Genomic DNA, 72089 nt, shown 5'->3' with positions numbered 1-72089 from the left:
GATTGAGCTTGCCACTGACACACACACACGCGGCCGACACGTCGTGATTCGATCTTAGCTATCATTCCACAATGATCTTCTTGCCCTTCTTTCTCGCGGTTGAATAATTTAGCCCCGGAACCCCTTGAATTCTTCTCTTGAACGGACGTCCTTTAGGTAGGGTGGTCCTGCTTCTTCTTTTGGTGTGTGCTACTTCATCGTCGTCGTCATCTTCCATCTTCGGGTCGCCGTACTTGTCGAAGTCTTGCTCATTAGCGACTCCATCCATTCCGATGATGTCCCTTTTGTCTCTCCTCACGACAACACGACTGGGCTTTGACAGGTTGGTAATGAAGAAGCATTGGTCCACTTGGCAAGCCAGTACCCATGGCTCATTTTTCTGGTGACGTTTGCGCCCGCGGTCTTGGATTTGGCTTCGTGTATAACCATGGTGGTGAAATACCGGTCTTCGTTTAGGACGCTCTTGTCCATCTGACACGGAACATCGGAACCTTCTCTCCAGAGTAGATCAGCTCCCAGATCTCCTCGATCCTTCCGTACTATCTATCCTTGTCGTTACCGGTGTAGAATTTCATCGTTACCCCGGAGTTCTGATAATCGCGCTTCATGTCCTTTTCCTCGGTGTAGAATGTGTAGCCGTTGATATCGTACGCCTCATAGGTCATCAGGTTGTGCTCGGCGCCCTGTGACAAGGCGAATATGAGTTTTTCTTCCGCGGAAGAATCCTCATGTAAAGGGTACGACAAAATCTTATCGTTGAACCAACGCGTGAAAGATGAGTTGTGCTCTTTGATTATATCTCCGTCCTCCCTCTCTTGGCCTCGGTCATTGTACGTCTTCTCAATAAAGGTTTTGTGCTCCACCACCCAAGGATTGACCATGTCTATGTGTTGTAGCGTGACTAGGTTTGCTCTTTCAAAGTCGGCGAGTCGACCCTTGAAGTCGACATGCATTTCACGGCGACCCTCGTGGTGACCCCATCCAGCGAGCCTGCCGAGGTGCCTATTGACGGGCAGTCCAACGGGGTTCTCGATGTCTAGATAATTCGTGCAGAAGGAGATGCACTCTTTGGTCAGAAAGCCCTGGGCTATGTTTCCATCTGGACGTGCCCTATTGCGAACGTATCCTTTGATGGCACCATTCATCCTTTCGAGCAGCATCATGCTGTGTAGGAACATCGGCCCGAGTAGGATGATATCCTCCACAATATGGACCAGCAGATGCAACATAACGTCGAAGAATGTGGGCGGGAAGTACATCTCAAGCTCGCATAGTATCACCACGATCTCTTCCTGTAGCCTTCTGAGTTGCCTCACGCCAACCGACTTCTGAGAGATGACGTCGAAAAAGTTGCATAGGCCAAATAGCATTTCACGGACGTGCGCGTCCATGATCCCACGGATTGCAACTGGAAGTATCTGCGTCATCAGCACGTGACAGTCGTGAGATTTCATCCCGCTGAACTTCTGCTTCGCTGAGTCTAGGTATCTGCTTATCTTCCCCGCGTAACTGTACGGAAGTTTTACTCCTACGAGGCAGGTGAAAAACTGCTCGATCTCCTTCTGACTTTGAGTGAAGCACGCGGGAGAGCAGTCATATTCGATCTTCTTGGCCTTTTGCCTTTGCGACGATTTTCCGTGTCCTTCGCCTAATCATCATCATCATCATCATTAGGGCGTTTTGCGTGAAGCTCCTCCCTGATGTCCATTGATTGCAAGTCTGCCCTTGCTTTCGGCCCACCTTTGGTCCTCTCTCGCATGTTGATCAGGGTACCAAGCAGACTCTCACACACGTTCTTCGTGATATGCATGACATCAAGGTTGTGAGGCACACGGAGGATCTTCCAGTACGGCAAGTCCCAGAAAACAGACCTCGTTTTCCATACCTTCAGCAGCGGCTCTGGTGCCTTTCGCTTCTTTCCTGGCGGTGGGCACTCTTTCCGATTTTTCAATAGCTCATCTATTTCCTCGCCGCTCCTCATACGTGGGGCTCTTCGGGGTACGGTTTCACCATCGAACAGATCCTTGCGTTTTCTCCATGCGTCATCGTAGCGAAGCCACCTTCGATGTCCCATGAACACGGTTTTCGAAGACCCGGGATCTCTATCTAGCTGGCGAAACGTTGTGTCATCCATGCACCTGACGCATGCGCAAAATCTGTGGACCACCAGCCCCGTGACATATCCGTAACCGAGATAGTCGTGCACCGTCGTGAGCAGTGCGGCTCTCATAGGGAAATATTGTTTCACTGCGGCGTCCCACGTATTGGCTGGCGTTTTCCACAGCGTGTCTAGCTCCTCTTTCAGTAGCACCAGATACAGATTGATGTCGTTCCCTGGTTGTTTCGGCCCTTCAATTAGCGTACTCATGTGAATGTACTTCCTCTTCATGCACATCCAGGGGGGAAGGTTGTACATCCACACAAAGACAGGCCAGGTGCTATGTGTGCTTCTCTGGCTGCCAAACGGATTGACTCCATCGGTGCTCGCGCCCAGCATGATGTTCCTTGGATCGTCCCCAAATTCTGGGTGTTCGAAGTTCAACGCTTGCCACTGGCTCGCATCCTTAGGGTGACTCAGCATCTTGTCTTTTTTATTTATCTCTGGATCATTTCCGTCATCTTCTCGCTTCTTCTTCTCCCTATCCGCGTGCCAACGCAGGAGCTCTGCTTGCTTAGGGTCCGTGAAATACCGCTGCAGACGAGGAGTGATCGGAAAGTACCACACCACTTTTCGAGGAGCTTTCTTCCTCTTCTTGTATCGAGTGACGCCACACACCGGACATATGGTAGACTCCGTGTGCTCGTCCCGATAAATGATGCAATCGTTCATGCACACATGGTATTTCACGTGCGGTAAATCCAGAGGACACACGATTTTCTTTGCCTCCTCGAAACTGGTCGGGCACTTGTTCCCCATGGGAAGACGTTCGTGACGGAATGACATGTTCTCGTCGAAGCATGTGTCGGTCATTTTGTGTTTTACCTTCATCTCCAGAGCCATGAGCGTTACTTTCAGGCAAGCATCCTCGGGCCTGCATCCTTCATACAATGGAGTAACCCGTCTATCTCCAGTTGATCCAGCTTTGCTTTCTCTCGGGCGGCAGCTCTTGCGTTACCCGTCTGCTTGAGAAGCAGCTCTTGAATATGAGGGTCCTGCACCCAGCCATCGATGGTCCATCGTCGTCTGCTCCGGCATCTTCATCTTCATGATCATGCCCTTCATCTTGATCTTCCTCATCATCATGTCCGGCATCTTCTACATGATGACTGTGTCCTGGATCTACTTCGTGATCATGTCCTGGAGATTCTTCGTCTTCTCGCCCGCCCTCACCACTATTGTCTTGCTACCCTTCCTTATTTCTTGCCCGGCCCCCATGGACGACTTCATAATCATCTTCATCACCTTGCACCGATAGCCATCCATGAAACCACGCACGAGCAGGTGATCCCGCACGTGTCTGAAATCTGGGTCCATAAGGCTTTTCAGCTTGCATCTTCGACAGGGACATCTTATCTCCGTCTCGTTCTTTTGAAGCATCTCGACCTTCGTGGAGCTCAAAAACCTATTCACGATACCTTCGGCCATCGTGCGGACCATGGTCGCCTGCGGGTAGAGCAAAACGATATTTTAGAACCAAAAAAAATTTGGCATGACTTCGCCTAAAAATAGGACCAAAAAGAATGCATAGTGCCAAATTCTCGCCGAAACGGAAATGAATCAACATTCCGGAAAAATATTGGCAACTATCGCATTTCAAATACCGGTACCTGCACACACAAACATATGAAACACCACAAACATACGTAGCTCTAGGCCATAAAAAGTGTGTACACGTTGGAGGGAGAAAAAGTAGATCTAGAACATAAAGAAAGCTTTCCCCTTACTTACCTATCAAAAAAAGGAAATTTAACCACTTAATTTGGGTGAATCTATGGTGCAAAGGAGGTGAGGAGGAGGAGGCAGCCGAGACCAACAAGGTTGGTAGAGATGGAGAGAATGAAGTGGGGGGAAGTGAGTGTGAAGTGGCTGTCAAACATATCTAGCTGCTCTCAGGTTAACAATGGAGCACCTCCAAATAATGCGCCATTAGTAACCAGGGTTACTAATGGCACACCTCATAAGAATGCACCATTACTAGTTTTGAAAAAAAATGGAAAAAATTCTGTTAGTAGTGGCACACCGTGGATGTGGTGCGCCATTACTAGTTAAAACTAGTAATGGCGCACTTTCCCCTAGTGCGCCACTTCTAAGTCTAGGAAGGGTGTGGGGCCAGGACAAAACTAGTAATGGCGCACCACACACCAGGTGCACCATTAGTAATATGGACAATAATGGCACACCTATATCTGGTGCGCCACTGCTATATAGTAGTGGCGCACATTAATGTCCATATTAGCTATAGCCCTTTTTCTAGTAGTGTGAATCCGGGGGCACTTCCCCGTCCCGACAAGATGCCGGCACAGGAGTTCTGGTCCCCCGAAACTTGTTGGCGATGCCGGCGGAGATCGGAATTGCTTCTGGCGAAAAGGGTTCGGGAATCAGTGTTTCCTCCACGAGGGTAAAAATAGGAGCCCATGTAGGGCACCAGAGGAGGAGAGCCCCACCCAGGCGACCTGTGGGCGCGGCTAGGGGGTAGGCCGCGTAGGGACGCCGCCTGGGCAGCACATGGCTCCCCTGTGGCCCATCTTCATTCTTCCTGAAGCTTCTGTCACGCTGATTTTTATATATTTTTCTCAGAATTTTTGGGACTTTAAATTTGGGTAAAGTCCCTGCAAAAAAGACATCAGCAGACAGAAACTGGCACTGGGTGCACTAAGTTAGTAGGTTAGTCCAAATATGTGTAAAAATATATAAAAGTGTAGGAAAACACATAACAATGTCACCCAAAAGAAAAATAGAACAAGCAGAAATTATAGATACGTTTGGGACGTATCCACATCCCCAAGCTTAATTCCTGCTCGTCCTCGAGTAGGTAAATGATAACACAAACAATTTATGTGGTGACATGTTAACACACATATAAGAACTTCAAAGTAAAGCAAGTAAGATATGCAATTCAAGTCAAGACAATAACAAGCAAGAGTCTATATTTAGTATTGAAATTAGCAAAGTAAGAACATAAAAGTGCAAGAGCTCTCGCTGTCCGTGACTCGAATGTCTCCAAATGGTGTTTGTGTGCAAGAAGTGGGAGATGGGTTTAGAGCATAAAAATATTTTTTAAATTGAGAACTCAATCTACTAAAACTTCACACTTGGTCTCCTTCGGAATCTTATTTTGACTCATCCCCAGACCACTAGCCAGGCACAAGTCAAAATGATCCTCTCCCTTTCGACTTTGAGCACTCATGCAATGGATGAGTGCAAGCAAGATATGTTGGCACTTAGGATGGCAAAGAGAATAATAATGGGGAAGGAAGACAAAAGGTGTGAAAGGCTCACATCAATGAGGACAATCATAGGCGAGAGAAAGCCAAATGATAGATATGATGTGAGGAGTAGGGATTGTCATGCAATGGATGCACATATGAACTAAGGTAAGCTCTCCAATGGAACTAGTGGGGGCGCATCCAACTTGCTTGCTCATGAAGACCTAGAGCTCATTTGAGGAGGATCATCATTGGAATATACAAGTCAAGTTCTATAGTGTAAGGGTCCCAACATAGTTATGCATGAATGGTAATCTCTATGGAGTACAAATGTAGCAATGGAGTACGAGTGTGGATCTTTCAAAGGGAATAGTAGTGTTGCCCCATTCTCTCTTTTTATTTATTTTTTATTTTTTTGTGGCCTCTTTGGCTCTTTCTTTTTATCTCTCATTGTCATCTTTGGGATCTTTTCATTTGTCCTCTTTGGGATCTTTTAATTTGTCCTCTTTGGGATCTTTTCCTCACTTAAGGGCAACACTCTATGTTTTACAAGAATAAAAATAAGATCTTCACACTTTATAAGAAGTACTCAACATAAAGATAAATGAAAACTATCATGATGTATGCAAATGTATGCCTCTGCCAGTGTAGCAGGATATGCAATGATACTAGTGCGTCATGTAGCAATAATAAGGGCAAGGCCCAACTAGCATGCGCCTCCTCGATCAAGCAAAAGCATGTATGACATGAAGATCAAGTCATGAGATGGTGGATGTTGCATGGCAATGTATCTCGGAAAGGCTATGGAAATGCCTTAATAGGTAGGTATGGAGGCTGTTTTGAGGAAGGATATAATGAGGCTTATGATGACAGAGCGTATCATGCCAAGGGTTTGGATGCACCGGTGAAGTTTGCACCAACTTTCAAGATGGGAAAGGTAAATGCACGGTACCGAAGAGGCTAGCAAAATATGGATGGTGGAAATGCCAACAATCGAATACTCACATTAGTTCGAAGAACTCATGCACTTATTATCGGTAACTCTCTATCTAGTCAGGAGATTCACAAAGAGACAAGTACCCCGAGGAGGAGTGTTTGGGGGTTTGGTTATCCTTGCGCATCCTCGACCGATGATAACGTGAGGGTACTCTATATATTCCAACCCCTCTAGAGGTTAGCGATCCATCTAGTAGCTAGAGTTCTCAACTAATTTTTTTAGTTTTGAAAAACACACGGATTTCCCAAAATATGACACCTATCACTAATAGGCTCAAGCTCTTTGCACCAATAGTCCAAACGTTACTCAAATAAATACCTCAAAACTATTGCAAGTTACTACTATACTTAAATAGCAACCTCAATTACCTACTCATGCAAGACACACAACTCAGTGCAAGAAGCCAACTCTCTAAACAAGATAAGCATGATAACTCAAGAGAGTTCCAAAAGCAACCTAAATAAAAGCTCTTAAAAAGATAAAGCATGAAAAATAAGAGCTAAGCATGACAGCAGCTATGAAAAGATAAAGAACACACAAGAAAGATAAGCATGAAAACCTATGTTGTGTTCTAGGGTGGAGTGGAGTGTGTTTCTCTTCCAAACAAAGAAGGCTAGGTTCCAACTTGTTATTAACATCAAGCAAAACTAAAAAAACTAAAAAGTAAAGAGCGGGATGCTCCAAGTATAACACATAACATATGAAGTGATAAAAATATAGCATGCAGATGGATGAAATGATGATTGTTGATGGAGAAGGGGATGCACGGGGGCATCCCCAAGCTTAGACGCTTGAGTATCCTTGAATATTTCTTGGGGTTGCATGGGGGCATCCCCAAGATTAAGCCCTTGACACTCCTGGATCTTCTTTCATCCTCTTCCATCGCATACTTGAAAACTCCCTTCATACGAAACTCATCATAAGCTGATTAGAGTGGTTAGTACCCATAATAAAATGATTTATTCCCTACTGAAATTAAAGATTTTCATGAAAAGATACTGTATCTAATGATTTCTATAAGGTTTTTGCAAAGGAAAAGCAATCTTAAAATTTGCAAAACGATGAAAACGCAAAACGTGGCAGAATATGTGAAAAACAAACCAGCATGTAGTAAATAATTTTGTCGGGGCACTTCTGCAACTCAAATAAAAAAACTCAGAACACACGCCAGAAAGACAATTATATAAAGCATACTTTCAAAACAATTCAGATCAAAAAGATGATCTGGTGATTTTTGGCGAATTTTTCCGTCAAGCAGACAAAATCTGTTTCTGGACAGCATGTCACAACTTTTGAACTTTCTTGCAATTGGAGGCTATAACTTGGCACAAAGCTTGAAAATAAAGATACAATGATGTTGCTATAGTAGTAACAAGCATCAAGACCACTAAAACTGAAAGTAAAGACAAATTGGGTTGCCTCCCAACAAGCGCTTTCTTTTATGCCTTTGAGCTAGGCTTAAGATTTTAATGATGCTCTCGTAGGAATAAGATTTGTAGAACAAAAGAGAGCATCAAGCAGAAAATACCAAACACATTTAAGTCTAACATGCTTCCTATGCATAGAAATATTGCAATAGAATAATTCATTGAAGCACGAAGCAATAAGCATAGGAAGGCAAAACAAGTGCAGCTTCAAAACCTTCAACATAAAGAGAGGGAACTTGATATTATTGAAATATCTATAAGCATATGTTCCCTTATCATAAAAAATTTCAATGGGATCATGAATAAAATCAACAATATAAGTATCACATAAACCATTGTTACCATGACCCACGTGCAAAAAGGTACTCTTACTCTCCACATAAGCATAATCTTTCTCATTGGAAATAGTGGGAGTAGGACTATCATAAACAACCTGAACACTATAGATTAATTGTGTATTGGGAGATGGTGTTCAGCAAGGGAGTAATTGTTGGAAATATGCCCTAGAGGCAATAATAAAATGGTACTATCATATTTCCTTGTTCATGATAATCGTCTATTGTTCATGCTATAATTGTATTAACAGGAAACAGTAATACATGTGTGAATGAATAGATCACAATGTGTCCCTAGCAAGCCTCTAGTTGGCTAGCTCGTTGATCAATAGATGGTCATGGTTTCCTGATCATGTACACTGGATGTCATTGATAACGGGATCACATCATTAGGAGAATGATGTGATGGACAAGACCCAATCCTAAGCATAGCACTAGATCGTGTTGTTCGTATGCTAAAGCTTTTCTAATGTCAAGTATATTTTCCTTCGACCGTGAGATTGTGCAACTCCCAGATACCGTAGGAGTGCTTTGGGTGTATCAAACGTCACAACGTAACTGGGTGACTATGAAGGTGCACTACGGGTATCTCCGAAAGTGTCTGTTGAGTTGGTACGAATCGAGACCGGGATTTGTCACTCCGTATGACAGAGAGGTATCTCTGGGCCCACTAGGTAGAACGTCATCATAATGGGCTCAATGTGACTAAGGAGTTAGTCACGGGATGATGTGCTACGGAACGAGTAAAGATACTTGCCGGTAATGAGATTGAACAAGGTATAGGGATACCGATGATCGAATCTCAGGCAAATTATATACCGATAGACAAAGGGAATTGTATACGGGATTGATTGAATCCTCGACATCATGGTTCATCCGATGAGATCATGGTGGAAAATGTGGGAGCCACCATAGGTATCCGGACCCCGCTGATGGTTAATGGCCGGAGAGGTGTCTCGGTCATGTCTGCATGCCTCCTGAACCCGTAGGGTCTACACACTTAAGGTTCGATGACGCTAGGGTTATAGGGAATTGTTATACGAGGTTAACAAAGGTTGTTCGGAGTCCCGGAGAGATCCTAGACATCACGAGGAGCTCCAAAATGGTCCGGAGGTAAATAATTATATATAAGAAGTAAGTATTTGGTCGCCGGAATTTTTTTGGGCGACACTGGTAATGTACCGGGACCACCGAAAGGGTTTCAGGGGTCCACCGGGAGGGGCCACTAGCCCCAAAGGCTAGCATGGGCCAAAAGGTGGAAGGGAACCATCCCAGAGTGGGCTGGTGCGCCTCCCACCTAGGCCCAAGGTGCCACAAGAGAGGGAAGGGGGGAAACCCTAGTGCAGATGGGCCTAAGGCCCATCTCGGGTGCGCCAGCCCCCTCTCTCTTGCCCTGGCCACCACCACCAGCCCTAGATGGGGCTGTCACACCCTATGGGGGTGAGAACCCTAAACGGGGTGATGACCCATAAGTGTAGGTGATCTATCGTAGTCCTTTCGATAAGTAAGAGTGTCGAACCCAACTAGGAGCAGAAGGAACTGACAAGTGGTTTTCAGCAAGGTATTCTGTGCAAGCACTGAAATTATCAGTAACAGATAGTTGTGTGATAAGATGATTCGTAGCGAGTAGCAAGTAACAATAGTAACAAAGGTGCAGCAATATGGCCCAATCCCTTTTCTAGCAAGGGACAAGCCTGGACAAACTCTTATAGGAGGTGAAACGCTCCCGAGGACACATGGGAATTTCTGTCAAGCTAGTTTTCATCATGTTCATATGATACGCGTTCGCTACTTTGATAGTTTGATATGTGGGTGGACCGGTGCTTGGGTGCTGTCGTTACTTGGACAAACATCCCACTTATGATTAACCCCTCTCGCAAGCATCCGAAACTACGAAAGAAGAATTAAGACGAAGTCTAACCATAGCATTAAACTGGTGGATCCAAATCAGCCCCTTATGAAGCAACGCATAAACTAGGGTTTAAGCTTCTGTCACTCTAGCAACACATCATCTACTTATTACTTCCCAATGCCTTCCTCTAGGCCCAATGTTGAAGTGTTATGTAGTCGACGTTCACATAACACCACTAGAGGAGAAACAACATACAACACATCAAAATATCGAACGAATACCAAATTCACATGACTACTTATAGCAAGACTTATCCCATGTCCTCAGGAACAAAAGTGACTACTCACCAAGCATAATTATGTTCATGACCAGAGAAGTATTGAATAGCACTGAGGATCTGAACATATGATCTTCCACCGAGTAATCCAACTAGAATCAACTACAAAGTGTAATTAACACTACTAGCAACCTTACAAGTACCAATCGGAGTCGCGAGACGGAGATTGGTTACAAGAGATGAACTAGGGTTTTGAGATGAGATGGTGCTGATGAAGATGTTGATGGAGATGAGTCTCCTCCGATGAGAGGAGTGTTGGTGATGACGATGGCGATGATTTCCCCCTCCGGGAGGGAAGTTTACCCGGTTGGACGGCCCTGCCGGAGCTCTAGATTGGTTGTGCTCAAGTTTCGCCTCGTGGCGGCGGCGATTCCTCCCGAAAGCATCCTCCTGATTTTTGCTGGAACGAAACCCTCCTTATAGCAAAAGATGGGAGCCAGAGGGGCAACAGGGGGCCCACAAGCCACCCAGGCGCGCCTAGCAGGCTTGTGGCCTCCTGGTGGCTCCCCTCTAGTCCTTCTTCCGCCCAGTATTTTTTATAAAATCTAAAATAATTCCTCGTTGATTTTCACGGCTTTTGGAGTTGCGCAGAATAGGTATCTCAAACTGGCTCTTTTTCAGACCAGAATTCCATCTGCCAACATTCTCCCTCTTCATGTAAACCTTATAAAATATGAGAGAAAAGGCATAAGTATTGTACCGTGAAGTGTAATAACAACCCATAAAGCATGATGCAAAAAGGACGTATCAGGGGGCGCCCCCCTCCCTCTCCTCCTATATATAGTGGAGGTTTTGGCTGATTTGAGACACACGAAATCTCTCTCTCGGCGCAGCCATGCTTCTCCTCTTTCTCCTCTTCCGCAGTGCTTGGCGAAGCCCTGTCGGAATACCTCGTAGCTCCACCACCACCATGCCGTCGTGATGCTGAGCTCTCCCTCAACCTCTCCCTCCTCCTCGCTGGATCAAGGCGTGGGAGACGTCACCGAGCTGTACGTGTGTTGAACGCGGAGGTGTCGTGATTCGGCACATAGATCGGAACCGACCGCGATCTGAATCGCTGTGAGTACGACTCCATCGACCGTGTTCATAGTAACGCTTCCGCTTAGCGATCTTCAAAGGTATGAAGATGATCTACAACCTCTCTCATTGCTGGTCTCTCCATAGATAGATCCTTGTATGGCGTAGGAAAATTTTGAATTTACTATGTTCCCCCAATAGTGGCATCCGAGCCAAGGTTCTATGCGTAGATTCTATGCACGAGTAGAACACAAAAGTTGTGGGCGCTGATTTTGTCAATTGCTTGTCGTTACTAGTCTTATCTTGATTCGGCGGCATCGTGGGATGAAGCGGCCCGGACCGACTTTACACGTACTCTTACGTGAGAATGGTTCCACCGACAGACATGCACTTGTTGCATAAGGTGGCTAGCGGGTGTCTGTCTCTCCCACTTTAGTCGGATCGGACTCGATGAAGAGGGTCCTTATGAAGGGTAAATAGCATTGGCATATCAACGTTGTGGTTTTCACGTAGGTAAGAAACGTTCTTTCTAGAAACCCAAATCAGCCACGTAAAACTTGCAACAACAATTAGAGGACGTCTAACTTGTTTTTGCAGGGTATGCTATGTGGTGTGATATGGCCAAAAGGATGTGATGTTGCATATGTGATGTATGAGATTGATCATGTTCTTGTAATAGGATTCACGACTTGCATGTCGATGAGTACGACAACCGACAGGAGCCATAGGAGTTGTCTTAATTTATTGTATGAGATGCAACGCCATGTTGATTACATTACTTTGTTGCTAAACATTAGCTATAGTAGTAGAACTAATAGATTTGCGTGACGACTTCACGGAGACACAATGATGGAGATCATGATGATGGAGATCATGGTGTCATGCCGGTGACGATGATGATCATGGTGCCCCGAAGATGGTGATCAAAGGAGCAAGATGATAATGGCCATATGATACGTCTCAAACGTATCTATAATTTTTGATGGTTTCATGTTGTTATCTTGTCAACTTTGGATGTTTTATATACCTTTTATTTCTTTTTTGGGACTAACTTATTAATTCAGTGCCAAGTGTCAGCTCCTGTTTTTTCTGTGTTTTTGACTCTTTTCAGATCTGATTTTGGAACGGAGTCCAAACGGAATAAAATCCCCGAAATAATTTTTTCCAGAACAGAAGAAAATCGGGGGACTTGAGGGCCAAGGCAGGAGGCCCACAGGGAGCCCACAAGCCCTGACGCCGCGGCCAGGGGGGCCGCGGCGACCAGGCTTGTGGCCTCCCTGGCGCTCCCCTGCCCTAGCTCTTTGGCCTATATATTCCCTAAAATCCCAGAAAAAATCAGGGCGTCCACGAAACCACTTTTCCGCCGCCGCAAGCTTCCATTTCCGCGAGATCTCATCTAGAGACCCTTCCCGGTGCCCTGCCGGAGGGGACTTTGGAGCTGGAGGGCTTCTACATCAACATCATCGCCTCTCCAATGACTCGTGAGTAGTCTACTTCAGACCTACGGGTCCATAGTTAGTAGCTAGATGGCTTCTTCTCTCTCTTGGATCTTCAATACAAAGTTCTCCATGATCTTCATGGAGATATGTCCGATTTAATCCTCTCTCGCGGTGTGTTTGTCGAGATCCGATGAATTGTGGATTTGTGATCAGATTATCTATGAATTATATTTGAGTCTTTGATGATTTCTTATTTGCATGATTTGATATCCTTGTAAGTCTCTCCGAGTCTTGGGTTTTGTTTGTCCAACTAGATCTATGATTCTTGCAGTGGGAGGAGTGCTTGGTTTTGGGTTCATACCATGTGGTGACCTTTCCCATGACAGAAGGGCAGCAAGGCACGCATCATGTTGTTGCCATCAAGGGTAACAAGATGGGCTTTCATCATAGATTTGAGATTGTCCATCTACATCATGTCATCTTGCTTAAGGCGTTACTCTGTTCTTTTGAACTCAATACACTAGATGCATGCTGGATAGCGGTCGACGTGGGCAGTAATAGTAGTAGATGCAGAAAGTATCGGTCTACTTGTTTTCGACGTGATGCCTATATATATGATCATTGCCATACATAATGTCATGACCTTGCGCAGTTCTATCAATTGCTCGACAGTAATTTGTTCACCCACCGTCTACTTGCTTTCATGAGAGAAGCCACTAGTGAACACTACGGCCCCCGGGTCTATTCCGAACTATCATCTCAGCTTTCACTTTTACTTTGCTTTGTTTACTTTTTGCTTTCAATTCTCACTTTGTAAACAATCTATAAGGGATTGACAACCCCTTCATAGCGTTGGGTGCAAGCTCTTTGTGTTTGTGCACGTACTTGTGACTTGACGCGATCCTCCTACTGGATCGATACCTTGGTTCTCAAACTGAGGGAAATACTTAGTGCCGCAGTGCTACATCACCCTTTCCTCTTCAAGGGAACACCAACGCAAGGCTCCAAGGCCGCGGGAGAATCCTTTGCATATTTGTCAAGGAAGTCCCTGTAGGCATAGCCAGCAGCAGAAGGATCTCTAGCGCCGCTGCCGGGGAAGGTCTTTTGTTGCCATAGCAGAAGGATTTCTGGCGCCGTTGCTGGGGAGAGATCAAGTCAAGATCTATCCAAGTAAGTGTCACAAACTCATCTCTTGCATTTACCTTTTTTGCCAGTTGCCTCTCGTTTTCCTCTCCCCCACTTCACAATTTGCCTTTTTCGTTTGCCTTTTTCGTTCGCCCTTTCTTTCGCTTGCTTTCTGTTTGCTTGTGTGCTATGTGCCTCCAATATGCTTGCATCTTCGCTTGCTGAAAATCTAGTGATATGGATCCTCACCCACTTGCTAATCTCTTTAAGAGATCCACTTATGTGGAACCAATTGCTAGTGAGTTGAGTGCACTTGACTTTCTCTATGGAGTTTTGCTTGAGATGCGTGAATCTGAAAATCGTGATGAAGAAATTTATGAAATGATTCACGAGGGCTCCTTGAATGAAAAGCATGATTGCAATGATTTCATTATAAATTCTATTAATGACAATCATGCTAAAAATATGCAAAACCCTAAGCTTGGGGATGCTAGTTTTGCTTTGTCCACTACTTGTTGCAATGATATTTGCAATAATATTGAAAGTGGGTTTGGAAAAGTCATGACTTTAGTTGATGATAATCCCACTATTTTTGAAGAGCGTCAACTTTGCATGCATGTGGATCATGAAAAGAATATCCTATGTGATAGTTACATTGTTGAATTCGAATATGATCCCACATGTAATTATTATGAGAGAGGAAAATATTGTGGTAGAAACTTCCATGTTACCAAATTACCTCTCGTTATATGGAGATTGCTATTGTCTCTTTCTTCTTCCTTGCATATGGAAACTATTGGTTGTCTTGACAATCTGTTTTACTATAAAATGCCTATGCATAGGAAGTATGTTAGACTTAGATGTGATTTTCACATGCTTTATGATGCTCTCGTTGTGCTTCAATTCTTGTCTTTTGTGTGAGCATCATTGATGTATCAATGCCTAGCTAAGGGCGTTAAACAATAGCGCTTGTTGGGAGGCAACCCAACGAATCTATCCTTTCTCTTTTTGTTTTGTGTTTTCCACACTTTCATAATTCTGTTATGATTGTTGCTAGGGAAGGTCTTTTGTTGCCGTAGCACCATATCATGTCACTATATGATTGCATGTGATGTTTATCATGTTTACATCTTATTGCCTAGAACGACGGTAGCAAAGATAAGATGATCCCTCATGAAAATTTCGAGAAAGTATTCCCCTAAGTGTGCACCGTTGCGAAGGATCGTTGTCTCAAAGCACCACGTGATGATCGGGTGTGATAGATTCTAACGTTCGCATACAACGGGTGTAAGCCAGTTTACACACGCAGAACACTTAGGTTGACTCGACGAGCCTAGCATGTACAGACATGGCCTCGAATACGGGAGACCTAAAGGTCGAACATGAGTCGTATGGTTGATACGATCAGCATGGAGATGCTCACCATTGATGACTAGTCCGTCTCACGTGATGATCGGACACGGGCTAGTCGACGTGGATCGTGGAACACTTGGATGACTAGAGGGATGTCGATCTAAGTGGGAGTTCATTAGATGAACTTAATTATCATGAACATAGTCAAATAGGTATTTGCAAATTATGCTATAACTTGCGCTATAGCTCCACGGGTTTTTGATACGATCCTAGAGAAAACTTAGTTGAAAAATAAAAGTAGCAATTATGCGGACTCGGTCCGTTAACTGAGGGTTGTCCTCATTGCTAAGCAGAAGGCTTATGTCCTTAATGCATCGCTCGGTGTGCTGAACCCCAAGCATGATCTGTGGATGTTGCGAACATCCGACATACGCGTTTTTGATAACTACATGATAGTTCAATGCATATTGCTTAAATGGATTAGAATTGAGGCACTAAAGACGTTTCGAACATTGAGGGACATACGAGATGTTCCAAGAGATGGAATTGGGATTTCATACTCGTGTCCTTACTGAGAGGTGTGAGACCTCCAACAAGATTCTTTGTCTACAAAGTAAAGGCGGAAAGCTCAATCATTGAGCATGTTCTCAGATTGTCTAAGTACTACAACCGCTTGAATCAGGTGGGAGTTGATCTTCCAGATGAGATACTGATAGTTCTCCAAAGTCACTGACACCAAGCTACTAGAGCTTCGTGATGAACTATAACATATCAAGGATGGATATGATGATCCTTGAGCTATTCGCGATGTTTGACACCACAAAAGTAGAAATCGAGAAGGAGCATCAATTGTTGATGGTTTGTGAAATCGCTAGTTTCAAGAAGGGAAAGGGCATGAAAGGATACTTCATTGAACGGCAAACCAGTTGCTGCTCTAGTGAAGAGACCCAAGGTTGCACCCAAACCCAAGGCTAAGTGCTTTGTAATGAGGGGAAAGTCACTAAAGAGGAACTACCCTAGATACTTGGTAGATGAGAAGGCTCGCAAAGTCGACAAAAGTATATTGGATATACATGATATTGATGTGTACTTTACTAATACTCGTAGTAGCACCAGGGTATTAAATATCGGTTCGGTTGCTAAGTGTTAGTAACTTGAAATAAAAACTACGGAATAAACAGAGACTAGCTAAAGGCGAGGTGACGATGTCTGTTGGAAGTGTTTCCAAGGTTGATATGATCAAACATCGCACGCTCCCTCTACCATCGAGATTAGTGTTAAACATAAATAATTGTTATTTGGTGTTTGCGTTGAGCATAGACATGATTGGATTATGTTAATGGAAAATACGATTATTCATCTAAAGAGAATAATGCTTATTCTGCTTACTTGAATGATACCTTAAATGGTCTTGCACCTAGAATGAATGGTTTATTGAATCTCGATCGTAGTAATACACATGTTCATAATATTGTTGCCAAAGGTACAAAGTAGTAGTGATAGTACCACTTACTTGTGGCATTGCTGCTTGAGTCATGTTGGTATAAAATGCATGAAGAAGCTCCATGTTGATGGATCGTTTGACTCACTTGATTTTTGAATCACTTGAGACATGCAAATCATACCACATGGACAAGATGACTGAAGACCTATTTTTCCAGTGAGATGGAACAAGAAAGTAACTTGTTGGAAGTAATACATTTTGTTGTGTGCAGTCCGATGAGTACTGAGGCACACAGTGGATATTATTATGTTCATACTTCAGAAATGATTTGAGTAGATACTGGTGTATTTACTTGATGAAACACAGGTCTGAATTATTGAAAAAGGTTCAAGTAATTTCAGAGTAAAGTTGAAGATCATCGTGACAAGAGGATAATATGACTACGATGTGATCGTGGAGGTAAACATATATATCTGAGTTACGAGTTTGGTAAACATTTAAGACAAGGTGAAAATTGTTTCACGTGAAAAATGTTTTACAACTCATGCCACCTAGAACACCATAGTCTGATGGTGTGTCTGTATGTCATAATCATGCACTATTAGACATAGTGCGTACTATGATATTTCTTATCAAATTACCACTATCATTTATGGGTTAGGCATTAGAGACAACTGCATTCACTTTAAATAGGGCACCACTCAATTCCGTTGAGATGACACCGTATGAACTATGGTTTAGAGAAACCTAAGTTGTCATTTCTTAAGAGTTTGGGGTTGCGATGCTTATGTGAAAGAGATTCAGCCAGATAAACTCGAACCCAAAGCGGATAAATGTATCTTCATAGGACACCCAAAACAGTTGGGTATACCTCCTATCTCAGATCCGAAAGCAAAAGTGTTTGTTTCTAGAAACGGGTCCTTTCTCGAGGAAAGGTTTCTCTCGAAAGAATTGAGTGGGAGTTTTGGTGGAAACTTGATGAGGTTATGTGAACCATCACTTCAACCAGTGTGTGTGTAGCAGGACGTGGGAAGTTCTTCCTGTGGCGCCTACACCAATTGAAGTGGAAGCTAATGATAGTGATCATGAGACTTCAAATCAAGTTACTAGAAACCTTGTAGGTCGACAAGGTCACGTACTGCTGCTACAGAGTGGTGCAGTAACCCTTTCTTAAAAGTCATGTTGTTGGACAACAATGAACCTACGAGCTATGGAGAAGCGATGGTGGGCCCGGATTCCGACAAATGGCTGGAGGCCATGAAATCCGAGAGGGGATCCATGTATGAAAACAAAGTATAGACTTTGGAAGAACAACTTGATGGTCATAAGACTATTAACTGTGAATGGATCTTTAGAAGGAAGACATACGGTGATGGTGAAAAGTCACCATTAAGAAAGCTCGACTTTTCGCGAAGATGTTTCCGACAAAGTTCAAAGAGTTGACTACGATGAGGATTTCTCACTCGTAGCGATGCTGAAAGTGTGTTGGAATTATGTTAGCAGTTGCTGCGTCATATATGAAATCTTGCAGATAGAATGTCAAAATATTGTTTCCTCGACGGTTTCCTTGAGGAAAGGTTGTATGTGATACAACCAGAAGATTTTGTCGATCCTAAAGGGTGCTAACAAGTATGCAAAGCTCCAGCGATCCTTCTATGGACTGGAGCAAGCATCTCGGAGTTGGAATATACACTTTGATGAGGTGATCAAAGTTTTTGGTTTTATAAAGTTTATGAGAAACTTGTATTTCCAAAAGGTGAGTGGGAGCACTATAGAATTTCTGATGAATATATGTGGTTGACATACTGTTGATCGGAAATAATGTAGAATTTCTGCAAAGCATAAAGGGTTGTTTGAAAGGAGTTTTTTCAAAGGAAAACCTAGATATAGCTACTTGAGAGTTGAGCATCAAGATCTATAAAGATAGATCAAGGTGCTTAATGGAACTTTCAGCGAAATGCATGCCTTGACAAGTTTTTGAAGGAGTTCAAAATAGATCAGCAAAGAAGGAGTTCTTGGCTGTGTTATAAGGTGTAAATTTGAGTAGGACCTCAAAGCCCGACCACGACAGAAGAAAGAGAAAGGACGAATGTCGTCCCCTATGCATCAGTCGTAGTCTCTATAAGTATGCTATGTTGTGTACCGCACCTAAAGCGTGCCTTGCCATGAGTCAGTCATGGGGTACAACAGTGATCCAGGAATGGATCACTGGACAGCAGTCGAAGTTATCCTTAGTAACTAACGGACTAAGGAATTTTTCTCAATTATGGAGGTGATTAAAGAGTTCGTCGTAAAGGAGTTACGTCGATGCAAGCTTTGTCACTAATCTAGATGACTATGAGTAGTAAACCGGATTCATATAGTGGAGCAATCATTTGGAATGGTTCCAGATGGGGCGTAGTAGCATATATAGGATGATGTAGAGATTTGTAAAGCACACACGGATCTGAAAGGTTCAGACCCGTTGACTATAAACCTCTCTCACAAGCAAGACATGATCGAACCCCAGAACTGTATGGGTGTTCAATTCATTGCAATCACATAGTATGTGAACTAGATTATTGACTCTAGTGCAAGTGGGAGACTATTGGAAATATGCCCTAGAGGCAATAATAAAATGGTTATTATCATATTTCCTTGTTCGTGATAATCGTCTATTCTTCATGCTATAATTGTATTAACAGGAAACAGTAATACATGTGTGAATAAATAGATCACAATGTGTCCCTAGCAAGCCTCTAGTTGGCTAGCTCGTTGATCAATAGATGATCACGGTTTCCTGATCATGGAAATTGGATGTCATTGATAACGGGATCACATCATTAGGAGAATGATGTGATGGACAAGACCCAATCCTAAGCATAGCACTAGATCGTGTTGTTCGTATGCCAAAGTTTTTCTAATGTCAAATATCTTTTCCTTCGACCGTGAGATTGTGCAACTCTCGGATACCGGAGGAGTGCTTTGGGTGTATCAAACGTCACAACGTAACTGGGTGACTATAAAGGTGCACTATGGGTATCTCCGAAAGTGTCTCTTGAGTTGGTACAAATCGAGACCGGGATTTGTCACTCCGTATGACGGATAGGTATCTCTGGGCCCACTCGGTAGAACGTCATCATAATGAGCTCAATGTGACTAAGGAGTTAGTCACGGGATGATGTGCTACGGAACGAGTAAAGAGACTTGCCGATAACGAGATTGAACAAGGTATAGGGATACCGACGATCGAATCTCGGGCAAGTTCTATACCGATATCCAATAGACAAAGGGAATTGTATACGGGATTGGTTGAATCCTTGACATCGTGGTTCATCCGATGAGATCATCGTGGAACATGTGGGAGCCACCATGGGTATCCAAACCCCGCTGATGGTTATTGTCCGGAGAGGTGTCTTGGTCATGTCTGCATGCCTCCCGAACCCGTAGGGTCTACACACTTAAGGTTCGATGACGCTAGGGTTATAGGGAATTGTTATACGAGGTTAACGAAGGTTTTTTGGAGTCCCGGATGAGATCACGGACGTCACGAGGAGCTCCAGAATGGTCCGGAGGTAAAGAATTATATATAGGAAGTGAGGATTTGGTTGCCGGAATTGTTTCGGGCGACACCGGTAATGTACCTGAACCACCGAAAGGGTTTCGGGGGTCCACCGGGAGGGGCCACCAGCCCCAAAGGCTAGCATGGGCTAAAAGGTGGAAGGGAACCAGCCCAAAGTGGGCTGGTGCGCCTCCCACCTAGGCCCAAGGCGCCACAAGAGAGGGAAGGGGGGAAACCCTAGTGCAGGTGGGCCTAAGGCCCATCTGGGGCGCGCCACCCCCATCTCTCTTGCCCTGGCAGCCACCACCAGCCCTAGCAAAAGAATTATTAATTATCACATCACTAATGAGTAAAGGACTTGCAATCCTATCATCCCCAAGCTTAGAGCTTTCGATATCATCATTTTCAAAGTTGGTACCAAAAAGATTTTCAAGGTCATAAGTAGCATTATCATCATCTTCCCAAACACAATAAGTAACATGCATATCATAATCAAAATCATCTTCAATGGTACCTACGACCTTATCATCAATATAATAATGAATGCAATCAATCTCACCATCCTCCATAAATTTATGTCCATTAGGATAAAAGTTGATGCGAGGAATATGCTCAGGCCAGGTTGATACCCATTCTTCTTCCTTTTTGTTACCCTTCCTCCTCTTATTTTTCTTCTTCTTCACCTTAGGAGGGAGTGGTTGGAGAGGAAGCTTCTCCACATATTCTGGTTTACCATTAGAAACAATAGGGGAAACTTGGGAGAAACTCTCTTTTTTATTAGTGGAAACATAAGAAGCATTTTTATGCTTTGGTAAAGTTCCCTCCTTTCTAATCTTACTTATGTAAGCATTTTCATGGCAATTAACAACACAATAGAGATGACATTTTTGCAAAGTGTTGTTATCCCTAAGGCATTATCATCTAGCCAAGAAGTTTTTTCCGATAACTCTTCACACACCAAAAATAACATAAGTTCATCCTAAAGATCAGAAGTGATCATGTTATCACACAACTGGTTAACAGTTATGTTTTGAAAATACATGCATTGAAAATTAAAGTGACCCTCTATACCACAAAGTTCACAAGTAAAAGGATAAAGGTCACACAATTCTCTAGCAATTTCATTTAAATCTCTAACCCAAGTGATTGTTCTTTCATGCTTATGTTGCTTACAATACTTCTCTTCTTCAATCATAGGGCTTTCACAAGGTCTATCCACTCGACAAAAATTAACATGCTTATATAAAACTTCATTTTCAGGAATTGGATCATGCATGTTGCAATTATCATTAACAATTTCATTTTCTTTGCAAATCTCTTTAAAAGGTTCATGATGCTTGATCCAATTCTCCTTAGGCATATCAAGATGTGAAGCAATAGATTTGAGGAAATCAACAAGGAGGTGAGAATAAAGCCCAAACTTACCACTAAACTTACTAAAACTTGCAGTTTCAACAAAGGCCTTAATGCAATCATACTCATAATTTATACCTGGCTCTTTACCTTTGTCGACCTCCCAATCTTCAGTATTGCATTGAATTCTTTCAAGGAGTTCCCATTTAGCATCAATCCTTTCGTTTGTGAAAGAACCCATAGAGGAAGCATCGAGCAAGTCTTTATCCTGTCGAGAGAGCATCACATAGAAATTAGTAAGAATTATTTCCTTGGGGAGCTCATGATTGGGACATTTGAGCATTAGGGACTTCAATCTCCCCCAAGCTTGAGCGATGCTTTCTCCATCATGAGACCAAAAGTTATAAATAGTGTTCATGTCTCGATGTATTTCATGAAGAGGATAAAACTTTGCATAAAAGAGAGGTATAAGATCTTGCCAATTTAGAAAATGAGAGTTATCAAGAAGCCTATACCAATCCAAAGCCTTATCTTTTAATGATAGAGAGAATAGCTTTCTCATAACAAAATCCATCGATATACCTGCAAGCTTAAATAAGGAGCATAATTGTGAAAGACATAACAAGTGTTCGCCTGGATGTCTATCTCCTGCATATCGATTAGCCAAGACACAATCAATAATACCAGTTGGTATTTTAAAGGGCACAATTTCCATAGGTGGGGGAGGCTTCTCCACAACAATAGCAGTGGAGCGGTTCCCCACAAGCAACAAACCAAGAGCAGAGTTATCCATAAGCCTAACTAGTGAAATAAAAACAAGAAACAAAAAGATATAATTGCAAGATCTAAAGATATACCTTCAAGCACTCACCTCCCCGGCAACGGCGCCAGAAATAGCTTGATGTCTATGCATGCTTCTATTCTTGTAGACTATGTTGGGCCTCCAAGCGCAGAGGTTTGTAGGACAGCAGCAATTTCTCTCAAGTGGATGACCTAAGGTTTATCGAACTCAGGGAAGTAGAGGTTGAAGATGGTCTCTCTCAAGCAACCTTGCAATTAAGATACAAGAAGTCTCTTGTGTCCCCAACACACCTAATACAATGGTTAGTTGTATAGGTGCACTAGTTCGGCGTAGAGATGTTAAAAGGCAAGTGATATGGATGGTAAAATAAGGTATTGTAAATCTGAAATAAAAATGGCAGCAAGGTAGCAAGTGAAAAAAGTGAGCATAAACGGTGTAACAATGGTGAGAAACAAGGCCTAGGCTTCATACTTTCACTAGTGGAAACTCCGAACAACATTAACATAGTCTAATCACATGATATTTCCACTAAAACATGCAATGGAGACGTACTCGGGGGTCATTCCTTTGTGATCAAGAGAGGACGAGAATTATGTAGGGTGCTACCTCTTGAGCTTGCGTTGGTTTTTCCATTGAAGGGGAAAGGGTGATGCAGCATAGTAGCGAAAAGTATTTCCCTCAGTTTGAGAACCAAGGTATCAATCCAGTAGGAGTATCAAGATGAGGCACCAATGTACCTGCGCAAAAACAAAGAAACTTGCACCCAACGCTACAAAGGGGTTGTCAATCCCTTCACGATTATTTGCAAGGTGAGATCTGAAGGAGAAAAGTGAAGCAATGTAGATCTGAAAATATGATGTGAAGTAGACCCGGGGGCATAGTGTTCACTAGAGGCTTCTCTCAAGATAGCAAGTATTACGGTGGGTGAACGAATTACTGTCAAGCAATTGATAGAATCGCGCAAAGTCATGATGATATCTAAGGCAATGATCATACATATAGGCATCACGTCCGAGACAAGTAGACCGATACTTTCTGCATCTACTACTATTACTCCACACATCGACCGCTATCCAGCATGCATCTAGTGTATTGAGTTCATAACAAACAGAGTAACGCTTTAAGCAAGATGACATGATGTAGAGGGATAAATTCATGCAATATGATATAAACCCCATCTTTTTACCCTTGATGACAACAACAAGATGCGTGACTCGCTACCCCTTCTGTCACTAGGTGAGGACACCGCACGGTATGAACCCAAAACCAAGCACTTCTCCCATTGCAAGAATTATAGATCAAGTTGGCCAAGCGAAACCCATAACTCGAAGAGAATTACAAGGATACGAAGTCATGCATATAAGAGATCAGAGGAGACTCAAATAATATTCATAGATAATCTGATCATAAATCCACAATTCATCGGATCTCGACAAACACATCGCAAAAGAAAGTTACATCGGATAAATCTCCATGAAGATCATGGAGAACTTTGTATTGAAGATCCAAGAGAGAGAAGAAGCCATCTAGATACTAGCTATGGATCCGAAGGTCTGTGGTGAACTACTCACGCATCATCGGAGAGGCAATGGTGTTGATGAATAAGCTCTCCGTGTCCGAATCCTCCTCCGGCAGGGCACCAGAACATGCCCCATATGGGATCTTGCGGAGACAGAAGCTTGCAGGGCACCAGAACGTGCCCCAGATTGAGCCTGCCCCTGTTGTCTCCCCTCTTCTCATAAGGATAATCCACCACAAAGTGACTCGCATTGCCGCAATTGTAGCATGTACTCACTCGTTGCTTCTTCTTGGACCCACCAGAGTTGTTCTTGGAGAAGTTGGGCCTTGAGTTTCTCTTGTTGCCCCAAAATTGCCTTGATGGAAGATCCATGTGCTCGTAATAAGCATACTTTGTGTCTTCGAGGAAACCCTTTCTTCCTCTTCCTCTTCTACTTTCGAAATGGCCTTGGCACTCAAGGCAAGGTTCGATGAGGCTTTCTTTGACCGGACACGAGCTAGAGCATTGTTAGCGGTCTTGTTCATGATATCCATGGCAATGAACTCATCCAAAACTTCCCTTGAGGTCAAGGAGTGGAAATCCGTCCTTTGACGAATTACGGTGGACATGGCTTTGTTGAATGGCATGAATGCCTTGAGAAACTTGCGCTTGATCCAATTGTCATCCGTATCCTTGCTCCCATGATCTTGGAGAGCAATGGCAATAGTAGTCACCCTTCGGTAGAGATCGCAAGGATCCTCATCTTCTAGCATCACAAACTCATCGGCCTCATCAACTACCACTTCAAAGTTGGACCATTGAATGCTTGAGCTCCCCTTGTACAACAACATGATGTGCTCCCAACAATCCTTTGCACGAGTGAAGGGGCGCAAGTGAGATATATCTTCGAGAGGAACCGCGACTTGAAGGATGAACAACACGGAATGATTAAATTGATTCTCCGCCCCTTCTCTTGGAGTGAAATTGTTTGGATCATGTGGGTAGAAGCCTTGTTCGATGATTCTCCAAAGAATTGTTGAGCTGTGATTCAAATGAGAGTTGATGCGAAAATCCAATAAGCAAAATTACCTTTAATAAGCTTAGGAGGATGACCAAGGTAATTAATATGCGGTGTAGGGACCGGTCCTCCATAGACCAGGGCAGGAGGAATCGAAGCAAAGGTTCCCATCCCATTCTTGTCAAGAGGGGAAGAAGTTTGAGTACCTCTAGCCGCTTCCTTGTCGGAATTGGACTCCGACTCCGATGCGGTGGGTTTAGCCACAAGCAACGGTTCGGGAGAATGCTTCAACCCCTCAACCAATTCTTTAAGCATGGACTTGACTTCGATCATCATGGACGTCTAGAGTGAGGCCATAACCTCATTCAAGTCGTCACGTCTGATCGAATTCAACTCCACGGCATCGGGCACTTCATTCCAACCACCACCGTCATCAACCATACTCTTCGGGTGGTGAAACACTTAATAAAGAGACGAGACTCTGATACCAATTGAAAGGATTGATATGGTTGACTAGAAGGGGGTGAATTGGCAACTACCAATTTTAGCTTTTCTTAACAAATTAGGGTTAGCAACAAAAGGTTCTCTAGATGAACAACTAGGTGAGCAACATATATGATGCTAACAACAACAGCAACTAGTGCATGTAAGGAATACAACACAACAATAGGAAGCACAAAGTAAAGGTAGGAGATAACCACAAGTGGAACCGGTGGAGACGAGGATGTGTTCCCAAAGTTCCTTCCTTTTGAAGGGAAGTACATCTCTGTTGGAGCGATGTGGAAGCGCAATGCTCCCCAAGAAGCCACTAGGGCCACCGTATGCTCCTCACGCCCTTACACGATGCGGGATGCCATGATTCCACTAGCGACGACCTAACCTTTACAAACAAGTTTGAGGCAATCTCGGCAACAAGCTTGGAGGCTCCCAACAAGACCATCGAGCTTCACCACAATGGAATGTGGCTCCGGGGTGGCCTCAACCATATAGGGTGCTCAAACACCCAAGAGTAACAAGATCCGCAAGGGATTAGTGGGGGAATCAAATTTCTCTTAGTGGAAGTGTAGATCGGGGCCTTCTCAACCAATCCCTAGAAAATCAACAAGTTTGATTGGCTAGGGAGAGAGATCGGGCGAAAATGAGCTTTGGAGCAACAATGGAGTTTAGGAAGGGAAGAGGTGGTCTTCTTGGGGAAGAAGACCCGCTTTATATAGTGGGGGAAAGAATCCAACTGTTACCCCCACTTTCAGCCCGAGCATAGCGGTACTACCGTTGACCGGTGTGGTACTACCACACGCACGGTAGTGGCAGAGGGAGGAACTACTGCACGGGGCAACGAGCGGTAGAACCGCCGGAGCGGTACTACCGCAGGGTAGTATCCAACTGCCACAGGAGGTACATGGAAGTAAAAAAAATTACTTCCGTGTCTACCTCCGCTGAGGCTACGGCTGTGCAAAAATCTGGCACGGTAGTACCGGACACGGTTTTTCGGTACTACCGCCTGAGGGCGGTAGTAAAAAACTATGTCAGCTCTTACTATTGTAGGCACTCATACTAGAAGCTGGTGCGGTACAACCACTGCTAGGAGTGGTACTACCGCTGGCCACTGAAAACAAGCGCCTTGCTTCTTTCACTTTGCACAGACAAGGGAAACGGACTGGAGCTCCATTGAAACAAAGGAAAGGTGGTGCAAAAGAACAGGTGTGAACATGCTGACTCCATCCTAACCTTTCCGAAGCGGGCCCCCTCTTAATATTACTGCTTTCCTACGACTCAAATCCACCGAAAAGAAACGTAGAAAGCAACTGTCTTTGATAGACTCCGAGGGGCACCGAATCATCTTGTGCCTAGACATGAATTATCTAAAATGCTCAATGCACACGATTAGTCCGCACAAGCATTGCCATCAATCACCAAAACCACTTAGGGATAAATATGCCCTAACAGTAGCGTTACTACTAAACAACGCTACTGTTATATTTACACATATTTTTTTCCTTCTACGTATTTGTGTTGTATTTGTACAAGTTTTATACAATATTCTAATCATATCATAGACATGCAATGTGCTCATCATATGATACACATAATAGTCTCATCATATCATCACATCATCCAACACAAATCATGTCGTCTCATCATATCATCACATTATCCAACACTTCAATAATTCATCATCCTTAGTCACATAACAACTTATCATCCTCTTGATCATCTAACAACTCATGACAAGTTAACCATTAGTATATAATGTCATAAACTAAATAAGGTCCTCTCTTTTAGCTAGCACATATTATTCTCTCCTAGGTAGAACCTACTATTCTCTACTAGGTAAAATTGCATAAAATAGGTAAGCTCCTCTCTGTCCATTGTGAAGAATAGCTATCCACCTATCTTCGACATGTGGCATGCGCAAATCATTCGCGTCACCGCCAAGTAGTTGTCTGCGGTTTTTCATTACTTTGATAAGTCCTTTGAGTTTCAGGCTTTCATCCCTTCTAGTAAGCGAGTATGCATTACGGAAACATATAGGCCATCATAGCCGTAAGCTGATAACACTCAAATAATTACCTTCTGTAAACATCAGATCAGGAACAACCTTTGGCACGAATTTCTGTTGAAGAACATAATAATAACATATTTACCAATCTTTATTTGCTTTCTCGAAATGTATGTATGCAAAAGATAGACTAATTAATGACACAATAGTAAAATACAATCTTACCATGCTATCTACATGGAAGTTATTGGGGTTCAACTCGTGCATTACTAGCACGTACTCAGAATAACTTTCATCAATATCTTCATAATTGATCTTGTAATTCTCAACATCATCAATAGTGAGATTAGATGATTTTTCTCCAGCCAAGTTAGATCGGAGCCAGGACTGTAGTAGGTCTGGTCGACTAACTTTTGTGTTTTTTGGAAGAAAAAAATAAATTGTCAATTAAAAATGAACAAGTTAAGTAGGGATGAACATCAACTATTTTTAAATAAACAATGCAAATTTTATAAAGGTAAAATTGGAAGCATATCGACATCCACCCAAATGTCGATATTACCTTAAATATCATCTTTAGGACGAATGTCGAAGGTTATTTTCATATCCTCCCGAAATCCATATGCCTTGCCTAGAGCTTCCCGATTTGAGCAACCAAAATGCGACTGATTAACTGCATTGTATAGTTTAACCCGAAATATAAAACCATGTTTAGTCCTCGGGTAAGCTCTCATCGTCTCCATATTCTCCATTTTTTGGAAACCGAGCTTCTCCAAGACATACCATCTTGCATGGCACGGGGTGTACTAGTCTAATTGTAAAAAAACAGAAATTACACAATGAAGCAAAGAAACACAAAGTCATGATTAATTACGAAAAAGTAGTTGTCATCGTTCCGTACCGTAAAAACATCAAAGGTCTCGTCCAACTTGATGGTGAAGAACCTACCGTTTCGCAGGTGAGGCATGTCACACAAACTCCGATCCTCGTCGCAATAATCACACTCAAGGATCCCCTCGTCGTCAGACATTTCCTGTGTTCATGATTCAAAGATTAAAAATCGACGGCAATTATACAAGGAACTACTTAGCATGAGTTGAGTTTCGATATGTCGAGGCTTCCTTGAAAAACTCTTCTTTTCTTCTCGCTCTCTCACACTGATATGGTGGTGTATATGTTGGTGGATACTCGCTCACACTAATATTTCGACCGTCGGTGATGGTCGCACCTCTTCTTCTCTTCTCGTGCATTATACTAAGGTATATATCGTGAGAAGAGAACAGGAGGAAGCGACCCCACGATAACAGCCGGTATTCCTCCATCACACAATGATCCCTGGCAAACTGAAAGACAACCCTATAAGCATGAGTGAATTAACATTACATTATGGAGTAACGACATAAAAATGCATGGCCTATGAACGGAATGAATCAACATTCCGGCAAAACATAAGCCACTCGGAGGTTTCATTTCTTCACATTTTCATTGCAAAAATCCTATCTTCGCATTTTCATTTCAAAAGAAAATACATGTCTTACATTTTTCAATTCAACATTGTTGGATTTTACTTCTCCCAATAATTCTCCTAAAATGTTCATATATTTTTATGCAATTGATAATCAATTTATAATGAACTATCTACCTATAAAATAATTCCCTACAAAAACTAAATTCTACCTATAAGCTATCTAACATATGAACCCTAAAAATTAAAACAAAGAAGAAGAGAGGAAGAGGATGGGGTCTACCTACGGCGGAGGGGGTCGACAACGGACCGGGGAGGGACGGGGGAGGGCGGGACAGTCGGGGAGGGACGGGGCGAGGGAGGGACGGGTCGGGGAGGGACGGGACGGGACGAGGGAGGGCCGGGGTGAGAGAGGGCCGGGACGGGGAGGGCCTCTGTGTTAGGAGGATGGACGGGAGGAGCGCCGGCGCAAGGGAGAGAGTGGAGAGGGAGGGAGTGAGGAGGGACAAAGTGAGGGGAGTGCGGGGAAGAGGATAAGTTCAAGGGCGCTACTTAGCAATAGCGCCGGGACGGGGAGGGCCTCCGTGTTGGGAGGATGGACGGGAGGAGCGCCGACGCAAGGGAGAGAGTGGAGAGGGAGGGAGTGAGGAGGGACAAAGTGAGGGGCGTGCGGGGAAGAGGATAAGTTCAAGGGCGCTACTTAGCAATAGTGCGGGGTGGCGAAGGGCGCTACTGCTATGAAATTAGTAGTAGCGCTGGTTTTCGACCACCGCTACTATGACAGGTAGTCCCTGTCGGTGGCGACGGGATAACTTAGCAGTAGCGTCTGGTAAACAGCCCGCGCTACTGCTACATGAATACATGTAGCGCCGGTTGTGGCCCCGCGCTACTACTACTTGGCAATAGCGCGTCTAGATTATCCCGCGCTACTGCTAAAATTGTATCTATAAGCTTTCTCCTAGTAGTGAAAGTTCGATGTTACAAAATCAATTGATATGCCTGTTAGATGAAAAAAAAAGTGGGTAAATGATGATGTCCTGCTAGGGACTTATCCGTACCTATTTGGTGTCCCGACCCAATATTTTTGTTGGATTGAACCGACAAATCGATGTGTATTTCATGGTTATGTTCTTTTTATGAGCTGATAACTTGATCCTTGCAGGAACAAAGGTAGGTCAACCAATAAGAGCTCTCTCAAGCTGGAGCATCTACTCGGTTCTTTCGATGGTCTCATGAAGTTGTGCTATTTGGTTGTATTATGAATTTTTTTTCATAGAAATGAAGAATTATGTGGGTGGGGTTATTGAATGTAAGTTTAGTAGGATTGACTATAAAGATTTATAGGAATTCTAGCATTGACTGCAATAGGAGTAGTCTGCTTCCGGGGAAGGTAAGATCTCCTATGGTTTATGCTTTTAGGAAAACGGTTTACCAAAGCACAATGAGCTTTTAGAATATGGTAATTTACGATGAGCTTGTAGTTGTTTTTAAAGATGTGTGGCCGGTTTGAAATGAGACTATAAAAATAATTGCTCTGACTATATTTGACAATGGAGAAATGTATGCTGGTAATGCTCGTCTCAATTGTTGGGTAGTTGACAGCAGCTAAACTGAAGATTGCATCCTGTTACAATTGCAAGGCCTCAAAGTAAATCTTCGGTTTGTTTGTATCCTACTCAATTCTTCTAACTTATAAGCAATATAAGTATGCATTGTGAAGTATTGAATGTTCAAATATTCAAGTCCATTAAAGTTCAATATATTCAGGTGATTGTTTAAAAAAAAACTACATACTTGTTGGTTTGCAAAAGCTCCACTCTCAACTGGGCTGGGGAAGTCCGAATTATCAGACTACACTTTTGCTCTATGATTCCTCCCTGTTGCTTCAGTTGCCCATACTCGTTCGTGGCTCTTTCTGCAAGGACACCGCACATAGTATGTAATCCACTGAAATAGTTCATGGCAGACCATGAACTATTGAGGTGTTGTGAAAGATTCCAGAGACAAGCTTTATGCATGGTCAGCAGCAGACAACAAATCAATGCTACTCACATCCTGGGCATCCTGGAACAGAAATGGGATGTCTCTTCTCCCATAGCACAAAAAAAAATATTCTAAAACGATAGCACCATGGGGCATAACATCAGCAGAGATATAAAAACCAGAAAAGTAGGCCTGACACAACATGATGCATAAACAAACGATACGGAGAAGAGGCGCGTACACATATAGCTGACAGTTGAGCTTGCCTGATCGTGCTTGTTTCAAAGGCATAAGGAAATGAACCGCAATTGTGATCGACATGGCCAACACTAATTATTAATCCGAGCAAGTCACCGTGTCCGCATACAGAACTTAGATAGTAGACAGGTAAAGTTTGCAAATGAAGCGCTTAGAGGGGCAAATTCACAACTGGCCAGTACATAGGGCTAAATTCCAAGACGAGCACATAACAGACCCCCCGAACAGCATACAAATCGGAAGAACCAACAGCACACAAGCCATTTTCTGCATCTCGGCCACCGGAATGTAACCCTAGATACCTGCAGACCAGCCGATTTCATCAGTCAAAGTTAAAGTGATGTATCTCAACACATTCAGGGAAAAAACGGTTAAGTTATGGTATCTCAATTTACAGTACGACTCAAACACTACACATTAACTTCACTGGTATTGCGGAAACCGTGCCACATGCTCCGAAACTGGACCGTCTCAGCGGTCAGCATCCCATTACAAACAGAGAACCGCTACAGGAGAACGATTCATTTTTTATCACCACACCTTCGCCTCTTATTGTTAGCATATTCTTTAACTTTTGGGCTACATCTGTTATTCTATTCTCAGTGAAGCCAAAAATTCAAATAAAATCAGTGGTCCAAATAATTCCATTAAAGGGAAATACTGGACATCCTAGCTTTTCGAATCATTTGAAATAGTCCTTGTTATCATGGGCACACAAGGGGCTCATAGGGCAACAAACTCAAACCATCTGGTTTATAGCTCATAGACATACTTTTAGTCGCTCACAAATCAAATTTAATTGAACTCATGTAGTAGAAGCCTCAACTAAGGGATTGTGCATTGTCTTATTAATAGACACATTTCCTTCGGCCCAAAATAGATGCATTATTCTTTCTTCACAACAACAAAAGCAATGCTTTGACCACTAGTTTACTGATAATATTAAAATGTTAGTAAAAAATGCAATTTGTGACAAAAGCAATGTTTACAGTGAATCTGTTAGTCATGCCATTTCGGTCATATGTTTATAAAGTCTTAAACACTTAAAAGTGACCAAAAGTGCAGAAAATAGACTGCCGGCAAAGCATTGATACATATAGCTTGGACCAGACAACTCATGTTAGTGCATAATGGCAGATTACATATGCAAATTAGATAGACACTGAGAGATATGCTGAGATTAAAATTTAAGCAAACTGCCTTGCACTAGAACAATCATCCATAAAACTGCAATAAATTGAGCAAAAGGATAAATAGAAATACAAGAATTAATGAAAACATACTCTTCGAGGATTCTGACAATCATCAGTTCACTAGGTACAATAAGGACCCAAAATAAGCAGCCGTGTGAAATGATATAGCTATCCCGGCCCGTTTATATGAAGGAAGTATGAAGCAAATGGTCATGCATAGCTATCAACTACTTACGTAGAGGTAACACCATATGAATCGCATTAGGATTTGATAGGTCCATAAACACGAAAAACTAATAAAAGGCATGTAGCAACTAGTAGAAGTAAAACAAATAAAAAATATGTCCATGATGAACACAAAAGAGGACGTATTGATTATGTTACCACTTAACATATTCGCAAAGAGGGGAAGGGCAATGATTTTTGAGTCATCTAGGAGCTAGAGAGAAAAAAAAACCTGCATTATCAGAAGGAACTGGGGGAGTACTAAGGAGGAGGTAAACTGAAAGCATGGCAGTTCGATTGAACAGGTAGGCAATCGGAAGTATTCACATCCAGTAGAGAGGGGATAGAACATCAGCAAATAAAATAGAAGCCGGGTGGTTAAAGGCATAAGGAAGAGAAGCAGGGCCTGGAGGAAACGTCATAGATGCAGTCTGCCATCAATGCAAGGAGGTGACCGGGTAAGCAAAGAGTTGTGGATGATAATAAACAGATGAAGACAGTTTGCTAGCTCTGACTTGAACAACAATAATTACAGAAGTGAAACTAAACAATAGACCAATTGCAGGCCATCGCCTGGCTGCAGAGAATATACAAAATCATATAGCACTAACAGATTCTTTTTTTCTAACATAACAAATCACAATCATTACATACAACACCACCACACAAGAATCAGAACAGAACTACTATAAGAAAGAATCGATATATGTTGAAGAGGTCATGAAGCAGCAAAAGGAACAACTGATATAGTAGTATAGTACTACTTAAACTGGTTAACTAAACAGGAAAGGATCAACCATATATATGCCATGAACCAATAATCAAAATTTAACTTGGTTTTGTTACAACGAATATGTGAAGACATGCTTTACCTGCAGCGTAGACACTTCTGAATGGATGATAATGAGAAAGGGGGTAGGTTCCAGAAAGCTTCTTGAACTTCATTGACTCAAGATGGACCATAAAGAGGATGTGATCTGTCCACACGAACACCACATTATTTTCCTCGTCGAGCCCCGGTATCAATATGTCATTCTCCTCAGAATTCAGAGAAAGCAGCTTGTCCAGTTCAATGGTTCTTCCAAGCCCCCATGAAGCAACACCGCCAGAATCAGTCTCCATCTTCCACAACTGGATGCTGCAGTCTGTCTGGAGGAGTAAACCAAGGCCACCGCCCTCTGCCGGCATAACCAAGAACATGTACTGGCCCTCTTCAAGGACATGCACCGGCACCCATATCACAGCTAGGCTTTGCTTCTCCAAATCAAACTCGAGAATTCCGTCCATATTCCCAGCAAGCTTCCAGTAAAGGGAGTCCCCAACCAGCACAGCGGGCTTGTCAGTAGAAACCAAGATGGGAGCATCGGTCGTTGGAACGTCGGACGGAAGCTGTGTTGAGACGAGATCACCCCATGCGCCGGTCTCCGACGAGTAGACGCAGGCAAGCGCACGCCGGTGCTGCTCGTCGTCGTTGTCCGCCACTGCCAACACCACATGGAATTGGAAGCGCTGGGCCTCGTCTCCGGCGGCACGAGCACGAGCACGAAGCACCGCCCCGTTGATCGTTGTCTTCTCCGCGTGCACCGCGACCCCCGGTGGCACGTCGAGGCGGCGCTGGTCGCCGGTGACGGGGTCCCACACCAGGATCTGACCCGTGTGCTTGTTGAAGACGAGCGCCAGGCCATGGCGGCATCCGAGGGACATGAACCGGTCGCCGTCGCCGTCGCCGGGCTGCAGGGAGAAACGGGCGGGGGAGACGCGGTCCGGGGCGTCGAGAGTGGGGATGAAGGGCAGGGCGTCGTTTCTGAGGAAGCAGCCGAGGAGAGGAGGGCTGCGGCGGTGGTGGACGCGGAAGCGGCGGGAGAATCCTGGGTCGGAGACGAGGAGGCGCCAGCGCTTGCAGACGGCGGAGGCGCGGGGAAGGGAGGAGGGCTGCGGGCGCAGGCGGACGAGGATCTGGCGGAGCAGGTCGTCGTCCTCCAGTGGCCCCATCGCCGGCGAGCGGGGGTGGGGGCGGCGGCGGCGGCGGCAGAGGCCTCGCTGCTCGTGCGGGCTGTGCGGGATGTGGTGGGTGGGTGGCGTCGAAGCAGCAGCAGCAGCCCACAATGAAATGTGGAAATGGATCGGCCCAAAGTTACACTAAAGAAATCCTTTTCTGTTTTTTCTCTCGGATAGGAGAGTAATTGACAAAAAAATATCACTTTTGGGGTCATCGTCTCGCAGAACTACCACTTTAAAAAAAATTGATCAAAAACTACCACTATGATCATATGTCATAACGGTCAACTTAGGCCTTGTTTGAAACCACAATAGATTATGATAATCTGGATTCTAAAAATAAATTATATAATCTGATTTATAAAAATAATCTAGGTGAGCATGTTTGGAGGCCATATTATATAAACTGTAATCCAGATTTTACATTGCATAATGACTCGTCTGCCCTCTCTTTTTTGAAAAAGAAGAGGAGGGTGACGGTGGCAGAAATGTAATTATCTCCAAATTTACAAGGTAATGATTCATTAGCAATCCATAATCTGATTTTAGCTGGATATAATAGATTATGAGTTTTTAATAATCTGTTCATCTAATTTTTATAATCTACATCATAATATGTCTTATTTGGAGACTAAATTAATTATAAAAACTGGATTATATAATTTGATTGGTTTCAAACAAGGCCTTAGGAGTCAAAAAATGATAGTTTTTGGTCAAATTTTTTTTAAGTGGTAGTTCTGTGGGACGGTGACCCCAAAAGTGATAGTTTTTTCGTCAATTACTCCGGATAGCAGGACGATCTCATATTTTGTTTTAGACTATTCCCTCTATACATATATACTTGTAGTTTAATTTTACGGTTTTGCTAAAACTCATTCGAATGAGAAACAAATTGGCCTCATTCACTTTTTTAATGTAGGGCATCATTTTTGTCTTTTTTGTCTTTTTTTTCTTTTTCTATGTAGCAGTTGCAATCTAACCGACACGACTGGCAGCTGCAACCTGTGATACCTAACTATAAACGCTTGTGCTAAGGCTAGTAGTTGCAACCGACCCGACACGACCGACACTGCAAGACGTAAGGCGCGAACGGAACCTGCTTTTTTCCTTTTTTTTGTTGTAATAGTTGCACCCGCAGTGACAAGGCTGCAACTGCAACCAAGCACACCCAACCGCAACCGCAGTGACAAGGCTGCAACTGCAACCAAGCACAGCCAACCGCAACCGCAAACGAGCGGGGTGATGGAGGGCATCTTTTTTTGTTTTTTCCTATTTCTATGTAGCAGTTGCAACCTAACTGACACAACTGCAACTGCAACCTGTGATACCCAACTGTAAACGCTTGTCCTAAGGCTAGTAGTTGCAACCGACCCGACACGCCCGCAACTGCAAGACGTAAGGTGCCAAGGGAACCTGCTTTTTTTCCTTTTTTGTTGTTGTAGTAGTTGCAACCGTAGTGACACGGCTGCAACTGCAACCAAACACACCCAACCGCAACCGCAACGAGCGGGGTGATGGAGGGAATCCCTTAATCTATCATACCATACCATAGAAAAAAGTGAATGAGACCAAATTATATCTCATTTAGATGAGTTCTAGCCACTCCCTTAATTTTATTATAGCCACACCAACAATGGAAGATTACCATGGACATTCGATCAATCCAGTTAAGTCCTTGTTTGGAACCAACCAGATTATATAATCCAGTTTTTATAATCTATTTTGTCTCCAAACAGGATAGCTTATGGTGTAGATTATAAAAACTAGATGAATAGATTATTAAAAACTCATAATCTACTCTATACCAGCTAAAATCAGATTATGGAATGCTAATGACCCATTACCCTTGTAAAGTTGGAGATAATTACATTCCTACCACCGCCACCCTCCTCTTTTTAAAAAAACAGAGGGCAGACAGGTCATTATGCAATGTAAAACCTGGATTACAGTTTATATAATCTGGCCTTCAAACATGATCACCTAGATTATTTTTATAAACCAGATTATATAATCTATCTTCATAATCCAGATTATCATAATCTATTATGGTTCCAAACAGGGCCTAAGTCACATATAACCGACCATATAACCTCCCATAAAAAAACAGACCATATTACATCAATGATCTGTGACACATACTAACGTCTCAAATTAAATATTATGCCGGTAGACCACCTCGCGCACCTCTTCATCCTCAATTAGCGGGGACTAGTATTCGGTAGTTTTATCTTTGGCCTCGCAAATTGCAATGCCTTGTCGCTCCTCTTTTGTGTTATCTACGTATGTGATCGTGGATCGTCGTCGTTGCCCACCGCTCCTACTCTCTGCTGCTCCATGGGCACGAGCACGGGTCGCCTCCGCTGCTGTCGTTAGTCCTCTCCTGCCCCATGGGCGCGAGTGTGTGTCGTTGTCGGAGTCGTCGACTCCCTTTTTCGTTACCCCATGGACGAGAAGCACTTTCACAAACAAAAGATATGGACCTGATCTATGGATTAATAAATTCTTGATCTGTAGGCCTGTGTTGTTGTCGCGGTGGTGGTTGTGTCTTCGGTTGGAGGACTGGGAGCATGTCCTCCATGTTCGGACGCCAGCAAGCTTGCTAGCTGTGCATGCGTCCATCTTCAGCAGCTCCTCTTTTCATTCTCCACATGCTTACAAAGTCCGTCAGGTTCTAGATTATCAAGATGGGGATTGCTCGCATTCAAAGCTGGATCCGGACAGGAGCTAAATAGTCGAAACTTGATGAGTGGACGTCCAATGATCTGTTGTGCGGAAGAAAGCCTATGGATGAGCGGCTCATGAGCCGCCCCTACTATCACGCTCTACGACGGCGGCGGCGTGCGTGTGCCGCCGCATTCCGCCCCAATCCCGCGGGGTCCGTCCGCCTGCTCCGGCCACCTCCTCCTCAACCACCCGGGCCTCCTCCCGCCAGCACCCCCCGCGAGAACGGCCTCCTCCTCCTCCTGCATGCGACGCCGATGCGTGTCTCCAGGCACGCACAGATCCCTATGGGTGGGCCAGAGTAGCCCCCAGCCACGGCCGACGGTCTTGGCGGACTCCCTCCCCTTCCTGTCCCGCGGCCAGGAACCCGCCGAGTTCGTCCTCGTCATTCCGTCTATAATTGCCCTTCATCCAGTTCCGTCCAATTGGATCCCTGCGGTCATACTCAGAGGGGGTTTGTTTTCAGAGACTTATTGGTTTAGGGACTTAAAAAAGTCCCTATAAGTCCCATCTAAACCAAACAGGAGGGACTTATAGTGGTCATTTGGGACTTATCAAAAAAGACTCTCAGGGAGGAACTTATTGGGACTTATCGATCGGCCCGCACCTACCCCGCCTCGCTCGTTCCCCGCCTCCTCGCCTCGCTCCTTCCCCGCCTCGCTCCAATCGCCGCCGTCGCCGGGATCCTCAACCGCCGCCACCATGGCCGATGATGAGGAGGACCAGATCCCCTTCTCCTCTCCGTTCCCCTCGCATCAACAGGCAATCCAAGGCTCATCCGCCGGCGGACATCTCGGGAGGGGAATGGGTTTCTTGGATCTCAACAGCAACGTCGACGTCTTTCCGAAGTTAGGCTCGTACCAGCAACTCCTCTTCGACCAGTCGGCCGGTCATGGCCTTCCTCCGGTTGGACCTGGTCGTGGGAGGCCCGTGCCCCAGGGCGGAGGAGGCCGCAGCCGGTCTCTGAACATGGACTTATAAGTCCCTGTAAACAAACAGATAGGGACTCGGGACTTATAAATCCCTGTAAACAAACAGGTAGAGACTTGTGGCTTAAAAAAGTCCTATGACTTATGAAACAAACAGGGCCTCAGGTTGCTGAACTTTACTTTGCTACATCGTTCTACTTCTAGATTGTGCTTAGTAGACCACGTAACAGTTCTTCAACAAGCATCCTAATGGAGTAGATTTCTTTTGTTCATCAGGATATCCATACAGATACAGGGACTTGAATTCATGGACATGGCATCATCCTTATTACAAGAGATACCCCCCGCCTGCGGAAGTACCGTGACGCAAAGAACCCGACCGTCGTCTGCTCCCTGGCTCGGCAAGCAAGCGAGTGTGTGTGTGTGTCAGACTTATGGCACAACTGAAGTAGTATGTCTCTGCATTTTGTTATTATTTTTTTAGAAAAGGAGGTTCAACCCCCGGCCTCTGCATCAATCGATGCATACAACCATTTTTATTAATTATTTCACAACGGTCTGACAAGATCATACATCAAACCACCCAAAGCCACCACTCACACCTACAAACATGATAATGTTGAGTGCTCTCACTCTTCATATCAAAAACCGTTGTCATCACCGATCCATCTCTATAACGTATCGGAACAACAAACGATGCAGCAAACCTAAATCGTATACCGCTTGCACACGTTTTAGAAGCCGCCATCATCATCGAACCACTGTCCCATCTTCAGGAGAGAGATTCGTATTACCCTTGCCAGTCCGTCCATCCGTCGACGCCACCATGGCGCCCAACAGCGCCACCATCCTGCGCTCGTCCATCCTGACATGAAGGCTCCAAAAGATCTGTCGTGCGTAGCACCTGCCGAGAAGGCATGACACAGCGTAGCACCTGACGACCAGGCATGACTTGACATCTCCACCGAAGCTCCGATCAAGATGAAGCCGCTCCACCGCCTACCTCTGTCATCCAGCGCTGCTCCAGAAAAGATGCTCCCAAGAGAGGCACGACAACGTAGTGCCGCCATCGTCCGATCTGACAATCAGATCTTAGGGTTTCCCCCTGAGCATCACGAGTGGGTCAACAGTAGTTACACGACGATGCCTTCATCAAGGTAACGACGCAGAACGCCGCCATCGTCTGCCATCGGCTCGGTTTTCACCAACAACTATGTCTTCCTGACTCGCAACCGGGACTGGATGACGGATCGCGAGATCCAACCACCAAGCCTCAGGCCGACCACCTCCGACGAAGAAGAAGGCCACCACCACCAAGCCTAGGACCGGTGCCCCAGACATCCTCGTGTTGCAGATCAAGTCCAGGAGCAGTGCACCGCCGACGGTGATTGAAATCGGTAGCACAACGAATCAGCCCGACTGAGTCGAGGCCAGATCTGCCGCTGCTGGAGCCGTCCTCCACCGCCGCCGCCGCACCACAGCCATGTCGCCGCCGATCTGCGCCACCGCCCCCGATTTGGCCGGAAAGGAGCGCCGCCTCCCAACCAGATCGAGATCCGAGGAGAAGACCGCCGCCGCCGCCACGCCACAAGGGCTTTGCCCTGTGACGCCCCAGGCGACGGCGGCGGAGGGGAGAGGAGGTGGGGGGCGGCCGTAGGAGGAGGACGGGGGCTCCCCGGTGCGGGGCGGCGCCGCCGCACGGGGGAGGTTGGGGGATATGATTGCATATGTATCTGCATTTTGTTATTATATCTCTTTCTTATCTTATTATGTGTTTAGAGTCCAAATGTAGGTTAGGTACCTAGAATACATCATGTCCTGGAATGTAACAGCGAAAGTGAAAGAATCTAGCAAGTGATGTATGTATTCCCATGAAAAAATGGAATATAACGGCGGCGTGCAGAGACCCCGACGGAGTCAAGATGACATTTCCTTGATTTGGGAGATCCAACCAAGTGAGTGAGCCGAGCCCACACGACCGAGCAAATCACTTAACTTCCCTGAAAAAGGAAAAGTAAATCACTTGACGTAGTAGCACAGTTTCAGTACCAAACTCGATCACATTTTCACGCCCAATCGTCCACTTATCTTCTTTGAATGATTTTGGAAACTTCTATGGAAGCTCGCACAAGTTCAAACGGCTAGCACTGAATGTATCCCCATTTTGTACCATGATACACTTATTCTTGCTAAATTATGGTGTGTCTGTAAAATACCTAAGGGTCCAACAGAGTCTTACACCGAAATGCCACATACAACTAAAGGAGGAGAAGGTTAAGCGAACAACCAAAGTGCCAAAGCATAAAATTCACAGTGTTTTCGTTCACCTCATAAGGTAAAAACTGTTTGGATTTATGGGCATTCTTTCATCCTTCTCTGTGTACTTAGAGCTTTGTTCTATTTCAATCGGACCGAGAAAGCTATCTGTCTCAATATCATGATGTATCCAAGGATGCCTCGAAAGCTTCCTTAATCTGCTAAGCTCCTCAGATACCTCTTTCATCAAGGGCCTATTTTCACTGCACATTTCCAAGCATTGCCTAGCTAGATCTGCTACCCCTACAATCAACTCCATGTTCTCATGACCTTTTATTTGATCGTCGAGCATATTATCAAGGTTGTTCCCCTTCATAGCCAGCAGGAAACTTGACGACAGGCTCCGGCATACCTCAGGACCTTCAAGTTTCAGTGGCTCCTCCCCAGTTAGGATCTCTAGAAGAACAACGCCAAAGCTATAAACATCACTTTTGTCTGTCAAGCAACATGTCTGCATATATTCGGGGTCCAGATAACCACACGTCCCTTGAACCATTGTGACGAACTGGGCTTTGTCAGTTGGTGCTATTATAGATGCCCCAAAATCTGACACCTTTGCCATGTAATTCTCATCAAGAAGGATGTTAGAGGTTTTCACATCACCATGTAGAATTGGTGGGTTTGCATAGGAATGTAAAAATGCAAGCCCCTCAGCTGCCTCATTGACGATCCTTAGAAGAGAACTGAAAGGGAGATGCTGTTTATGGTTCTTGCCATGAATAAGATCAAACAATGTTCCTTTTGGGATGAACTCATATACTAGCATGGGGACTTCCACCTCAAGGCAACACCCCAATAGCTTGACAATGTTCTTGTGATTGATCTGCGAAAGAATCAACATTTCCTTGCCAAATTCCTTCTTCTGCCTATCATCAACCAATGCACACCTTTTAATTGCCACTGGAGTGATATCCTTAATTATTCCCTTGTACACAGTGCCATTGCCTCCATGTCCAAGAATCAGGCTTTCGTCAAATTTATTTGTTGCTTGTTTCAGTTCTGCTTCAGTAAACACTGTAAATGAAAGTCCCTGATCTGATTTCATCTTCTCAAACAATAGCATCCCTCCGTGCTGCTGAAAGTACTTTTTTTTTATGTTCGCAAGATTTCTTCTCTCAAATATTACACGTATGCAGAAGATGATAATCACCAGAACGACGACACCAATGCTAATGCCTGTAGAAATCAACATGAACGGTGTTTCTGTTAGTCAAATTGAACCCGCAATGTATATCTAAAAGCATAGAAAAAAATGCTGTGGTAAAGTGGACTAAAGGGTCGTGATGCAATATAATTATACTTCCAAAACAAATTAAGGATGCTTGTTTCTGGACTTACTTTTTGAGTTTTTGTCAATTTTTCTCATTTCATTTATTTATTTTAAAGCTTCCTCGGATAGACTTGTTGCATGCCCAACACAAGGAGACACACCACTGTGTGATTGCCTGGGTTGTGGTAATGTTACTATTTGGACCCTCTTTTGCTAAATGTGATTAATATCTTTATGTACAGTTGGACTTTGTTTTCTCACAAGAAAGCGAATGCTAAAAACATCTAGTAGTTTACCTATGATTAGGGTGATGTCTGGGTTACAAGATTTTGTTTCCATTACAAATTTTCTGCCTGCAGAACATGAACAATAATACCCTCCTATAGTGTTATGGCATGTTGCAGACTTCGGGCATATACTTGAATTCTTCTCACATTCATTGACATCTGCAACAACAAAGAACCAAATTATTTGAGGTCAAGTGATTGATTGAATAGTAATGCATGAAAAAAAATCGGCATATGTGTACTCGCAAATACAAATTTTTGAATGGCATAATGAGTGTAATGTTTTGTCTGTTAGGAAAGCAACTTATCTGTATTGAAGGCCCAAAAGGCATATATATATTACACATGACTTGAGGTGCAAGGAAAGTAAACATAGACTAATAAGGACTCCTAGACTAATACTAATAGACTAACAAAGACTTCTAGACTAATACTAATACTTCCTAACACCCCCCCTCAAATGCAAAGCGTATGCAATAGCATTGCATTTGAAGAAGTGTAATACTAAAAAACAATGATAATCCAAATCCGCGTCTTGAGAGTGTCGTCGTAGCATGAAGAGTCTTCAAAACTTGTCGAGTCGTCGAAGGAGAGAACGAAGAGATGGCACATCAGAGGTAGACACCGCATCACTTGAAGATATAAGATAAGTATCAAGGGAAGATGGGTTGTTAAAAGAAGATAGCAGATCAAGAGAATAAAGCATTGTGCAGAAAATCATAGTCCACGACAACCGACGGTGAAAGAAGCTCGGCGGTTAAGGCACGATGAACATAGATTGACAATGCAAAAGAAGTCCAGGAAATCCTATAGAAAACAACAAGGGCAAATAGGCCACAAAAGTTGCATAGAAAAGATCAGGACCAAAGAAAAGGCCGACGGACAAAGGTATGGTGGACTCGCATGACGTGATAACACAAAACATCGACGGATTTGGTGGACGCAGCGGAAAACCCAAAAAAAACTAGACTAGGGATGATGGCAGTGGAAGTAGCTACGAGAAAGAGCTAACACACGAAGCAGCAAGCATGTAGGCAAGCAACACATGATAGCAGCAGGAGAGTTGCATGGATGAGCGGCAGCCCAAGCAGCAAAACAGCAGCACGCAGACCCAAACAACATGATCAGCGGCAAGTAGGGAGAGCCATGCGTGGAGCTGCGGGCAAGCAGTAGAAGGGATAAGCGGCCACAGTAGTAGATGCACGGGCGGGTTGACGAAGCCTGAACGGGGCGGCGGGCGTTGACCTGGATGCCCGGGTCGATCTGGATCGATGCCGCCATGCGGGCATGACAGGCGTGAAGGAGATGGTGTCAGTCAAATTGGAACGAGCAGCAACTAGATCAGAGCTGCGATAGATGAATCGACGGCGGCGCTCTGCAAATCCAGCAGCGTGGAGCGGCGAGAGATGGGGCGGCGCGACCTGGAGTGGAGGCGGCGCGACCTGGAGCGGCTGGATCCAGGAGAGAGCGGGCCTGCGGCGGGATCCTGAAGACCGATGGCAGGGACTGCAGCGGGATCCGGCGGGAGGAGGAAGAAGAAGCCTCTCGCCTCCCTCCGTAAGATCTGGAGCCAGCGAGCGGGCAGGTGAGGGCGCGATCGGTGAAGATAGCAATGGCCAGCGAGAGAAGGCAGCGGCGGCGGAATAGAAGATTGGATCGGGAGGACGAGTTACGGCGCCCGAAAAAAATAACCTAAGCTCTAATACCATGTTAGGAAAGCAACTTATCTGTATTGAAGGCCCAAGGGGCATATATATATTACACATGACTTGAGGTACAAGGAAAGTAAACGTAGACTAATAAGGACTCCTAGACTAATCCTAATAGACTAATAAGGACTCCTAGACTAATACTAATACTTCCTAACATTGTCATTCTTCCACCAAAGTAAAAATGAGGTAAATATTCTAATTAGATGAAAAAAAAAAGTAAAACAGATTGTAAAACTAAGTATTTCCAGGCATCAAAATTGTGACATACAGTAAGTAATGATATTTTCCTTTCAAACTATTAACAGGAAAAGATGCCCAGGCAGAAAAGAAATGAACTTGCCTCTGCATTCGTCAAAGAGGTAAGGGTTCCCTTCATATCCGTCGGTGCAGTTGCATAGATACCCTTGGCCGTTGGTCGAGTTCACACACATGCTGTTCCTGCTATGGCACGCATAAGAAGGCATATCTCTGGCCACTTCACACGTTGCATTTCCGACCACCCAGTCCAGCACCAGTGGCTTCCGCCCATCATCGGTATCATTGAACCTTGTAGTGGTTATGAAGTCCGAGATGAAACTAAATGTCTCTGCCTCCACCATAGCGGCGTAGCCACATGGGTTGAAAAGTGTACTATTGGACTTACGGTAAACGTCAAAAAAACTGAAGCTATAGCCCCTTAGACCCTTTGGTATATCGTTTTGGCAGCAGCCTGCGCCAACACAAGAACCGTTTGTCAGTGCTGCCGGGCTCTCACACACCGCTGCACACGCTGTCGTATACTTTGCGGTGCTTCCCAAGTTGTTGATGTATGCGAGCGTGTTACAGCCAATGACTATGAGCTTGTTGCGTACATAGGAGAAGCGGAACGGGCTTCGCGAGAAGTCAAGGGACCAAGCGTTCTGTACCATTGCTCTTGAACTTGTATTGTAGCAGTATGTCGAGATGTCGTTGAAAACTCGGACTTGACCGAGGGGCGCTGAGATGCTTATAACCTCCACATTCTGAACGAACATGAACGGCTTGTAGATTCCATTAGCAGTACTCTTACAAATGATCTCAAAACCTTTAATAGCACAGCCAGTACCAATACCAATGCCAAACGGATAAGGAATGTGGACATCACCACATTGTGTTTTGCATCCGAGGGCAGGCTGCGCTGATGTAGAGGCTAGGTGCAACATGACTGCAACAACTACCAGCAGCACGAAAGCCATGTTACTTGTCTGAAACTGGAGTTTCCCAGAAGATTCTGCTGCACAGCACTACAGGAAAATAGGGAAAAAAACAGTAAGTAAACTAATGGACATTCGTTTCAACTCTAAAAGTTGTAGGCAACACTTCCTGAGTTCCTGTGTACTTCTCATTTCTATGTTGTCGAAATATGCCTGAAAATTTTAGCATGGCTGAACAATCTTAACAATGCTTTGTAAATGTCAAGGTACTATAAATCATGTACATGAAATGCTGTGAAAAATTCAGTTGAGCTTGCAATCTTAATATATATAAAAGATAGAATATTATATAAATACTAGAAGGTCTTTTCATCTTTTGTTTGACTGTTTGCATGTGTAGATTCGAGTTATGCAAGGAAATGTTTCTCGCCTTTGGATTTCTGGCACTGGATTCACATGCCTTGCGCAAATATGAAGACCGGGTTTCCAAGTTGTAAGGTTTTGGTTGTTTGCACAGTTAAACAGCCTGATTTTTTACTTCTTAAATACAGATATCCTTTGCCGGAAGATTTTGCTGCTGTCCAGGCCATCTTGAAGACATTTGGTGGTGCATATCTCCTATGCGATTCTAAAAAAAAAATCTCCTATGCTTAGTGATTTTGGTGGAGTGCAAGGTTCTTTGCCATGGGTATCTGGGTTTGCGCCTACGGTTCAGAAAGCCGATAGTGCGGAGCTGCAGCCGGCAAGCTCTCGCCATGGAAAGAACACCTTCTCAACAGGACTTGAAGACCGGTGCTCATTAACTCGGTGGTGACTGCAACTGCTACCTATCTTCTAACTACCTATCCGGCAGACAAATGGATGATTGGGAATGGTTCAGGTGGGATGATGAGAAGAGAACATGGAAGGGCACTCAGACTCCGTGAGATGAGCTTGATAGGCAGCTCTCCCTTGGGGATGGCGGCTTGGTGAATTTGTGGAAGGACCGTTGGCCGGTCCCGGAAATCTTGAGGCTGGGTGGTTGACCAACACCAGGGACTCCGTATCTTTGGTCCCTGACTGCTAGCGGAAGCTACCCTGCCTGTTGTACCTCAGTGGTTCAGTTCTCCCCGGGACTTGAGCGGCCGGTCTTGCACAAATAATTTCGGACGAAAAGTACCTGTGCCTGTAGCTGGGATACGGAGGGAGGGACGGCGATCCAGTTCGCGCTCCCAACTGAAGCGGAGCGCGGTGCGCACCGGCTCTGCTCATGAACTCATCTTGGACAAAAATGGCCGTGTTCTGCACTTGTCAAACTCCTTTTTTGCCCTCGAGAAAAAGACGGGAATGGGGCCATTCTTCTACTGGCCGGCCTCTTTCAGAGGAGGAGGACTTGGCCAAACTCCAATCCCTTGTTTTGTTTGCCGGGAGCGCGCGGGCGGCCAAATCGACGGGAGCAGAGAGACTAGCAGGATCCAGCCTCCATTTGACTGAATCAACGGAATTGGTTGCCGGCGAATTGGCAGCATACACTGTCCATGGGGATTACGACTTGTGTGACGGCTTGCAAGGGTTACTACTCCCTCCTTTTTCCTATATAGTTCCTAGTGAAATCTTTTAAAAGACTTATATATTAAAAACGGAAGGGGTATTTTTATTTCATTTTTTGTGTTCTCTAAAATGTGTCTATTTTTTTTGTATGGTTTGTATTGAAATCTTTAAAAGGTCTTATGTTTAGAAATGAAGGGCGTATTTTTATTTCATTTTTGAAGTAAATGTGTTGTGAGCTACACAAAAAACATATATGTGAATGAAATTGGACCTACTATCTGTTATTGTGGTTCCTCAAATTTTGTGTGTGTAGCCTACAAATGGAAGTGTTATTTTATAGAAAAATTGTAAGGAAAATACAACACACCTACAAGATATACATGTAGTAACAAGATGCAAAAAAGAAAAGATGTACAAGATGTACTTTGAATTTTTCAAAAAGATACACCTGAAAGTTAAAATTCTCAACAGACATTTAATGACGTTGGTGGCTAAAAAGATCGGCGGGCGGACACGTAACAGCTCCCAATTTCCCCCAAAAGAGATACACGATCCTTTAGGTAATATCATGCTTTGCATCGCGTTGTATATTAAAACTGTGCACACCCTTCCGTGTTAAGCTATCAATTTTAAGTGTTGACATCTCTTTATTTTTTTCCCAGCTTGATGAACTTTTCTATGTACAGCGATGATGTTCTGCAGTGTTCTATTCTTACGCTTGTATGGCGCCGTCTTATTTAGTGATTATGATCTATAAAATATTTTTAGTGGTATGTAATTAACTTTACATTCTGTAGCCAGGCAGTGGCCATTGTCCTAATGATAACTTCATTATGTAATGTTTGTGGTTCAAGTCAGAGTTAGCAAACTGTAGTTATCACGTTATTATATGTACCCATACATGCAAAAAACAATGAATACCAAGATTAGCAAATTATTTCGGCAATTACTGAACTAAATTCGACTGTAGCCTGTGTACTGAATCTTCAAGAATTGAATAATGGTGGTTTTAGTGCACAGCATTGTGAAGTTGTTCCTCAAAGAAAAATATTCGTTCCTCAGAAATGAAGATAGCTACATGAACACTAGCTTTAAACAACTGAAATGTCTAGGTAGCTCAATGGATACGTTGGAAGCTTAAAGCTAGCTCTATTCCTTTCATTCAGTATTGTTACCTCTGCTGATCACGCTATTAAACCTAAATTTATAATGGCGGATTTATTTGATATATACAAATAATAATTCATTTTAGGCACCATCTCTTCTCCTGCGGCACTCGTGGGACTGCAGGCGCAGGCCGAGCCAGGACAGCAGGCGTAGGGCGAGCCAGTGCAGCGCAGCCCTTCTCCAGCGGAACTCGGGTTGGAGACACCTGCTCGGCACTCTTCGGAACAAGGCAGCATTGACTCATTTTCTGCGGAAAAAGTTATAGCGTATGGCGGGATAGCTAATCCGATGACGTCGGGCATGAGGTCTAGTCAGAGGATTCAGGAGCAACCGGACGCGGATGACTTGCAGATGGGTCGGGCTAAGCGTGTGGCAAAGATGAGAGAAGTCGAAGCTTCCACAGGTATGTCCATTAACAACGCCCATTCTATTTTACATTTTACGCCTCAAGAGATTATCGATAATGCTACGTCGGTTGGGGTGTCGCTCGGGAGCACGGGTAAACAGGTCGCCAAATCAATTAATGATCTACTTGATTTAGAAGTAGATAGGGCCTTGGACATAGTTAGAAATTTAGCGGCCACAAAACCTTTGAACAATTCTGAAATTTCTGCGTTAGGGGAGTTGAATTATCTATGTGAGGATCTAGCTCCAGCGGAGGGTTCTGAGGAGGGAGAGCATCACCTCGTCGATGACTGTGATATCGAGTGCATTCCTAAACAAAATGAAGACTGTCAACCGGGTTATATGGACCTGGAGATTGGTAATGAAAAGCCTAAACGCGCTTGGAAGCGGAAGGTGTATCCGGTTTCGGCCGTGCGTAGGAGTGCATGTTTTAAGACTGCTAAAAAATTATATGATGAAAGATGAAAGGGATCTTTTGGAATAGCAGAGGTCTTAGAGACTTGGCTAAAATTAGATTTCTTGCAGAGGCTACGGTAGAATATAAGTTAGATTTTATTGCGCTAATGGAAACTGGTCGCGATAGTTTCACACCACAGTTCCTGAAAAATTTATCCGCTGGATTGGATTTTGACTGGCACTGTCTCCCCCCAAGAGGACGATCCGGTGGGATCTTACTTGGGGTGCGATGTGAGTCACTTCAGGTACGCGAAGTGGTGGTGGGGGAGTTTGCAGTTAAGTATAGGCTGCGCTCGAAAAGTGACGGTTTTCTATGGGCTCTAGTAGCGGTGTATGGGGCGGCCCAGGCAGAGCTCAAACTAGATTTCCTAGCAGATTTGGTCCGGATGTGCGATGACACATTACCTCTATTGGTGGGGGGTGACTTTAACATTATTCGACGGTCAGACGGAAAAAACAATGATAGGCTTGATGGCAGATGGCCTTTTATGTTTAACACTATTATTGAAAGTCTGGATCTCAGGGAGATTGAACTTTCAGGAAGAAAGTATACCTGGGCTAATTCCCTACAAGAACAAACTTTCGAAAAGTTAGATAGAGTACTCACGAGTACGGAGTGGGAACAGAAGTTCCCATTAGTCTCTGTTTGTGCACTTAATCGGGCGCTCTCTGATCATACACCATTGCTTCTGGATGCTGGGGAGGCAACCCGTTCGGGTAACAAAAACAATTTTTCATTCGAGTCCAGTTGGTTCCTGAGGGAGGGATTCATGGACATGATCGCTAGAGAATGGAAGGTAGGATGCGGAGGGAGGTCTAATGTTGAAAGATGGCAAAACAAGATTAGGCATCTTCGACAGTTCTTACGGGGATGGGCAAAGGATCAATTTGGGATATACAAAGAGGAGCAGGATAGACTCTTAAAGTATATTGATGATCTTGATCGCAAAGCGGAGATTGGTGCGTTAGATGCAAATGAACGGGCTTCCAAGGATGAAGCCGAACAAAGAGTTCGGCTACTCCTTCGAGAAGAGGAAATGAAGTGGGCCCTTCGAGCTAAAGTACGTACGCTTGTCCATGGGGATAACAATACGAAGTTTTTCCATTTGATTGCGAATGGCAAGCACATGAAGAAGCGGATTGTGCAGTTAGAACAGGATGAGGGCACTATAGTGGGGCACGAGAACTTGAAATTGTACATTACAAATTATTATAGACAACTCTTTGGAGAGTCCGCTAATTCTTTTATCACTATGGATGAAGGAATGGTGGCGGATATACCTCAAATCGGAGACGCCGATAACGACGTATTATCCGCTCCTTTCACGGAGAAAGAGGTGCTTGAGGCGATTACACAAATGAAAAAGGCAAAGCTCCTGGTCCGGATGGCTTTCCGGCGGAGTTTTATAAGAAATGCTGGTTTATTATCAAGGATGACCTAATGCCAATGTTTCATGACCTATATAGTGGACGATTAAAACTCTTTCATCTCAATTTCGGTACCATTACGTTGTTACCGAAGAAAGAAGGGGCGACACGTATTGAATAGTTTCGCCCTATATGTCTACTCAATGTTAGCTTTAAGATATTCACAAAGGTGGGTACTAATCGGCTAGCTCAGGTAGCCCACTCGGTGGTGCAGGCTACGCAGACGGCGTTCATGCCTGGTCGGAACATCCTGGAAGGGGTAGTTGTTCTACATGAAACATTACATGAAATTCACTCGAAGAAACTAGATGGGGTTATCTTCAAGGTTGATTTCGAAAAGGCATATGATAAAGTAAAATGGCCTTTCTTGCAACAAACTCTACGTATGAAGGGGTTTGACCTGTTGGAATTATGCCCTAGAGGCAATAATAAATATAGTTATTATTATAATTCCTGTACCAAGATAATCGTTTATTATCCATGCTATAGTTGTAGAATGAAGACTCATTTACATGTGTGGATACATAGACAAAACACCGTCCCTAGCAAGCCTCTAGTTGGCTAGCTAGTTGATCAAAGATAGTCAGTGTGTTCTGATTATGAACAAAGTGTTGTTGCTTGATAACTGGATCACGTCATTAGGAGAATCACGTGATGGACTAGACCCAAACTAATAGATGTAGCATGTTGATCGTGTCATTTTGTTGCTACTGTTTTCTGCGTGTCAAGTATTTATTCCTATGACCATGAGATCATATAACTCACTGACACCGGAGGAATGCTTTGTGTGTATCAAACGTCGCAACGTAACTGGGTGACTATAAAGATGCTCTACAGGTATCTCCAGGGTGTTAGTTGAGTTAGTATGGATCAAGACTGGGATTTGTCACTCCGTGTGACGGAGAGGTATCTCGGGGCCCACTCGGTAATACAACATCACACACAAGCCTTGCAAGCAATGTGACTTAGTGAAAGTTGCGGGATCTTGTATTACGGAACGAGTAAAGAGACTTGCCGGTGAACGAGATTGAAATAGGTATGCGGATACTGACGATCGAATCTCGGGCAAGTAACATACCGAAGGACAAAGGGAATGACATACGGGATTATATGAATCCTTGGCACTGAGGTTCAAACGATAAGATCTTCGTAGAATATGTAGGATCCAATATGGGCATCCAGGTCCCGCTATTGGATATTGACCGAGGAGTCTCTCGGGTCATGTCTACATAGTTCTCGAACCCGCAGGGTCTGCACACTTAAGGTTCGACATTGTTTTATGCGTATTTGAGTTATATGGTTGGTTACCGAATGTTGTTCGGAGTCCCGGATGAGATCACGGACATCAGGAGGGTTTCCGGAATGTTCCGGAAACGAAGATTGATATATAGGATGACCTCATTTGATTACCGGAAGGTTTTCGGAGTTACCGGGAATGTACCGGGAATGACAAATGGGTTCCGGGAGTTCACCGGGGGGGGGGGGGGCAACCCACCCTGGGAAAGCCCATAGGCCTTGAGGGTGGCACACCAGCCCTTAGTGGGCTGGTGGGACAGCCCAAAAGGGCCCTATGCGCCTAGGAAAGAAAATCAAAGAGAAAAAAAGAGGAGGTGGGAAGGGAAGGAAGGACTCCCACCCACCAAACCAAGTCCAACTCGGTTTGGGGGGGGGGAGCCTTCCCCCTTGGACTCGGCCGACCCCCTTGGGGCTCCTTGAGCCCCAAGGCAAGGTCCGCTCCCTCCCACCTATATATACGGAGGTTTTAGGGCTGATTTGAGACGACTTTTCCACGGCAGCCCGACCACATACCTCCACGGTTTTTCCTCTAGATCGCGTTTCTGCGGAGCTCGGGCGGAGCCCTGCTGAGACAAGGTCATCACCAACCTCCGGAGCGCCGTCACGCTGCCGGAGAACTCTTCTACCTCTCCGTCTCTCTTGCTGGATCAAGAAGGCCGAGATCATCGTCGAGCTGTACGTGTGCTGAACGCGGAGGTGCCGTCCGTTCGGTACTAGATCGTGGGACTGATCGCGGGATTGTTCACGGGGCGGATCGAGGGACGTGAGGACGTTCCACTACATCAACCGCGTTCACTAACACTTCTGCTGTACGATCTACAAGGGTACGTAGATCACTCATCCCCTCTCGTAGATGGACATCACCATGATAGGTCTTCGTGCGCGTAGGAAATTTTTTGTTTCCCATGCGACGTTCCCCAACAGTGGCATCATGAGCTAGGTTCATGCGTAGATGTCTTCTCGAGTAGAGCACAAAAGTTTTTGTGGGCGGTGATGTGCGTTTTGCTGCCCTCCTTAGTCTTTTCTTGATTCCGCGGTATTGTTGGATTGAAGCGGCTTGGACCGACATTACTCGTACGCTTACGAGAGACTGGTTTCATCGCTATGAGTAACCCCGTTGCTCAAAGATGACTGGCAAGTTCGGTTTCTCCAACTTTAGTTGAATCGGATTTGACCGAGGAGGTCCTTGGATGAGGTTAAATAGCAACTCATATATCTCCGTTGTGGTGTTTGCGTAAGTAAGATGCGATCCTACTAGAGACGCATGGTCACCACGTAAAACATGCAACAACAATATTAGAGGACGTCTAACTTGTTTTTGCAGGGTATGCTTGTGATGTGATATGGCCAACGATGTGATGTGATATATTGGATGTATGAGATGATCATGTTGTAATAGAAAATATCGACTTGCACGTCGATGGTACAGCAACCGACAGGAGCCATAGGGTTGTCTTTATACTAACGTTTGTGCTTACAGATGCGTTTACTATTTTGCTAGGATGTAGCTTTAGTAGTAATAGCATGAGTAGCAAGACAACCCCGATGGCAACACGTTGATGGAGATCATGGTGTGGCGCCGGTGACAAGAAGATCGTGCCGGTGCTTTGGTGATGGAGATCAAGAAGCACGTGATGATGGCCATATCATGTTACTTATGAATTGCATGTGATGTTAATCCTTTTATGCACCTTATTTTGCTTAGAACGACGGTAGCATTATGAGGTGATCTCTCACTAAAATTTCAAGACGAAATTGTGTTCTCCCCGACTGTGCACCGTTGCTACAGTTCGTCGTTTCGAGACACCACGTGATGATCGGGTGTGATAGACTCAACGTTCACATACAACGGGTGCAAAACAGTTGCGCACGCGGAACACTCGGGTTAAGCTTGACGAGCCTAGCATGTGCAGACATGGCCTCGGAACACATGAGACCGGAAGGTCGATCATGAATCATATAGATGATATGATTAGCATAGGGATGCTTACCACTGAAACTATACTCAACTCACGTGATGATCGGACTTGAGCTAGTGTAGGTGGATCATGAACCACTCAAATGACTAGAGAGATGTACTTTTTGAGTGGGAGTTTAGCGAATAATTTGATTAAGTTAAACTCTAATTATCTTGAACATAGTCTAAGTCCACTTTGAATATATTTGTGTTATAGATCATGGCTCACACTACAGTCATCCTGAATTTTAATACGTTCCTAGAGAAAGCTAAGTTGAAAGATGATGGAAGCAACTTTGTAGACTGGGCTCGTAATCTTAAGCTAATTTTACAAGCTGGGAAGAATGATTATGTCCTTAATGCTGCGCTAAGAGATGAACCACCCGCTACGGCTGATCAGGATGTTAAGAACGCTTGGTTAGCACGTAAGGAGGACTACTCAATAGTTCAATGTGCAGTCTTGTATGGCTTAGAACCGGGACTTCAACGTTGCTTTGAGCGTCATGGAGCATTTGAGATGTTCCAGGAGTTGAAGTTTATCTTTCAGAAGAACGCCCGGATCGAGAGGTATGAGACCTCCGATAAATTCTATGCTTGCAAGATGGAGGAAAACTCGTCTGTCAGTGAACATGTGCTCAAAATGTCTGGGTACTCAAACCGTCTAGCTGAGCTGGGGATTGAACTCCCGCAAGAGGCTATCACTGACAGAATCCTTCAATCACTGCCGCCAAGCTATAAAGGCTTTGTGTTGAACTACAACATGCAAGGGATGAACAAGTCTCCCGGCGAGTTGTTTGCGATGCTGAAAGTCGCAGAGTCTAAACTCCGTAAAGAGCATCAAGTGTTGATGGTGAATAAGACCACTAGTTTCAAGAGAAACGACAAAGGCAAGAAGGGTAATTCGAAGAAGAGCGGCAAGCCTGTTGCCAATCCGACGAAGAAACCCAAAGCTGGACCTAAGCCTGAAACGGAGTGTTACTATTGCAAGGGTATGGGTCACTGGAAGCGCAATTGCCCCAAGTATCTGGCAGATAAGAAGGCGGCCAAAGAAAAATCAGGTATATTTGATATACATGTTATTGATGTGTACTTAACCGGCTCTCGTAGTAGTGCCTGGGTATTCGATACCGGTTCTGTTGCTCATATTTGCAACTCGAAACAGGAACTGCGGAATAGACGAAGGCTGACGAAAGATGAAGTGACGATGCGCGTAGGAAATGGTTCCAAGGTTGATGCAATCACCGTCGGCACAGTTTCACTTCAGTTACCATCAGGATTAGTGATGAACTTAAATCATTGTTATTTAGTGCCTGCGTTGAGCATGAACATTATATCTGGATCTTGTTTATTGCGAGACGGTTACTCTTTTAAGTCAGAGAATAATGGTTGTTCTATTTCTATGAGTAACATCTTTTATGGTCATGCACCTAATGTGAGAGGATTGTTCATATTGAATCTTCATAGCGATACGCATATACATAACATTGAGACCAAAAGAGTTAGAGTTAACAATCATAGCGCCATATTTTTGTGGCACTGCCGCTTAGGTCATATTGGTGTAAAGCGCATGAAGAAACTCCATGCTGATGGACTTTTGGAGTAACTTGACTTTGATTCACTTGACACGTGCGAACCATGCCTCATGGGCAAGATGAGTAAGACTCCGTTCTCCGGAACAATGGAGCGTGCAAGTGACTTGTTGGAAATCATACATACCGATGTGTGTGGTCCGATGAGCGTGGAGGCACGCGGGGGATATCGTTATTTTCTCACCTTCACTAACGATTTGAGTAGATATGGTTATGTCTACCTAATGAAGCACAAGTCTGAAACATTTGAAAAGTTCAAGCAATTTCAGAGTGAAGTGGAAAATCATCGTAACAAGAAGATCAAGTTCCTACGGTCTAATCGTGGGGGTGAATATCTGAGTTTCGAGTTTGGTACTCACTTAAGACAATGTGGAATTGTTTCACAATTAACACCGCCTGGAACACCACAACGTAATGGTGTGTCCGAACGTCGTAATCGTACTCTATTAGAGATGGTGCGATCTATGATGTCTCTTACTGATTTGTCGTTATCGTTTTGGGGCTATGCATTAGAAACAGCTGCATTCACTTTAAATAGGGCACCATCTAAATCCGTTGAGACGACACCATACGAACTGTGGTATGGCAAAAGGCCAAAGTTGTCGTTTCTTAAAGTTTGGCGATGTGATGCTTATGTCAAAAAGCTTCAGCCTGAAAAGCTGGAACCCAAAGCGGAAAAGTGCGTCTTCATAGGTTACCCAAAAGAGACAGTTGGGTACACCTTCTATCTCAAATCCGAGGGCAAAGTGTTTGTTGCTAAAAACGGAGCTTTTCTCGAGAAGGAGTTTCTCTCGAGAGAATTGAGTGGGAGGAAGATAGAACTTGACGAGGTTGTCGAACCTCTCATCCCTCTGGATGGTGGCGCAGGGCAAGGGGAAACCTCTGTCGTTGCGACGCCGGTTGAGGAGGAAGTTAATGATGATGATCATGAAACTCCGGTTCAAGTTTCTGTCGAACCACGCAGGTCGACGAGACTACGTGCTGCTCCAGAGTGGTACGGTAATCCCGTCTTATCAATTACGTTGTTAGACAATAATGAACCTGCAAATTATGAAGAAGCAATGGTGGGCCCAGATTCCAACAAATGGCTAGAAGCCATGAAGTCCGAGATAGGATCCATGTATGAGAACAAAGTGTGGACTTTGGAGGTACTACCTGAGGGCCGCAAGGCTATTCAGAACAAGTGGATCTTTAAGAGGAAGACGGACGCTAACGGCAATGTGACCGTTTATAAAGCTCGACTTGTGGCAAAGGGTTTTTCATAAGTTCAAGGAGTTGACTACGATGAGACATTCTCACCCGTAGCGATGCTTAAGTCCGTCAGAATCATGTTAGCAATAGCTGCATTTTTCGATTATGAAATCTGGCAGATGGATGTCAAAACGGCGTTCCTTAACGGTTTCCTTAAGGAAGAGTTGTATATGATACAACCCGAAGGTTTTGTCGATCCTAAGAATGCTAACAAGGTGTGCAAGCTCCAGCGATCCATTTATGGACTGGTGCAAGCATCTCGGAGTTGGAACAAATGCTTTGATGAGGTGATCAAAGCATTTGGGTTTATACAAGTGGTTGGAGAATCTTGTATTTACAAGAAAGTGAGTGGGAGCTCTGTGGCGTTTCTAATATTATACGTGGATGACAGATTGCTGATTGGAAACAACGTGGAGTTTTTAGAGAGCATAAAGGATTACTTGAATAAGAGTTTCTCTATGAAGGACCTAGGAGAAGCTGCTTACATTCTAGGCATAAAGATCTATAGGGATAGATCAAAACGCCTGATAGGACTTTCACAAAGCACATACCTTGATAAAGTTTTGAAGAGGTTCAAAATGGAGCAGTCCAAGAAAGGGTTCTTGCCAGTTTTACAAGGTACGAGATTGAGTAAGACTCAGTGCCCAGCAACTGATGAAGATAGAGAGCATATGCGTTCCGTCCCCTATGCTTCAGCCATAGGTTCTATCATGTATGCAATGCTGTGCACTAGACCGGATGTTAGCCTGGCCATAAGTATGGCAGGTAGGTTCCAGAGTAATCCAGGAGTGGATCACTGGACAGCGGTCAAGAATATCCTGAAGTACCTGAAAAGGACTAAGGAGATGTTTCTCGTGTATGGAGGTGACGAAGAGCTCGCCGTAAAAGGTTACGTCGATGCAAGCTTTGACACAGATCCGGACGACTCTAAGTCGCAAACCGGATACGTATTTATTCTTAATGGGGGTGCGGTAAGCTGGTGCAGTTCCAAGCAAAGCGTCGTAGCAGATTCTACATGTGAAGCGGAGTACATGGCTGCCTCGGAGGCGGCTAAGGAGGGTGTCTGGATGAAGCAGTTCATGACGGATCTTGAAACAAAATGACACGATCAACATGCTACGTCTATTAGTTTGGGTCTAGTCCATCACGTGATTCTCCCAATGACGTGATCCAGTTATCAAGCAACAACACCTTGTTCATAATCAGAAGACACTGACTATCATCGATCAACTGGCTAGCCAACTAGATGCATGCTAGGGACGGTGTTTTGTCTATGTATCCACACATGTAAATGAGTCTTCATTCAATACAATTATAGCATGGATAATAAACTATTATCTTGATACAGGAATTATAATAATAACTATACATTTATTATTGCCTCTAGGGCATAATTCCAACAGTCTCCCACTTGCACTAGAGTCAATAATCTAGCCCTCACATCACCATGTGAATTACATTGTAATAAATCTAACACCCATACAGTTCTGGTGTCGATCATGTTTTGGCCGTGGAAGAGGCTTAGTCAGCGGGTCTGCTACATTCAGATCCGTGTGCACTTTGCATATATTTACGTCCTCCTCCTCGACGTAGTCGCGGATGAGGTTGAAGCGTCGTTTGATGTGTCTGGTCTTCTTGTGAAACCTTGTTTCCTTTGCTAAGGCAATGGCACCAGTGTTGTCACAGAACAAGGTTATTGGATCCAGTGCACTTGGCACCACTCCAAGATCCGTCATGAACTGCTTCATCCAGACACCCTCCTTGGCCGCCTCCGAGGCAGCCATGTACTCCGCTTCACATGTAGAATCTGCTACGACGCTTTGCTTGGAACTGCACCAGCTTACTGCCCCCCCATTAAGAATAAATACGTATCCGGTTTGCGACTTAGAGTCGTCCGGATCTGTGTCAAAGCTTGCATCGACGTAACCTTTTACGGCGAGCTCTTCGTCACCTCCATACACGAGAAACATCTCCTTAGTCCTTTTCAGGTACTTCAGGATATTCTTGACCGCTGTCCAGTGATCCACTCCTGGATTACTCTGGAACCTGCCTGCCATACTTATGGCCAGGCTAACATCCGGTCTAGTGCACAGCATCGCATACATGATAGAGCCTATGGCTGAAGCATACGGGACGGAGCGCATATGCTCTTTATCTTCATCAGTTGCTGGGCACTGAGTCTTACTCAAGCTCGTACCTTGTAACACTGGCAAGAACCCTTTCTTGGACTGTTCCATTTTGAACCTTTTCAAAACTTTATCAAGGTATGTGCTTTGTGAAAGTCCTATCAGGCGTTTTGATCTATCCCTATAGATCTTAATGCCTAGAATGTAAGCAGCTTCTCCTAGGTCCTTCATAGAGAAACTTTTATTTAAGTAACCTTTTATGCTCTCCAAAAGCTCTACGTTGTTTCCAATCAGCAATATGTCATCCACATATAATATTAGAAACGCCACAGAGCTCCCACTCACTTTCTTGTAAATACAAGATTCTCCAACCACTTGTATAAACCCAAATGCTTTGATCACCTCATCAAAGCGTTTGTTCCAACTCCGAGATGCTTGCACCAGTCCATAAATGGATCGCTGGAGCTTGCACACCTTGTCAGCATTTTTAGGATCGACAAAACCTTCGGGTTGCATCATATACAACTCTTCCTTAAGGAAACCATTAAGGAACGCCGTTTTGACATCCATCTGCCAAATTTCATAATCGAAAAATGCAGCTATTGCTAACATGATTCTGACGGACTTAAGCATCGCTACGGGAGAGAAAGTCTCATCGTAGTCAATTCCTGGAACTTGTGAAAAACCCTTTGCCACAAGTCGAGCTTTATAAACGGTCACATTACCGTCAGCGTCCGTCTTCTTCTTAAAGATCCATTTGTTCTGAATAGCCTTGCGGCCCTCAGGTAGTATCTCCAAAGTCCATACTTTGTTCTCATACATGGATCCTATCTCGGATTTCATGGCTTCTAGCCATTTGTTGGAATCTGGGCCCACCATTGCTTCTTCATAATTTGCAGGTTCATTGTTGTCTAACAACATGATTGTCAAGACGGGATTACCGTACCACTCTGGAGCAGCGCGTGATCTCGTCGACCTGCGTGGTTCAACAGAAACTTGAACTGGAGTTTCATGATCATTATCATTAACTTCCTCCTCAACCGGCGTCGCAATCACAGGGGTTTCCCCCTGCCCTGCACCACCATCCAGAGGGATGAGAGGTTCGACAACCTCGTCAAGTTCTATCTTCCTCCCACTCAATTCTCTCGAGAGAAACTCCTTCTCGAGAAAAGTTCCGTTCTTAGCAACAAACACTTTGCCCTCGGATTTGAGATAGAAGGTGTACCCAACTGTCTCTTTTGGGTAACCTATGAAGACACATTTTTCCGCTTTGGGTTCCAGCTTTTCAGGCTGAAGCTTTTTGACATAAGCATCACATCCCCAAACTTTAAGAAACGACAACTTTGGCCTTTTGCCATACCACAGTTCGTATGGTGTCGTCTCAACGGATTTCGATGGTGCCCTATTTAAAGTGAATGCAGCTGTTTCTAATGCATAACTCCAAAACGATAACGGCAAATCAGTAAGAGACATCATAGATCGCACCATTTCTAATAAAGTACGATTACGACGCTCGGACACACCATTACGCTGTGGTGTTCCAGGCGGTGTTAACTGCGAAACAATTCCACATTGTCTTAAGTGAGTACCAAACTCGAAACTCAGATATTCACCCCCACGATCAGACCGTAGGAACTTGATCTTCTTGTTACGATGATTTTCTACTTCATTCTGAAATTGCTTGAACTTTTCAAATGTTTCAGACTTGTGCTTCATTAAGTAGACATAACCATATCTACTCAAATCGTCAGTGAAGGTGAGAAAATAACGATATCCGCCGCGTGCCTCCACGCTCATTGGACCACACACATCGGTATGTATGATTTCCAACAAGTCACTTGCACGCTCCATTGTTCCGGAGAACGGAGTTTTAGTCATCTTGCCCATGAGGCATGGTTCGCACGTGTCAAGTGAATCAAAGTCAAGTGACTCCAAAAGTCCATCGGCATGGAGTTTCTTCATGCGCTTTACACCAATATGACCTAAGCGGCAGTGCCACAAAAATATGGCGCTATCATTGTTTACTCTAACTCTTTTGGTCTCAATGTTATGTATATGCGTATCGCTATCGAGATTCAATATGAACAATCCTCTCACATTTGGTGCATGACCATAAAAGATGTTACTCATAGAAATAGAACAACCATTATTCTCAGACTTAAAAGAGTAACCGTCTCGCAATAAACAAGATCCAGATATAATGTTCATGCTCAACGCAGGCACTAAATAACAATGATTTAAGTTCATCACTAATCCCGATGGTAGTTGAAGTGACACGGTGCCGACGGCGATTGCATCAACCTTGGAACCGTTTCCTACGCGCATCGTCACTTCGTCTTTCGCCAGCCTTCGTCTATTCCGCAGTTCCTGCTTCGAGTTGCAAATGTGAGCAACAGAATCGGTATCGAATACCCAGGCACTACTACGAGAGCTGGTTAAGTACACATCAATAACATGTATATCAAATATTCCTGATTTTTCTTTGCCCGCCTTCTTATCTGCCAGATACTTGGGGCAATTGCGCTTCCAGTGACCCATACCCTTGCAATAGAAGCACTCTGTTTCAGGCTCAGGTCCAGCTTTGGGTTTCTTCGGCGGATTGGCAACAGGCTTGCCGCTCTTCTTTGAATTGCCCTTCTTGCCTTTGCCGTTTCTCTTGAAACTAGTGGTCTTGCTGACCATCAACACTTGATGCTCTTTACGGAGTTCAGACTCTGCGACTTTCAGCATCGCAAACAACTCGCCGGGAGACTTGTTCATCCCTTGCATGTTGTAGTTCAACACAAAGCCTTTATAGCTTGGCGGCAGTGATTGGAGGATTCTGTCAGTGACAGCTTCTTGCGGGAGTTCAATCCCCAGTTCAGCTAGACGGTTTGAGTACCCAGACATTTTGAGCACATGTTCACTGACAGACGAGTTTTCCTCCATCTTGCAAGCATAGAATTTATCGGAGGTCTCATACCTCTCGATCCGGGCGTTCTTCTGAAAGATAAACTTCAACTCCTGGAACATCTCAAATGCTCCATGACGCTCAAAGCGACGTTGAAGTCCCGACTCTAAGCCATACAAGACTGCACATTGAACTATTGAGTAGTCCTCCTTACGTGCTAACCAAGCGTTCTTAACATCCTGATCAGCCGTAGCGGGTGGTTCATCTCCTAGCGCAGCATTAAGGACATAATCCTTCTTTCCAGCTTGTAAGATTAGCTTAAGATTACGAGCCCAGTCTACAAAGTTGCTCCCATCATCTTTCAACTTAGCTTTCTCTAGGAACGTATTAAAATTCAGGATGACACTTGCGTGAGCCATGATCTACAACACAAATATATTCAAAGTGGACTTAGACTATGTTCAAGATAATTAGAGTTCAACTTAATCAAATTATATGCTAAACTCCCACTCAAAAAGTACATCTCTCTAGTCATTTGAGTGGTTCATGATCCACTTACACTATCCCAAGTCCGATCATCACGTGAGTCGAGAGTAGTTTCAGTGGTAAGCATCCCTATGCTAATCATATCAACTATATGATTCATGATCGACCTTTCGGTCTCATGTGTTCCGAGGCCATGTCTGCACATGCTAGGCTCGTCAAGCTTAACCCGAGTGTTCCGCGTGCGCAACTGTTTTGCACCCGTTGTATGTGAACGTTGAGTCTATCACACCCGATCATCACGTGGTGTCTCGAAACGACGAACTGTAGCAACGGTGCACAGTCGGGGAGAACACAATTTCGTCTTGAAATTTTAGTGAGAGATCACCTCATAATGCTACCGTCGTTCTAAGCAAAAAAAGGTGCATAAAAGGATTAACATCACATGCAATTCATAAGTGACATGATATGGCTGTCATCACGTGCTTCTTGATCTCCATCACCAAAGCACCGGCACGATCTTCTTGTCACCGGCGCCACACCATGATCTCCATCATCATGATCTCCATCAACGTGTCGCCATCGGGGTTGTCGTGCTACTTATGCTATCACTACTAAAGCTACATCCTAGCAAAATAGCAAACGCATCTGCAAGCACATATGTTAGTATAAAGACAACCCTATGGCTCCTGCCGGTTGTCGTACCATCGACATGCAAGTCGATATTTCTATTACAACATGATCATCTCATACATCCAATATATCACATCACATCGTTTGGCCATATCACATCACAATCATACCCTGCAAAAACAAGTTAGACGTCCTCTAATTTTGTTGTTGCATGTTTTACGTGGTGACCAAGGGTATCTAGTAGGATCGCATCTTACTTACGCAAACACCACAACGGAGATATATGAGTTGCTATTTAACCTCATCCAAGGACCTCCTCGGTCAAATCCGATTCAACTAAAGTTGGAGAAACCGTCACTTGCCAGTCATCTTTGAGCAAAGGGGGTTACTCGTAACGATGAAACCAGTCTCTCGTAAGCGTACGAGTAATGTCGGTCCAAGCCGCTTCAATCCAACAATACCGCGGAATCAAGAAAAGACTAAGGAGGGCAGCAAAACGCACATCACCGCCCACAAAACCTTTTGTGTTCTACTCGAGAAGACATCTACGCATGAACCTAGCTCATGATGCCACTGTAGGGGAACGTCGCATGGGAAACAAAAATTTTCCTACGCGCACGAAGACCTATCATGGTGATGTCCATCTACGAGAGGGGATGAGTGATCTACGTACCCTTGTAGATCGTACAGCAGAAGCGATTAGAGATCGCGGTTGATGTAGTGAAACGTCCTCACGTCCCTCGATCCGCCCCGCGAACAATCCCGCGATCAGTCCCACGATCTAGTACCGAACGGACGGCACCTCCGCGTTCAGCACACGTACAGCTCGACGATGATCTCGGCCTTCTTGATCCAGCAAGAGAGACGGAGAGGTAGAAGAGTTCTCCGGCAGCGTGACGGCGCTCCGGAGGTTGGTGATGATCTTGTCTCAGTAGGGCTCCGCCCGAGCTCCACAGAAACACGATCTAGAGGAAAAACTATGGAGGTATGTGGTCGGGCAGCCGTGAGAAAGTCGTCTCAAATCTGCCCTAAAAGCCCCATATATATAGGAGGAGGGAGGGGGACCTTGCCTTGGAGTCCAAGGGAACCCCAAGGGGTCGGCCGAGCCAGGGGGGAGGACTCTCCCCCCCCAAACCGAGTCCTACTTGGTTTGGTGGGAGGGAGTCCTTCCCCCTTCCCACTTCTTCCTCTCTTTTTTTTTCTTCCTTTGATTTTTCTTTCTTGGCGCATAGGATTTGGTGGGCTGTCCCACCAGCCCACTAAGGGCTGGTGTGACCCCCACAAATACCTATGGGCTTCTCCGGAGTGGGTTGCCCCCCTCCGGTGAACTCCCGGAACCCATTCGTCATTCCCGGTACATTCCCGGTAACTCCGAAAACCTTCCGGTAATCAAATGAGGTCATCCTATATATCAATCTTCGTTTCCGGACCATTCCGGAAACCCTCGTGATGTCCGTGATCTCATCCGGGACTCCGAACAACATTCGGTAACCAACCATATAACTCAAATACGCATAAAACAATGTCGAACCTTAAGTGTGCAGACCCTGCGGGTTCGAGAACTATGTAGACATGACCCGAGAGACTCCTCGGTCAATATCCAATAGCGGGACCTGGATGCCCATATTGGATCCTACATATTCTACGAAGATCTTATCGTTTGAACCTTAGTGCCAAGGATTCGTATAATCCCGTATGTCATTCCCTTTGTCCTTCGGTATGTTACTTGCCCGAGATTCGATCGTCAGTATCCGCATACCTATTTCAATCTCGGTTACCGGCAAGTCTCTTTACTCGTTCCGTAATACAAGATCCCGCAACTTACACTAAGTTACATTGCTTGCAAGGCTTGTGTGTGATGTTGTATTACTGAGTGGGCCCCGAGATACCTCTCCGTCATACGGAGTGACAAATCCCAGTCTTGATCCATACTAACTCAACTAACACCTTCGGAGATACCTGTAGAGCATCTTTATAGTCACCCAGTTACGTTGCGACGTTTGATACACACAAAGCATTCCTCCGGTGTCAGTGAGTTATATGATCTCATGGTCATAGGAATAAATACTTGACACGCAGAAAACAGTAGCAACAAAATGACACGATCAACATGCTACGTCTATTAGTTTGGGTCTAGTCCATCACGTGATTCTCCCAATGACGTGATCCAGTTATCAAGCAACAACACCTTGTTCATAATCAGAAGACACTGACTATCATCGATCAACTGGCTAGCCAACTAGAGGCATGCTAGGGACGGTGTTTTGTCTATGTATCCACACATGTAAATGAGTCTTCATTCAATACAATTATAGCATGGATAATAAACTATTATCTTGATACAGGAATTATAATAATAACTATACATTTATTATTGCCTCTAGGGCATAATTCCAACAGCAACCCACCCTGGGGAAGCCCATAGGCCTTGAGGGTGGCACACCAGCCCTTAGTGGGCTGGTGGGACAGCCCAAAAGGGCCCTATGCGCCTAGGAAAGAAAATCAAAGAGAAAAGAAAAAAAAGAGGAGGTGGGAAGGGAAGGAAGGACTCCCACCCACCAAACCAAGTCCAACTCGGTTTGGGGGGGGGGGGAGCCTTCCCCCTTGGACTCGGCTGACCCCCTTGGGGCTCCTTGAGCCCCAAGGCAAGGTCCCCTCCCTGCCACCTATATATACGGAGGTTTTAGGGCTGATTTGGGACGACTTTTCCACGGCAGCCCGACCACATACCTCCACGGTTTTTCCTCTAGATCGCGTTTCTGCGGAGCTCGGGCGGAGCCCTGCTGAGACAAGGTCATCACCAACCTCCGGAGCGCCGTCACGCTGCCGGAGAACTCTTCTACCTCTCCGTCTCTCTTGCTGGATCAAGAAGGCCGAGATCATCGTCGAGCTGTACGTGTGCTGAACGCGGAGGTGCCGTCCGTTCGGTACTAGATCGTGGGACTGATCGCGGGATTGTTCGCGGGGCGGATCGAGGGACGTGAGGACGTTCCACTACCTCAACGGCGTTCACTAACGCTTCTGCTGTATGATCTACAAGGGTACGTAGATCACTCATCCCCTCTCGTAGATGGACATCACCATGATAGGTCTTCGTGCGCGTAGGAAATTTTTTGTTTCCCATGCGACGTTCCCCAACATGACCAGCTATGGCGGAAGCATGTCGATTGTTTCATTAAAAAAGGCAGTGTCACGATCAAAGTGAATGATGACGTCGGTCATTTTTTTCAGACACTGAAGGGTCTACGATAAGGGGATCCTATGTCGCCGATTCTTTTCAACATTGTTGCCGATATGTTGGCCTTGATGATTAGGAGGGCTAGTGATAACGATCTAGTAGGAGTACTTGTACCGCATCTAGTTGATGGGGGTGTCTCAATCTTACAATATGCCGATGATACCATTTATCTTCATGGAGCATAATTTAGAGAAGGCCCGAAATATGAAACTCATCTTATGCTTGTTTGAACAGTTGTCTGGGTTAAAGATTAACTTTAACAAAAGTGAAATCTTTTGTTTTGGAAGGGCAAAGGAGGAACAACATACTTACAACCAACTGTTTGGGTGTGAGTGGGGGACTTTTCCGTTCACTTATCTGGGGGTGCCTATCCATCACCGGAAACTTACAAACAAGGAGTGGAAATGCATCGAAGACCAATTCGAAAAGAAGCTAAGTTGCTCGAAAGGCAAGCTTCTATCTTATGGAGGACGTCTCGTACTTGTTAATTCAGTATTAACCAGTATGCCAATGTTCCTATTATCCTTCTTCGAGTTACCTAAAGGGGTAAGGAAGAGGTTAGGTTTCTATCGGTCACGTTTCTTTTGGCAAAGTGATGAAGTGAAAACAAAGTATAGGCTTACTAAATGGGACATAATTTGCAGACCCAGAGATCAAGGAGGTTTAGGGGTGGAGAATTTAGAGGTTAAAAACATATGCTTGCTTAAGTAAATGGCTGTTTAGAATTTCGGTAGAAACCGAAGGCATGTGGGTGCAAATTCTAAGGAATAAGTACTTACAACATAAGACCTTAGCTCAGGTCACCGTTAAACCCAATGATTCTCCATTTTGGAAAGGGTTGATGCGGTGTAAGAATGTGTTTTTTAACCAGACTAGGTTTGTCATTCATAATGGTGAATCAACTAGATTCTGGGAGGATACATGGTTAGGGGATGTGCCCCTAGCGCTAAAATATCCGCAACTATACAATATTGTCCAACGCAGACAAGCGTCGGTTGCGGCAGTCTTGAGCAACACGCCTCTAAATATCAGGTTTCGTCGATCTTTGATCGGTGAAAGATGGACCAGATGGCTACACTTAGTTAGAAGATTAATGCAAATCCAACTGTCGGATAGGCCCGACACTATTTGTTGGAAACTAACTAAGGATGGATCCTTTTCGGTAAAATCTATGTACCTTCATCTTATCGATTCAGGGTACATTCCAAGATCCAAACATGTCTGGGAGGTCAAAGTTCCGTTGAGGATAAAGATCTTTATGTGGTTTGTTCACAAAGGTGTTATCCTCACGAAAGACAACTTGGCAAAACGTAAATGGAAAGGTAACCAGCGATGCAACTTTTGTGACAACAAGGAAACTATCTAGCACCTCTTTTTCCAATGTCCGATGGCTAAAATCTTATGGCGTTCTATACACATTGCTTTTAATATCACCCCCTACTAGTGTCAACACGTTGTTTGGGACATGGGTACAGGGAGTTGGTGGTCATCTGGCAAAGAGTATCCGGGTTGGAGCTTGCGCATTGCTATGGGCAATTTGGACCTGCAGGAATGATTTAGTTTTTAACAGATGCACGTCTATCCATTTTTTGCAGGTTATATACAGGGCTACCGCACTGACCCGCACGTGGTCATTACTCACTCTTGCGGATTCCAGGGAGCTTATGGTTACTGGGTGTATCCGATGGGAGATGGTAGCACAGGTTATCTTCAACCGGTTTGGATGGCGGCAAGCTAATAGGATAGGTGGCTAGGCATCTACTTATTATTCTCTTGCTGCTTGGGCGCTTTGGGCGCTTTGTATCAATTCATTCTTGTTCTTTACTCTCAACTCTGACGTACTCGTTCCGGATTTGGTTTATTTTTCTTTAATAAAGGGTTGTATGCATCTCTCGATGCAGAGGCTGGGGCGTTGCCTCCTTTTCTAAAAAAATCACTTTTATGAGAGTCCCTGCTATCGATGTTACCTCCTATCGATGTGACTTTTCACTAGTAGAAAACGGGCCTTTGGCCTGGACCATTTAGTCCCGGCCTGCCTCTGGGCCGGGACTAAAGGCCCGACCACGTCGCCCCAATTCTCAATGCCTCCCTCGAGGCTTTAGTCCCGGCCCGTAAGGATCCTTTAGTCCCGGTTCGTGTCCCAAACCGGGACTAAAAGGCTACGTGGCGGGCAGTGGTGGTGGCAACCGTTCGTATCCCCCTTTAGTACCGGTTGGTGGGTCAACCCAGGACTAAAGGACTAACACGTGGCCTGCCGTAGTGGTGGCGACCGTTGGTATACCTCTTTAGTCCCGGTTGGTGGGTCAACCCGGGACTAAAGGACTAACACGTGGCCTGCCATAGTGGTGGCGACCGTTGGTATACCTCTTTAGTCCCGGTTGGTGGCTCAATCCGGGACTAAAGGCCTAACACGTGGCCTGCCGTAGTGGTGGCAACCGTTTGGTATACCTCTTTAGTCCCGGTTGGTGGCTCAACCCGGGACTAAAGGCCCAAACGGTTTGCATCCTGCGTCGTTTCGGGCGATGAAAAGCACGAACCGAAGTGTACAATCGCCATTTCTCTGTTCTTCTTCTTTCTCGCGTCGCCCTCTCTGTTCTTCTCCTCTGTTCTTCTCCTCTCTTCTTCCCTTCTCTTCTTCCACCATGCCAAGTAGCTTTCGTAAGGTGCTCGCACATGGCACGACGATGCTCGATGTCGTGTACACGAACCTGAGCAACGAGGTGCTGTTTTTTCTTCAACAGTTGAAGGAAAAATGGTTTGACCACGCATCGGATCATGAGAAGTTCTTGGGGCTTGATCTGGAGTACACGGCCGATCAACGCGGTGTTGCCGTCATCCAGCTATGCTTCCAACGCCATGTCTTGATCTTCTAATGGGCGAAGTAAGTTTTGAGGCTTTCTTTGATCCAAGATAATGACATTGTAAGTTTATTTGTTTCAATCATAGTTGGTTCCCTTCAAATAGTTGTAGTGAAACAATTTTGATTAGTTGAAGGGGAGCACAATCTAATTGGAATAGTGTTCCATAATCTGAAAAATCGTATTAGAATCAACTAGTGTTTAATATGTTCCATTGGAATCATAGTTGGTTCCCTTCAAATAGTTGTAGTGAAACAATTTTGATTAGTTGAAGGGGAGCACAATCTCATTGGAATAGTGTTCCATAATCTGAAAAATCGTATTAGAATCAACTAGTGTTTAATATGTTCCATTGGAATCATAGTTGGTTCCCTTCAAATAGTTGTAGTGAAACAATTTTGATTAGTTGAAGGAAACACAATCTCATTGGAATAGTGTTCCATAATCTGAAAAATCGTATTAGAATCAACTAGTGTTTAATATGTTCCATTGGAATCATAGTTGGTTCTCTTCAAATAGTTGTAGTGAAACAATTTTGATTAGTTGAAGGAAACACAATCTGATTGGAATAGTGTTCCATAATCTGAAAATTCTGATTGGTTCAATATGCTCCATTGAAATCATAGTTGTAGTGATACAATTTTATGCGGTGTTCTTTGATCCAAGTTTATGAAAATTGAATATAGCTAGTGATCTCTCTAGGTTCCATTGGATAGGAATATGATATGTCATAGTCATGAAAATTGCATATAGCTAGTGATCTCTCTAGGTTCCATTGGATAGCTATAGTGATCTCTCTAGGTTCCATTGCATATGTTCTATTTGAATCCTAAAGATAAGTTTCTCTTTAGTTGTAGTGAAACATGTTTCCTTATTGCAGCAGTATGTAACATTTGTTCCATTTTAATTTGTTTCTGTTGCAGGACTGACAAGCATTGTCCAGAACTCATGGAGTTCCTTCGCAGCGGCATCACTTTTGCTTCCGTTGACATAAGGAACGACAAGCTGAAGATGAGGCACAGCTTCGGTATTGAGATACCAGCTGGTTGCCTCGTTGATCTCCAAACGATATTCAGGCTTCGACATGACATGACTTCGATGGCTCATATGGCAGTTGCCTTGATCGATGAGTCATATGGTGATATGAAGACCAATTTCCCAAAGTATGAGCACAGACTTTGGGAGAAGGGCCCACTTGATGATATCAACATTGAGTATGCAGCAAAAGATGCATACGTTTCATACGAGTTGTACCGCAAGATTCGAGTCGTCAACTATGGCCAGCGTCACCTCGAGGAACATGGACATTCTGATTTAGATGATTCAGACGAGTAGTGTTCTGAACGTCGAACACTTGTATATATATCTATGGTAGCTATTATTATGTACAATGTGGGCTAGTATCATGTACTTCTTGGACCAATTTATATATGTCTAGTTTCTGTTTGTGCCATTATAGTTTCCAAATTTGAATGGTTTAGCCCTTTCTAACTTCATTTGCTACTTTTGAATGGTTTAGCCCTTTCTAACTTCATGGTATCATGCATTTCGACCACATATATATACAAAAAGTCTTCAGTTCAAATAAGTTCAAAAAATGAAATCCCTTTTGTAACAGATCTGTTTTTGATTAAAACAATCATTTAAAAATGAAAGACCATTAGTCCCACGTGGCGTGCAACGGAACCACGTGGCGTGCCGCAGAACCACTTTTGTTGTGGGGGTCGCTTCTCCTACTTCTCCTTGTGCTAGATATTGGTTATGCACTAGGGGAAGTAGGAGTAGCGACCATCATCGACGGTTGAAAAATCAGGTGAGCTAGTGTCCACCATATATGAGAGAAGAAGAAATCCCTTTGTGATGTGCCTTTGAATGGTGCATTTTGAACACACAAAAAGTATGGAGTTCAAATAAGTTAAAAAAATGAAATCCCTTTGTAAGAGATGAGTTCTCGTTCGAAACCCTGCTACTTCGAGAGAGATTGTCAGTTTTCTACACGAACTATATCCAGTTTTTGTTGTAGCCCTCTCAACTTTTTAACACATGCTATGTGGGTGAAATGATGATAGCATGCCAACTTTCAACATTTTCAGAGTTCATTTGTAGTGCTTTTCAGTTTCAGGGTCAACTAGCTCAAAAAAATAAGTAAATGCACGAAATATACCAAATGAAGTCAGAAATTGTTGAAATTTTGTGATGTGCCTTTGAATGGTGCATTTTGAACACACAAAAAGTATGGAGTTCGAATAAGTTATAACAAATGAAATCCCTTTGTAAGAGATGAGTTCTCGTTCGAAACCCTGCTACTTCGAGAGAGATTGTCAGTTTTGTACACGAACTGCATACAGTTTTTGTCGTAGCCCTCTCAACTTTTTAACACATGCTATGTGGGTGACATGATGATAGCATGCCAACTTTCAACATTTTCAGAGTTCATTTGTAGTGCTTTTCAATTTCAGGGTCAACTAGCTCAAAAAAATAAGTAAATACACGAAATATACCAAATGAAGTCAGAAATTGTTGAAATTTTGTGATGTGCCTTTGAATGGTGCATTTTGAACACACAAAAAGTATGGAGTTCAAATAAGTTAAAAAATGAAATCCCTTTGTAAGAGATGAGTTCTCGTTCGAAACCCTCCTACTTCGAGAGAGATTGTCAGTTTTGTACACGAACTGCATCCAGTTTTTGTCGTAGCCCTCTCAACTTTTTAACACATGCTATGTGGGTGAAATGATGATAGCATGCCAACTTTCAACATTTTCAGAGTTCATTTGTAGTGCTTTTCAATTTCAGGGTCAACTAGCTCAAAAAAATAAGTAAATGCACGGAATATACCAACTGAAGTCAGAAATTGTTGAAATTTTGTGATGTGCCTTTGAATGGTGCATTTTGAACACACAAAAAGTATGGAGTTCAAATAAGTTAAAAAAAATGTAATCCCTTTGTAAGAGATGAGTTCTCGTTCGAAACCCTGCTACTTCGAGAGAGATTGTCAGTTTTGTACACGAACTGCATCCAGTTTTTGTCGTAGCCCTCTCAATTTTTTAACACATGCTATGTGGGTGAAATGATGATAGCATGCCAACTTTCAACATTTTCAAAGTTCATTTGTAGTGCTTTTCAATTTCAAGGTCAACTAGCTCAAAAAAATAAGTAAATGCACGAAATATACCAAATGAAGTCAAAATAACAAAATAAATAATAGTTTGGATAGTCAAAATTATTAATTATGAAAATAAAAAATAGTTTTGCATTATTTATTCAATTTGAAACACTTTTCATTATCATAGTTTTGTCAAATTCTCAAATATGCAAAAAGAATTTTTAATAAACATAGTTTTTAATTGAAAATAACAAAATAGATAATAGTTTGGATAGTCAAAATTATTAATTATGAAAATAAAAAATAGTTTTTCATTATTTATTCAATTTGAAACACTTTTCATTATCATAGTTTTGTCAAATTCTCAAATATGCAAAAAGAATTTTTAATAAACATAGTTTTTAATTGAAAATAATAAAATAGATAATAGTTTGGATTGTCAAAATTATTAATTATGAAAATAAAAAATAGTTTTTATTATTTATTCAATTTGAAACACTTTTCATTATCATAGTTTTGTCAAATTCTCAAATATGCAAAAAGAATTTTTAATAAACATAATTTTTAATTGAAAATAACAAAATAGATAATAGTTTGGATAGTCAAAATTATTAATTATGAAAATAAAAAATAGTTTTGCATTATTTATTCAATTTGAAACACTTTTCATTATCATAGTTTTGTCAAATTCTCAAATATGCAAAAAGAATTTTTAATAAACATAGTTTTTAATTGAAAATAACA

At 44.0% G+C, this 72089-nt stretch overlaps 3 protein-coding genes across 3 annotated transcripts in view; all 3 read right to left on the bottom strand.

The window, feature by feature from the left end:
* Positions 1–3376, bottom strand: part of LOC123404984 (protein phosphatase 1 regulatory subunit 16A-like) — a 4886-nt gene extending 1510 nt beyond the window's left edge. The window contains exon 1 of the mRNA XM_045098870.1: positions 3332–3376. Coding sequence (XP_044954805.1) covers positions 3332–3376 — 45 coding nt within the window. The remainder of the gene's footprint in view (positions 1–3331) is intronic.
* A 28010-nt stretch (positions 3377–31386) lies between these two features.
* Positions 31387–34623, bottom strand: LOC123402004. Its single transcript, XM_045095855.1, has 2 exons — positions 33402–34623; positions 31387–31413 (listed from the first exon to the last, which is right to left on the bottom strand). The coding sequence occupies exons 1-2, from the start codon at positions 34519–34521 to the stop codon at positions 31406–31408; spliced, it is 1128 nt and encodes a 375-aa protein (XP_044951790.1). The 5' UTR covers positions 34522–34623; the 3' UTR covers positions 31387–31405.
* A 5852-nt stretch (positions 34624–40475) lies between these two features.
* On the bottom strand, positions 40476–44976 carry LOC123404692 (wall-associated receptor kinase 5-like). The gene is made up of 3 exons (XM_045098630.1): positions 44103–44976; positions 42060–42209; positions 40476–41669 (listed from the first exon to the last, which is right to left on the bottom strand). Exons 1-3 carry the CDS (start codon positions 44974–44976, stop codon positions 40501–40503), a joined length of 2193 nt encoding a protein of 730 aa, XP_044954565.1. The 3' UTR covers positions 40476–40500.
* Between the last annotated feature and the right edge of the window lie 27113 nt (positions 44977–72089).

The sequence above is a fragment of the Hordeum vulgare genome, chromosome 6H, assembly GCF_904849725.1.
Source record: "Hordeum vulgare subsp. vulgare chromosome 6H, MorexV3_pseudomolecules_assembly, whole genome shotgun sequence".
Lineage (NCBI taxonomy): Eukaryota > Viridiplantae > Streptophyta > Magnoliopsida > Poales > Poaceae > Hordeum > Hordeum vulgare.
The sequence above is the reverse complement of the archived record's forward strand: the minus strand, read 5'-3'. Positions and strand labels throughout refer to the sequence as shown.

Coding starts and splice junctions, on each gene's coding strand:
- LOC123402004 (XM_045095855.1), bottom strand. CDS start 34,521: ATGGGGCCACTGGAGGACGACGACCTGCTCCGCCAGATCCTCGTCCGC.
- LOC123404692 (XM_045098630.1), bottom strand. CDS start 44,976: ATGGCTTTCGTGCTGCTGGTAGTTGTTGCAGTCATGTTGCACCTAGCC. Junction 42,210..44,102: donor CCTCTTTGACGAATGCAGAG/GCAAGTTCATTT, acceptor TTGTTGTTGCAG/ATGTCAATGAATGTGAGAAG. Junction 41,670..42,059: donor AGACATCACCCTAATCATAG/GTAAACTACTAG, acceptor TGATTTCTACAG/GCATTAGCATTGGTGTCGTC.